Source organism: Camelus ferus, chromosome 10, assembly GCF_009834535.1.
Source record: "Camelus ferus isolate YT-003-E chromosome 10, BCGSAC_Cfer_1.0, whole genome shotgun sequence".
Taxonomy (NCBI): domain Eukaryota; kingdom Metazoa; phylum Chordata; class Mammalia; order Artiodactyla; family Camelidae; genus Camelus; species Camelus ferus.
The window spans coordinates 62,533,305-62,604,994 of NC_045705.1; the positions used below are offsets into that span (position 1 = coordinate 62,533,305).

The 71,690-nt window shown below is 49.2% G+C and overlaps 1 protein-coding gene across 1 annotated transcript; it reads left to right on the plus strand.

The window, feature by feature from the left end:
- Positions 1 to 3,147: 3,147 nt before the first annotated feature.
- Positions 3,148 to 41,552, plus strand: CD6 (CD6 molecule). Its single transcript, XM_032489520.1, is given in 14 exon segments — positions 3,148 to 3,399; positions 28,434 to 28,502; positions 29,388 to 29,738; positions 30,343 to 30,581; positions 30,583 to 30,655; positions 31,372 to 31,674; positions 32,877 to 32,942; positions 35,462 to 35,602; positions 35,943 to 36,041; positions 37,105 to 37,227; positions 39,031 to 39,102; positions 39,324 to 39,578; positions 39,871 to 39,969; positions 40,495 to 41,552. Coding segments are annotated over 14 exon segments (2,016 nt in total). The 5' UTR covers positions 3,148 to 3,338; the 3' UTR covers positions 40,560 to 41,552.
- Positions 41,553 to 71,690: the final 30,138 nt, after the last annotated feature.

Below are 71,690 nucleotides of genomic sequence, written 5' to 3' on the forward strand. Positions count from 1 at the left end.
GGAAGATTTGGGGAACCCGAAGGTCAGGGCACATTGCCCCCAGGGTCAAGAACAAGATTTGCACCTTGCATCCCCTACCACTCAGAATAGCACAGTACATGGTGGGCCTCTTTGGATTTTGGAACATATATCACCTTTGGGGATTCTGTTCTTTTTTTTTTTTTAATTGAAGTCTGGTCAATTACAATGTGTCAATTTCTGGTATAAAGCATAATGTTTCAGTCAAACATATACATACATATATTCGTTTTCATATTCTTTTTCACTAAAGGTTATTACATGATATTGAATACAGTTCCCTGTGCTATACAGAAGAAATCTGGTTTTTTAATCTATTTTTATATATAGTAGTTGATATCTGCAAATCTCCAACTCCCAAATCTATCCCTTCCCACCCTCTCCCTGGTAACCAAGACTGTTTACTAGTTCTGCAAGTCTGTTTCTGTTTTGTAGATGAGTTCATTAGTGTCTTCTTTTTCCTTTTTTTTAGATTCCACATATGAGTGATATCATATGGTAATTTTCTTTTTCCTCCTGGCTTACTTCACTTAGAATGATGGCCTCCAGATCTATCTATGTTGCTGCAAATGATATTATTTTATTCTTTTCTTATTGCTGATTAGTATTCCATTGTATAAATACACTACAACTTCTTTATCCAGTCATCTGTTGATGGACACTTAGGTTGCTTCCATGTTTTGGCTACTGTATACAGTGCTGCTATGAACACTGTGGGTGCATGCATCTCTGTTAGGACTACATATCATGTAGTTTGGCGGGGCTGCCCATTCTGAGTGGGGCTCAGAACAAGAGAAACTCCTGTAGCAAGTCCAGGCAGTGGTGCAAGATACTGTGCCCTGCTGGCCACAAGACCCAGACTGTTTAGCCTCCAAAATTCCATTATCCAATCCTTATAATAAATCATACACACACACACACACACACGTATATATAACTAGTTCTGTTTCTCTGAAGAACCTTAACTAATACACTTGTGTCTTGCATTTTATAATTTTTTTCCCTGAACAGAGGTACTAGGGATTGAACCCAGGACCTCATGCATGCCAAACAAGCACCCTGCCACTGAGCTGTATACCCTCCATGCTGATTTTTTTTTTCATGTGAACTCATGTTTCTGGGAACCTTTTCTGTGGGGATTCTTTGAGGCTTGAGTTTAAGGTGAGTTACTCCAGAGAGGATTGTCCCATTTGTTTCTGTCAAGTGCCTAAGGAACTACCATCTACTTTTCTTTAAATTTGTTTGTTAGTTTATGTTTATTGTGTTGTGGCCACATAAGGGCTGTGAATGCCACCTCCAGGCCCATTTAGGGGTGGACGGGTGGTTAGGAGAATTCAGGGCTGATGCTCCTTTTTCTTCCACTCAGAGTCCAGGCTGAGCCTAGCAAGTTCTGCATCAGCTCTCCCTGCACAAGTTTTTCTGTCCTAGGTCATCCACTGAGGGTGCTGTTTTTCATTACTTAGCATTAGATGGGAGGTTCCTGATTCTGCTGGTCACGTTGCTCCAGCTCTAGGTTTTGTCCTACTCAGCTGAAGTTCTTGGCCACCTGGGATCAGCAGGTACTGCAGTGCACCCTCTGCTTCCATTCTCAATGGTCTCTTTGGATTTGTGCTTTCTTGTCATTTTTGGCCTCTGATAATTAGCCTTAACTTCTTGCCACCTCCACTAGGCATTTCTAAAAATGTTTTAAAATATTTTGATCCAGCTTTTTTTTGTGTGTGGGGGTGGTTGCTTCAGGAGAACTTTTCAGCACTTGCTGTCTCCTGTATCACCGGAAACGGAAGTCTAGCCATCTCTCTTGTTCCATCAAACATGTGACTCCCAGGGCGCTGCTCGTCCACAGGAGACCTCCCATTGTGTTCCTCTTACTCTGGCCTGCAGTTGATCACCTGAGTTTGTGAACCACCTGTTCCTTGAGGGCAGGGATGTGGTTTCCCTCTTCATCCAGAGTTCCCCACATGGAGGTCTCTCTGTCAGTTGAATGGAACTGAAAATGAAAACTAGAGGCACCCGCATCTGCTGCCTGTGCTACCAGAACCTTCCACAAGAGGGCAGCCTCAGCTGGTGCCAGAGGTCGGTCCACCTGGCCGGGCTGGGCAGGGTTGGGGCGGGCAGGGATTCCCTGTGGAATCTTCAGTTTCAGATGTCCCCTCCCCATTCCACAGGTGGGGAGATGATGACAAGTAAGGATGAGGGAAGTGTCAAGCCAGGCCAGGTGAATCTGAGATGAGGTCATAAGGGGACAGACCACGATGGACCCAATCTTCTCTGGACTCAACTTCTTCAAGGGTTCCGCTTGGACAACCCAATCAAATTATCTGTTCCTTCGTTCACTCAACAACAATTATTTAGCACCTGCTGTGCCCGACAGGGGGCACAGTGGTGAGTGCAACACACTTGGTCCCTGCCTCCTTCCCAGTATCCACTGCAGCTCAACCAGACCACTCAGTTTCTCAAACAGCCCTGGGCTACCTGCCTCTGCCCCTGCGAAGCCTCTGCCCTTTGTTCCTGCTGCGTCTTCTGGCCCTGTGGCCTCCCCTCATGGCTGTCTGTTGAAATCCTGCTCATCCTTCTGGGCCCGGCTCCTGTGCCTGCCTCCCACAGAGGAATGAACCCAGCCCAGGATCCCACAGCGGGGGGACTGGAGCATCTGTGTCATCTCTAGGGGTGGCTCCAGACTGAAGTAGGAGGTGGGGGACAAACCGTCTCTCAGGGCCTTCTCGATTTACGACTCCCTACGGGGAGGCGGACGCTTTTCCTCTAGAATCTACAAGACCCCGCCCTCCTTCTTCCCAGCCATCCTAGCACCTGTGAATGAGGGAAACCTTGGGATACCATCCTATAAGAGCCAGATTCCATGGACTAGGACAGAAATGGGTCGTTCATTCACTCTTCCCATATTGACTGGGCATCTATTTATTGTGTACCAGGTCTCCAGAAATGAGGCGTGCCCCTCCGCTTCCCTCTTCTGTGGACACCCTTGGGCTCCTGTGTGTGCGTGTGTGTGTGTGTGTCTCACTCTGTGATTCCAGGGGTCCAGCCAGGCTCGGCGGGCCCACGGCAGAGGCAGCTGGGCTCTCCTCAGCTGTATTACCAGCCTAGCTTCCTGGAAACCAAAACCACAAGCAGAGCACAGAGGCGTGAGACACTCACAGGCTGGGTTTGGCCGCATGCGTGCAAAGGAGAACTCTCTCCGGCAGAGAAAGAGAGACAAACAGGAGCAGTCGAGGGCAGAGCAGGCCAAGGGGCACTGGGCCGCCTGTCCACCTGCTGGCCCTAGGATGGTGCCTCCCACTGGCAGGCACACATAGCGGTCAGAGATGGCACCAGACATGAGGCTCCTCTTCTTGGTCGCTGGATGGCTGACGGCAGCCCTCTCAGGTACCCCCTCCGCATCTCCTGGGATCTGCCCTCTTGGCCCCATTCCTGGTGGTTCTCTCAGGCTCACCTTTCCAGAGCCTTTTAGCCAAGACCATACTCTGGTCCCAAAGTGGTCCCCGCTGGGCCAACAGCAGTCAGGGCCCAGAGAGGGTATAGGAACCACCACAAGGGGCTGAAGCTGTGCCTGGATGGTGCTAAGAGGACTCCAGGGGGTCAGACAACGCGGGCAGTCTGCGGGGTGTCTTACCAATGGGTTCCCAGGGTCTGAGATGCCTTCCACCCACAGGCTCAGGAACCACCCCCCACCCCATTGCTATTTCTTGCCAACTGTCAGGAAGTTAGCCTCGCAGAGAGGTAGGACCACTGACGATTGTGTTTTCAACCCCAAAGTTGAGGCTCTGGGTTCACCAGGCTTATACCACTCATGGCAGAGCTGAACTGAAACAGAACTCCCAAGGGAAGTTGCGGACAGCTGGCCGCTGGTGGCTCCAGCCTAGTCAGCTGGGGAAGTTTAGGGCACAAATGAACAGAAAGGTTTTTGAGGACCAGATAGAGTCTTCCTGATCCTGAGCCCCCCCTGGGTACCAGGGCCCATCAGGGTGCCGGGCGGTCTGGAACTGTGCTCGCCAGATGCTTGTGGGTTCCTGCAGATTGTGGGGTCCAGGTGGTGGGGTCTGGGCAGGAGATCTTGCTGCTCTGGGCCCTCATGTCTAGGGGCTAGAAAGACCGGTGTGGAAAGAGAATTCTGGGCTGGAGAGTCTGGGTACACCTGGCAGTGGAGATGCCAAGTGCTTTCAGTTTGTTGTGAGGGAGACCGAGGAAGGCCCTGTTGGGAGGGGCACTGAGCTCACCAGGAGGACTGGGAGCATTCAGGGAGCTACAGGGGTCCTCTTCTCACCGCCTCTATCGAGAGGCACATGCTTCGAGCCTCCTGCCTCACACTGGTCCAGGGAAAGCCATTTAGCTCTGGGAGTGGGAATGGGTGTGCCATTGGCCCCGTGTGGGACCCCGGAAGAGAGGCTTTGCATCTGTCACACTACCGGGAGCACATGGCTCTCAGCTACTTTCTGCTCCTGAGCAGAAACAGACAGATAATCAGAAAGCGGGCCCTTCACTCTGCATCTTCACCCTCTGCTCTCCGTGGGGCCGGGCCGCAGCCTCAGCTCAGAACTAAGTCTGAGTCTGAGAGGTCTGCTGGCTGGCCTGCAGACGGGCCTGGGGATCTGGCTTTGACCGGTGCCTAAAAGGAGGTGGGAACCCGAGCCTGGGCGGAGGAGGTGCCCCTGGGGCCAAGTTCCCTAACCTTTACCTTGTCTCTGCCGGACTCACTCCACTCCCAAGATAGTAACTTACTTCGTGTTTTCAAAACGGCATGGAGAGGCACTTGACTCACGTGTTACTGATCCAAGTTTAGTTTTGAAAGGAAAATTGATGTCATGATTGCAAATGGAAAACTGACATCATTTGCCACAAATAAAAGAGAAATGGAGTCCTAAAAATAAATGGAGGTGAAAACCAATTTCTCTTACGTGTTAGCAAAAAGTTAAAAGAATGTAACGGCCCTTAGCCTGAAGGCTTCACCTGCCCTCTCAGTTAAAGGGGAGATGAGGGGGTGAGAAACACATCCTGCCTCCAAATTGCTAGTTTCTTCTTGATTTTTCAGGGAACCGAAAGCCCTAGGAGTGGGGATAGTTTCTTTGTGATGCGATTTAATAGCATTAAATACAGCCCCCTTGGGCCCTCCTAAGGGTGCCGGGTGGCACATGTCCTGGTGCTGAGAAATGTGGCCGGGCAGAAGAGGCTCCAGGCAGAAGGGAACTTGAGAAAGAAAAGGAAAGAAAGAAAAACAGTGGGGAAGAGGGAGGAAGGGGAACTGGGAGAGCGAGGCCCATGAGGAAGTTCCAAGGCCTTCATGCGAGGGCTCGAGGGACCAGGCTGTGCCCTGGGACCACAGGCCTGCGGGGTCTGGGCCTCCCGGTGCTGGGCGCTCTCAGCGTTCGGCAGGCCTCCCATCTCCTGATCCATTTGCAGTCCCAGCTCCATCCTGGGCCTCACCCAGCTATTTCTCTGGCCAAGCTGGCCTTAGTTTGTGCTGTTGAATGACCAGACCTGGGATGGGGACCTAGAGAACCATGCTTCCCAATTCTCTGTTCCCCGGGGTCCTGGGTCCAGGACCAGATTGTCCACCTATCTTTCAGTTCTGCCTCAGTTTCCTGATCAGTCAAGTGGGGATGAAGAGGCAGAGAGAATGAACTAGAAGCCCCTGACTGTTGTTGGGGTAGGTCGGGGGGGATTATGAGACCAGTGGATGGCCACGGCCCTGCCTCTATTTCACCTACTGGCTGTGCTCCTTCTCCTCTCTGGACCTCAGTTTCAGTGGGATGGGGTGCTCTGGGCGGATGGTCCTCAAGGGCTGGCTCAGATCTGACATTCTGCGTGTGATGCGGTAACCAAGGACCAGGCCATTCCCACCAGGGCATGGGCCGAGGTCGCTGACTCGAATTTGATCTGGATTGTGGTTGGTGAGGTCCTCAAGGGCCGCTGCTGTGTACTGAAAAGGCTCTTTGTTTTTTTGTTTTTTGTTTTTTGTTTTTTTTAAAAAAAAAAGGTTTCTTAAATTACCAAAGTTCAAAAAATCTATTTTCCCCTTACCTTGTAAGTTTAATATACAAATCTCATTTATAAATCCAGTCATGTTTAACAATGGCTCTCAGGGGTCTTTGATTAATATTTCAGCAAGTTGGGTTGAACGGTATAAGCCTCCTTAAATCATAAATACCACTTACAAATGTAGCTGATTAAATTCCTTTAGATCTGTGATGTCCCATCTAGCAGCCACTAGCATGTACCATTTGGAATGTGGTCGCCCAAACGGAGATGTGTTAGGAATGAGAAATACACGGCAGATTGTAAGATGTGTTCCAAAAAAGAATGTAAAATATCTCGTTAATAACTTTTATATGACTTACCTGTTGAAATGATAGTATTTTGGATAGGTTGGGTTAAGTAAATGTTATTATTACAATTAAATTTGCCTACTCCTTTTTACTTTTTGAAAATGTGGCTACTGGAAAATTTAAAATGACGTGTATAGCTTGTGTTACATTTATATTGGATGGCACTGCCTTTGATATTCTAAACTGCACTTACAAATTTGATGAATTTCTTACAAATGTTTCAAATACCTTTAAGAAGCGCAACTTTCCCAAGGATTTCAAAGAATGCTTGTAAAAAAACTAACTTACAAACAAAGTGATTATCAAGTTCTCTTAAGTAGTCTGCTCTGGTTTACAGACATTATCAAATTCACTTAGATTTTCAACTTAAAATCTCAAGTCAGTTACTTGATCACAAACATGAGAAACCCTAGTGGCCAAAATTCTTCAACATGAAAATACAGGACTTTATACACCGACACACAGAAATTGATCCAACTTAAACTTAGCAAAAAAGGAACAAATTCTCTGGGGTTTTGTTTATTTCATCACCTCTTTTTCTTTTTTTAAAATTCAAATCTTCCTGGGCTTAAAAGCCCCTTACCACGGAGAAGAGAGTTGTACCGTTGCAGGTAACGTAGCTTATCCTGAGCAGGTGGAGTTTCCATCTCAGTAAACAGAGATGAGGACAGCTTTTTTGATGTTTTGGTAAAATATAAAATATATTCTCTTGAGCATCTGACAGCTAGCCCACTGCGCCCTCTGACTGGGCTGGTCCCGGGACCTACGATTCAACCTTCACAAACTGCATCCTTTCTGTCTCCCTGCAACCCAGGGGGTTTTTACACTTGATTGGATTAAATTAAACAAATGTGTTTACTATTCTTTTTTTTTTTTTCCCACTTTCTTCCTGCCTGGCAAGACTCTAACTCACAGATAGATGAGTGATATCTGACAGGCATTTGCGTATTTTCCTAGCTTAGTCTGGTTCTCTGGTCACAGGTCAGTGACTGGTGGGAGCAGTTGGCATGGCCATTGCCGTGGTGGTAATGTGAAACAAGGCAGCTCCTAGGGCGTTGGGGTTGGCACATTTAGCCAAACGTAGGTGATTCCAGAGGGATCTAGAATGAGGGAGAAATACTGCCCACGGCCTCCTTCATTCAGTCTGCATTTATCAAGGCCGGCTCCGGGCCAGCCTCACCTCTTATATAAATTCTTAGGAATTAAATTGGGCCCCCAAGTGTCAGATTCTGAGGATAAAGAATCAGTTTTTCCCTGGGACAAGGAGGAGGAAGCAGGTGGCCCCAACTGAGGCTTCAGGGCAGGGGCCTGGAGGAGAAGATCACCTCCGTCCCCCTGCCTGGACGCCAACTAATGCCCATGGCAGGTGCCCAGTCCTGCACTGAGCAGACCCTGGTGGGGCTGGAATCCCCAGGTCCCTTGCCTTCCCCAGTCACAGTGTCCTCCAGACCCTCCATCCCACCCTCGGCACTGGTCACAGCCCCCCCCCCCCAAATGGCTGGATCTGGGCGAGGTGAGTCCCCAGAGCAGTACTTCCTGGGGTCCCTCATTCCTGTCCCTTCCTGCTGTTTGCTAAAGCTGCCGATCCCACCAGACAACTTGCTTAGTATTCTTCACTGATATTTTAAAGTGTAAATACGTTTATTTTTAGAAAAAACTTTATATTGCTGCCTTCAAGAAGAAGCCATGGCACATTACCTGAATGGTAGTAATAGTGAAAAGAAACATAATGGAAATAACAACAGTACTCCGTTCTGGCCAGATGTGTGGTACGTGACCATGTAAATGTGAGCTTACACAGCGAGAACAAAGATCTCCTACATGTGAAGACAGGATTTAGTGGTTAACAGAATGCTGTTTGCACTAGAAACCCCTTTGCCCACCCAGCAACCCCATTGTATAGGTGAGGAAACCTGGGTTTAGCGAGGCCGAGACCAGTCTGAAGTCTGTAGCTAGGAGGTGCCGGCGTTGAGCTGAGGGTTCCTGACCGGCAGCTCCACGCTCTTTCCACAGGAAAAAGTGGTCCCCTGGCTGGCTGCCCTTGGGGCTCCCTCCCTGTATGAGGCATCTCCCTAGATGCTGTACCCCACAGGCCTGCAGCCTCACTGCACTTCCAGGGACAGCCCCGAGGAGCCTCTGGAGTCCTGGGGTCCCCTGGAAGACTTGTCAGGGACAGATGGGAGCAAATGGGCTGCCTCCCTCACCACGGCCCAGCCTCCATAGGTTTGCTGTGCACTTACCCTGCACCCCCAGGCCAGGAATGAAGGAAGGGAAGTGAAAGAGACACCGTGAGCCGCAGGAAAGCCTGCATGGCAGGGGGCTCCATCTCTTCACATTTATTTAGCACCTGCAGTGCGCCAGGCCCTGTGCTGCCCCTGAGATGTGCGAGATGAAGGTTTTCTCTTGAACATGTTAAATGTGAGGAAGGTGGTGAAAACTACAAGGGTCACCTTGGGATAGATGGGCCAACAGGTGTGATCCGATGACAGCCATAACGCCCATCTGTTGCAGGGGACTTACATCCTCCAAGCACCAGCTATGTTTATCCTGTCCTACCCTGACATGGGGGCAATCACCTCCATTTAATAGGTGGGGAAATTGAGGGTCCAAAGGTTATGTATTTTGCCCCAGGCTGGTGGTTGATGCTGAGTTTAAATTCATGCCTGTAGATCCCCAAAACCCTGGTTCTCCATCCCTGCGCTGAACTGTCTCAGGGCGCTGGGAGTCAGAACAGGGAGCACTTGAGCTTCCCAGAGAGGGGGACATCGCTGTCCCAGAGGGGCTGGGCCTGGAGGACAAGGAGGCTTTTGCATACAAAAGAAAGATGGCAAAAACAGCCTAGGCACAAAGGCCTTTTATTATTATTTTTTTTTAATAATATAGTGAGCACATGCCAAAACTGGTGAGACAGTTGTGTTGTGCCAACATCAGCTTCCGGTTTGGGTAATTTGCTTAGTTACGTCATATGTGTCCATCAGCGGGAGCTGGAAGATGGGTGCGCGGGACTTCTCTGTGCTATTCTTGCAACTTTTTGTGAGTCTATAAATTCAAAATAAAAACTTAAAGGAACAAAAAGTCATTCCAGGCAGAAGGACTCATTCAAGCAGAAGTCTGGGGAGCGAGGGAAACCCTCATAGGAGCTGGCTGCAGGGAGCTGCTGACTGACCCCCCGTGCTGGCCCCTGAGGGTGGTGGGGCCCAAGTTCCCAAAGGACCTGAGCTCCAGGCTCTTTCCTTTCTGCTGATTCATCCAGATTTCTGTGTTGTGAGGATGCAATGAGGATGCCAGGCACAGGGACCAGCCGCACAAACCGTACATTTTCATTAGCCAGGCCAACTGGGCAGTACTTTGTAAATTCATAAACCTGTCTCGTCCTCATCACGGTCCTACTGAAGCATGAGTTATTGCCCCCATTTTACTGATCAAGTGACTGAGGCTTGGAGAGGTGAAGTGACTTTTCCTACACAGCCCAGTGAATAGACTGTTGGAAGATAAACAGAGGCATATTAACATTTTTAAACTGAACAAAAATCGATTGGAATCAGCAGCATGCAATCTAGCAGCTAGAAAGGACAGATATAAAAGGAGACTCTCATAGGCAGAAGGGAGTGGGAACAAGGAAGTTACAGGAAGCAAAAGAGCAGGTTGTTTATTGCAAAGTTACTTTCCTTTAGGGGATGGGATGGCAGGCATCTATCAGGCAAGTTACCTCACTAGTGCTGATCAGACGGTTCCTGATCCGCTGCGTTAAGATTCCACTTCTGGTGCAAGGAGAGAGGTTATAGCTCAGTGGTAGAGCACATGCTTAGCATGTATGAGGTCCTGGGTTCAATCCCCAGCACCTCCATTAAAAAAAACAATAAATAAGTAGTCCGAATTACCCTCCTCCACAAAAAAAAAAAAAAAAAAAAAAAGATTCCATTTCTGGGGGAGTCAAACCCATAACTAAGCCACCAATTGGTGATGTGGGGCTTAGCATAAGCAACTCCATTTGGAACCTGCTGTCTTGCTTTTAACAAGACTCCCAGCTAACTGATAGGTGCCATATCTTTAACTTGATTTTATGACTCCAAACGCATGATGTCTCCCAGCCCTGGAATATAAGCAGGCTTTGGGACCCCACCCACCTCAAGATTTCTATAGGAAAGGTTCCCCGTTCTCTGGGGGGGGGGGGGTGGTTTCACCTCTCCTGCCATCACCTGGACTGTCATGGAACCTGGATAAAAAAAAATCCTTAAAGGCACTTGTGCATCAGAAGCATTTTCCTGGCCGAGTTTCCACCCTGAGCCTCAGTTTCCCGTGCCGTAAAGTAGGGTCTGTGGCAGCCTCCAGAGCACAGAGCTGGGACAAGGCTCCATGAAATGTTGGCTGTGAAGTACCTGGGGGAAATGTGGGGCTCCTTGGGGCGCTAAAGAGCTGCAGGGCCACAACTACTGTTGGGACCTGGGCCAGGGGAGGAGTTCGCGGGGACAGAGGGGAGGGCGGATTTCCGCCCACCATTTTGCAGACTCTCATGGCCCAGCTGCCTCTGCCTGAATGTGACAGCTGAGAGAGCCTCCAAGAGGCCAGCGTGGAAGGAGAGGCAGGGCTGATGGGTTGAGAGGAGGCTGTGGGGCCCTTGGGAGATGCTGGATTGGGGTACCATCATGAGAAAGTAACCCCTTTACTTTTCCCTGCAAGGGGGTGCCCCCAGATCTCCACTGTGTGTTAGGGGGTGGCAGGGCACATTAGCAGTTCAGCCTATAAGTTTCCAGGCCACCCCTGACCACTCCATCATGACCCTGAGCTGGGCTGGGCTCTCCAGGCAGAGCCCAGGGAGTCTGTGCATGGGGCTGGGGGCCAGGGCTGTGTGGGGACATGGGCTGTATGAGTGAGGGGGCTCCTCAGAGCTGAGAGCTTCTCATGGTGTCTTGGGGATCCCATCCGAGTGCTCCACTTCCAATCTGGAAGTCACTTACTGAGCCCTGAGCCAGGGAGGACGCAGAGCACAGCCTCTGTGTGCTCAGCTATGTGCAAAACCAAGCAGGGCTCTGTCCATCTTGCAGAAACACAAAACGATGATCAGAAAGCTGGAACCAGAGGCACTTTCTGGTCACCAGCCAACGCATCCCCACTAGTTGCCTCTTCCTAAGTGGGGCGGGGGGAAGGATTTTATCTATATTTCAGAACAACTTTTTGCTAAGGTGTTTATCTCTTCCGGGAGGGTGCCTGGGAGCTGGGCTGGGGCTGGAGCGGAGGTGGAGACGCATGCCCTGGACAGGGCGTTCTGCTCAGGGAGACTGCCTTCCTCTCCTTCTTACTAAATTAAATGCACTTGCCAAATGAATTGAGCTCCTTGGAGAGATGTGCTGCACGCTCCAGACAGGATTCTAGAAATATCATGACGGTATCTGAGCTGGGAGACTCTGTCCCCAGAGGGCTGCCAGTCTTCTACTCCCATTTGTCAGAGGAGGAGACTGAGGTTCAGAGTGGGGAGTGATGCACCCAAGGTAACGGAGCAGGGGTGAGAAGCCCGATCTGCAGGCTTTGCCCAGGGCCCCTTTCCCACATCACCCAGAGGGCGTGGCACGGGCCCCGTGCACACAGATGTGTCCTCTGCTCCCCACTTCGATGTGGAGACAGCAGGGGAGGGCTGTGGTCCAACGTGGTCTGAGGTTGACAACCAACCCTGGGCTGAGATGTCCGCTTCGTTAGGTGAGGAGTCGGCTTCCTGCAGCCACTCCGCCTGCACCATCTCAGTGGCTCCCCCACTCCTCAGCCTCTGCCTTCTTTTTTGCTCAGTTTTTTTTTTTTTTAACATTTACTTCAGCCCTATTTCAGACTTCCTAAGAAGTTGCAAAAATAATACAAAGATTTTCCATATGCTCTTTACTCAGATTCCTTAACAGTGAATCTTTTTCCACAATTACTTTATCTCTTTCTCAATTTTTCTATTACATATCTCCCAAAACATTTGAGAGTAGGTTGTTAACATCAAGTCTCTTTCTTCTAAATACTTTAATGTGTCTTAAAAAAAAAATAAGGGCAGTCTCTTACCTAACCACACTACACTTATCAAAATCAGGTCATTAACATTGCTAGGAAAATAAGCGACAGAAATTTTTCAGACTTTGCCAGTTGTTCCAAAACAATTTGCCCTAGAGGCAGAGAAACATTCCACTGCATGTGTTGCATTTGATTCTCAGTTCTCCTTATTCTCCTTTATTCCAGAACAGTTTTTAGATTTTTCTTTCTCTTTCATGTTATTGATCATTTTGAAGCGCACAGGCCAGTTACGTTGTAAAAATGTTCCTCATCAGGGTTTGTCTGATGATTCCTCACGGTTAGTAGTCGGGAATGTCACAGACGTGACGCTGTGTCCTTCTCACGTGTGGTATCAGCTTGTCCCAAGACCGGTGCCGTCTAACTTTGATTGCTTGGCTAAGGTGATGTCTGCTGGGTAAAGTACTCTTCTCGTTTGTAATAAATATGCATCTTGTGGGCAGATTCTTTGACAATATCTAAATATTTTGGCCCCCCTCCAAACTTTTACCCACTAGTTGTAACATTGTGGATGATTCTGGGCTGAATCAGTTATTATCATGGTAGTTTCCTGATGGTGATGTTGTAACACCATCATTCAGTTACCAGTATAGTTGCTGACTTGGCTTTCTCTGCTGGCTCAGTGGGTGGGAACAATTTGGCTCATTGTCTTGAACACTGGTGCTGATGAGGCCAAGTGTGAGCCCTCAGGCTGAGCCTCTGACTGGCCGCCGCCCTCTTGCCTTGGCTCCCAGTGGAGCCTGGCCCCGTTCCTCCCTGATCCCCAAGCCAGTCCTCTCTCCACCTTCTCAGCTTCTGTCACTCATTTGTTGAGCTCCCGCTACATGCTGGGCACTGTTTTCAGCCACTGACATTGTGGGACAAAGCCCCAGACTTCAAAGAGCTTATATTCTAATGAAAAAATAAATACAGGAATAAACACATTTTCAAAATAACATCATTTCAGAGAGGAATCTGTGCAACAAGGGAGAGAGAGCAAGGGAGGGAAGACTGAGAGTGACTGGAACAGGGGTCCAGGTAGAGCCTCTGAGGGCATGTGAGCAGAGGTCTGATTGATGGGATGAGCTGGGCATGCCAAGACCAGGGAACAGAGGGCATGGCAGGTGCAAAGGCCCTGAGGCAGGAGTGGGGTTGGCACACTGGAACAGAATACAGAGGGAGGGGGAGAGTGAAGGAGATAGAGACGGAGATGTTAGCATGTGTCAGGGAAAACAGACCACGTAAGGGCTTGGAGCTAATCTAAAGGAAATGGGAAATCATCGGAGAGTTTTAAGTATAAGCTGATCTGATACAGCTGTTAAACAAATATTTTTTTACAATCCACTCCATATATAAACTTAAGAAGGTTTGTTTAAACCTAGAGTTCTTCTAGGTTTCATATAACTCAAACCAATATGACTTCAGTAAATTGGATACATCCATCTGAACAAATAAGACACTCAAAACCACCATGTCACTCACTAGCCTGGTGAGCAAACCGAAACCAGCTCTCTCCTTGTGGAAAAGCGTTAGGTGTTAAAGGCTGAGCAGCACCACGGTAAGACTTGTCAGCTCAAGGACTGAAGAATTGGAGAAGGAATAATTTGCTTACTGTGTGATTCAATACTGTTTCATTTTGAATCTTAGATTGGCCTGGTTTGGGAAATACTGCGTAACTAGAGGAAGGACCGGGTGGGTGAAGGCAGTGGGGACAGCTGGGGCTGTGTTGTGAGGGAGGGACGCACAGTCTGGCCAGCAACCTAAGATCAGGGGCCGTCGGAGGCTGGCAGGGCCCCCTCCCGCTCTGGCAGTCAGACCCCACCTTGGCCCGATTCACCCATTTTACTGTGGAGAAACTGAGGTCCCCCCAACGCTGCAGGGACTCGCCCCAGGTCACAATAATGGCTGGTCTCTGTTCCTCCAGCTCTCAATGCAGCTCCTACCCAGTTCCAGCTGAACATTCAGACAGCAGTGTAAACATTAGTCATCCTTATTGTAAAAATGTTATCACAGCCACATGAAAAGAAAGCTCACCCATCACAGTCATGCAACACGACCTTTCTTTCTTGAAGGAAGGAGTTTGCAAGTCTCTGGAGCGTCATGGGCGTTTGGTCTCATCAGCACGGAGGCGGGTGGGCTGAGGGGCACCGTGTTGTTTTTGGCCAACATCTGTCAGGGCAGCTGAGATGATGTGGATTCTAGGCTCTTGGAGAGCAGCATTTAATTCCAGGCTCCACTACCTCCTGTGTGACCTCAGGCCAGTTCCCGAACCTCTCTAAGGGAAAATGGGTCCGACCTGAATGTCAGCTCCTCCATTCTTGTGCTCCAGACAGACTCTAAATTACTCCCTGAAGAGCCTTAGAGATAATTTCCCAACACCTGCATCTGTGGGGGCTGGCTCATTTCCAGCCATGTCAGCATCGCCACGAAATCCAGTCCCACAGAGCTCTTGGGGGCTTGCAGACTCCGGCTGTCTGGAAGCGAAGGAGGACACAGCCATCAGTCCTGCGGCTTTCCCTTCTCCCGATCCCAGGATGCCCTAGAAGCAGCTGTGGGCTCTTGCCAGTTCCTGCCTCCTAGAGGTGACCTTTGTTGCCGGTACGTGTGTGACTTCGTTTTCCAGGGGCCATAACACAGTACCGCAGAGGGGTGCGTGAACAACAGAAATGTATTGTCTCACACTTCTGGAGGCTAGATTTCAAGAGGAGGGTGGGTTCCTGCTGAGGGCTGGGAGGGACAGTCTGCTCCACACCTCTCTTTTAGCATCTGGCGGTTTGCTGGCCATCTTTAGCATTTCTTGGCTTCGAGAAACAAATCCTAATCTCTACCTTCCTATGTGCAGATGTCTGGGTCCAAATTTCTCCTTTCTATGAGGACACCGGTCATCTTGGATTAGGGCCCACCCTAGTGACCTCGTTTTAACTCTCTAAAGACCCAATCACCAAATAAGGTTGCCTCCGGAAGTACACATATCTTTTTGGGTAGGACGCATTTCAGTGCATAGCAGTGTGTGCGATGTCTCAGGAGTAGGCTTTCTGGGTCACAACTATAGAAATGTTTTCTAAAGTGCTTGTGGCAACTTTGCTCCCCCCAGCAATGTGCAGAGTCCTGGCTGATCCGCCTTTGCACCCACACTCACTATTACTTCTTCTTTTTTTTTTTTTTCAATATTCCTTTAATTGGTTAGATTCCCAAGGCAATCATCTTTCTTTTCTTTTCTTTTTTTTCTTTAATGGAGGCACTGGGGGTTGAACCCAGGACCTCGTGCATGCTAAGCATGCACTCTACCACTGAGCTATAGCCTTCTCCCAACATACTTCTTTTTTTTTTTTCTGAGTAACAATGTTGTATTAGTTTCCAGTGTACAGCATAATGATTCAGTTACACATATATACACACATATGCTTTTTCGTATTCTTTTCAATTACAGGTTACTACACGCTGGGTACTTTTCATATGTTCAAGGGTCTTGCATGTTTCCTCTTCTGCAAAGTTTCTCTTCCTGCCTTTTGTCCATTTTGTTTTAAATTGGGCTTGCCTTTTCCTCGGTGATTAACAGAAGCCTCCTTTTCTGAGGAGGCTTTTCACTAGGGGAAGGCGAGGAGAGAGGAAGAGAAAGGGGAGATTAGTGCAACTTTTTGGCCTTAAATTTGGAGAACTCATTCACACAGCTCTTCCTTCAGGGGAAAGACAGGCAACCATTTCAGGTCTTCAGTCTCCTTTTGGACTCTCTGGGGCCAGGTGCAATTCTTTTTTTCTTTCTCTCTTTCTTTTTTTTCTTTCTTTCTTTTTTTTTTTTTTTTTTTTGAGGAGGTACTGGGACTTGAACCCAGGACCTCATACATGCTAAGTATGTGCTATACCACTGAGCTATACCCTCCTCCCATCTGCAATTCAGAATCTAGAATGTTTGGATGTTAGAGAGGTGACATGGTACATATATTGGATATTATATAATGTCTCAGTGGGGGCCTGGTCAGCCGCCATAATCAAGTACCTTAACATTTCTGTAGCAAAATACATGATTTTTCACCCCACACAGAGTATATACAGACCATGAACAGCCCCGCATCATTTCGGGTCAGGAATGCCACCAACAGAGTTATGAAAAACCCAGGGACACCTGGGGCTTCGGGATTGCAGCAAAGGATTGTGCAAGCATGTTGCCAAATAGCTACTGAGTGGCACTGTGATGATCCCTTTCTCTTAATCTCCCAACAGCCCCAGGAGGTTACTACTTGCGTCACCACTTATGTGGACAAAGGTCACTGAGGATATTAGACGTTAAGAGATAATATAACTGAATCACTATGCTGCACACCAGAAACTAACACATTGTAAATCAACTCTACTTCAGTTAAAAAATAAAAGTTAAAAAAAAAAAAGAAATAAAAAAGAAATCCAGATCTTTGGTATTAAGAGGAAGAGATAGAATTCAAACCCACACCCATCTGACTCCAAAGCTCATGTGCTTTCAACTCTGCCATGCTGCCCCCAACCCTATGGAGGTGTCTTCCCAACCTCTCTGCTGCGCAGGATTCTGGAGTTTAGAAACAGAGTCACCAACCAGAGGAATGGATCAAGAGGGCAGGATGCAGCTGGGAGCGAGTAGTGGAAGCTCCGTTGGCTGAGTCAGACCCTCACCCCAAATCAGTGGGTGTTGATTGCCAGAGCCTGGAACGCCCACCTCAATCCTCTGCAAAACTCCCCAAGGGTCCATCATACTTTGGCCTTGAGCAAACATTCAACTGGCTTCCTACTTGCCTCAATTTGAAGGCCTCTTTAGACATCGTGGGGAGTGGCACTGACTAGAGTTCTTACCCATCAGTGGGATTCAGAGGCTGGGACAGCAACAGTGTCTTCCAAGTATTTAAGTCTGGGTTCAAGCACCTTCACAAAGAAAGGTGGGAAAGCCTCATGGTGCCAGGCCACCAGCGGGGAGAAAGGGTGGCATAGAAAGTGGTAGGTCACTGCCCCACGTGCTCTCTCCTCCAAGTCCACTCGCCTCCTGGAAAGGTATCAGTGAGGTCTCCCAGATTGTTCAGCAAAGGCTTGGCTATCTCCTGCTCTGCATCACATGCTCATCCCTGAGAACTCCTACTCATCTGCTAAGACCCCTCCCAATTGTCCCCACTCTTTGGAGTCAAAGTTATTCCCTCCCATTTCTACTTTTCCAGAGCACTTTGCTCTGACCCCTAGGGTGGCATTTCTACCTGATCACGATCATCTGTGAGAACATTGGTGTCCACCACCGAGGCGTGGGGCCTGGCATGGAGCCCGGCCAACATCGAGGAGTGAAGGAAGGAATGAATAGCACCTCCCTGACTAAGGGTTAAGAGAGGCGGGAACATTAAAGGATTTTGAGCCACCTCAGAAGTGCCCTAGACATGACTTGTGGAGGGACATGTGAGGTGAGCGTATGACCGGAGAGCTAAGAATGTGGGCTTGAATTTAGAATTCAACTTGAAGTTGAATTCTGGCTCCACCTCTCAGAAACTGTGGCTTAGGGCAAGTCATCTCAAGTTTCCCTTCTAGAAAACTGAGACTTCAGTGGGCCCAGTGGAGAGTAATAGGAGAGCACATGCTGGATGTCAAGCAGGGACACACAGTAGGCATTCTGGGAACCCAAGTTTATTTCCTGAACTTAAACTCAGGGGTCTGGTTGGCCATGTGGCTGTGGGCCACCGCTAACGACAAAGTGGGTGGTGGGAGCGGAGGGGACTTTTGTAGCATGGGGTTGATAAGCACAACTGCTGAGCCACGGTTGGTCCCAGGAGACACTCTGGTCCCAGCCTAACATGCTTGGAAAAGGCTGTGTTTGCTTCCTAGGACAGGTGCCGGTGACTTCCTACAGCTTCTAGACGTCTGACGTCAAGGGGGGCCTTCTCTTCAGGGGGCTTTCGGCCACCTCAGGAAGGCGTCAGCCTCAGCCCTGAGAGCTGTGGGGATGTTCACCCCTTGCCTACACTTAAGCCTCATTCACCCAGAAACTGCTGCTCCAGCAACTCTCGGAGACGTTGAACCAGAATCTCTCCTGAGAGCCGGTGGGTGGGGACGGGCCCCCTGGAAAACCCTGCGTGGCCCAGCAGAGTTTCAGCTGCCACTGAAACCCAGAAACCCAGCCCTGCGCTCCACACAGAGGGCCGAGCTCTGGGCATCTTATTGGTGAATTTCACATACTTTACCCACCAGGCCCTGTCCTGCCTCTGAGCCTTTGCTGGTGCCATACCCCCTACCCACAATGCCCTCGGCCTCTTCTCACTTGTGGGAAGGAAGAGTGAATCTGGGGAACAAACTTGGATTTGCACTCTGGCTCTGTCAACTCCAAGTTCTGTGACTCTTGGCTGGTAACCACTTCTCTGAGCCTGTTTGTCAGGAAAACGCACTCCATAAGAGCACCTTCTCACAGGGTTGTTGTGAGGGTTCTGTACGATGAAGTCTATAATGCGCTCAGCTCAGAGGAAGGCTCAGTACATGTGGACCTGCTCCCTCTGCCCCAGTGAGACGTTTCTTGACCATCAAGGCCTGCCCCGAGGGTCACCTCCCCTGCAGTGACTTCCTGAACTCTCTCACCTCTACATACCTCAAGCAACGGTTCAAGCCGCTGTCTGCACTTACCGCAGAGAGATGGGATACAAGTCAGTTCTTAACACCTGGGCCTCCTGGCTGGATGCTGGGCTGAAGAAGGCAGGCCTGGGGCTCCCTCCCCTCCACCTCCCTGCAGCAGGGCCCAGAGAGGGCCTGGCCCCCGGCATGACTCAGCAAATACTGGTAGAGGTGAAGTGAGTTACAGAAACTTTCCATAGTAATAATGTTAACCAGGATTTGTTGAGCATATACTGTGTGCCCTGAGCTGTTTATCCATTGGTAATCAAGGCAGCCCAGGAAACCCTCTGTGTGGGCTGAAATCCTGCTTTGCCTCTTATGAGACTTTGTTGTTCTGGAAAGTTCCTCCATGCCTCTTGGACTCTAAATGTCCCCCTTTGTAAAGTGGGGATAATAATAATACCTTCCTCCGAGCATCGTGATGAAGACTAAAGAATTTAAGACTATTAAAAATTTGTGTGAGCACTCAAGAGTCATTGGCGGGGGCATTGATACGATTCAAGCAATTTTTTTCTTTGAAGTTAAAAATAGGTATTTTGTTCCACTCAACTGAGGCAAGACATCCCTGGTTAGGGTTTCAAGGGCACATACATTCATGGGACCACGATTCTTTCCGGGGGAGAAGGAGAGACAGTAGCTACAAGTCTACAGAAAGGTTTTTTCACATGTGCCATCATTGTTTAAAAAAGTGTTGTTATTATTTCCATCACTAAAATGATATATAATGCAAATATTACAGAATTTAGAAAATATAGTAAAAGAAAGGAAAAGACTTACCCATAATGCTACCTTCAAAGATAACTGTTGTTACTACTCTGGTATAGAATCTTCCAGACTTTTTGTTGGACAGAAATACTACAAACACACAGAAGTGCTCTGAGAGTGTTTTGACAACCTCTAGGCATCCCCACCACCCAGGTTTATGACACGTTCACATTTTTGCTCAGATCTATTTTAATAAGAAAGAAAACCATACAGACACTGTTGAAATATTTCCTTATCCCTCCCTCTCCGGAGCATTCATGCTCCAAAGTGTGATGTGTGTACAATTCTCCTCCATGTTTTTATACTTTTTTTTTAAATGGAGGTACTGGGGATTGAACCCACGACCTCATGCATGCTAAGCATGTGCTCTACCACTGAGCTGTACCCAACCCCCGCCCCATGTTTTTATATATTCATTACACAAAAATGTATCAGTGCCCCCTAGTTAGCACACGTGCTGTGTTTTCTAGAAATGATATCATACTGGACATGTTGTTCTGTAATTTATTTTTCTCACTTAGTGTATGTTTTCAAGGTCTGTCCAAGTGGATAGATATAGATCGAGTTCATTCTTCTCACTCAATAACTCAATCTAGAAATATAGCCCAGTAACTTTAATTATTTCCTGCTGGTGAACTGTTGGATTACTTCTAATTTTCTTTGATTATCAACAATGTCACAATGGAAATCCCTATACATGTCTGCATGTGGACATACCAGAGAATATGTATCTAAGGTGTATATATATATATATAGAGAGAGAGAGAGAGAGAGAGGGAGAGAAAGGTATCATTTTGGAGTCAAGATATCTGAATCTTCAACTTTACTGGCCATTTTTCATTTGCAGGAATATGATCCTCCTGTGTATCTCATTTACCACCTACTGTATGTGTATACACACATACACATCTATCATGTATATACATTTGTACTTGCTGACTGTGCAAGATTTTCTTGGGCACTTACTAGGACCAGGTGTTGGACTTTTGTGTGATCTTACTTCAGGCTCGTGAGGTTTTTATACCTGTGAGGTGAGGGAGGCAAGTCGGGCATATGAAGAGATTTGAGCACACGTTCTATGATAAGGAAGAAGCTGGTTCTCAAACCTAGGCTTGTTCAGTTTCAATCCAATGCTCTTTCTGCTTCCCCAAACCTGGTGGATGGTTCTACCCAAATCAGATTCAAGGGTCCCATCTAGGACCTACTGAATGGGAATTCTAGAGGAAGAACCAGACATCCAGCTTCTGCACTCAATGGTCTGAATTCTCACAGGACTTCGAGAAGATGGGGCCTGTGAAAGGCGAGTGTCTCTGGCCTGCTGGGCTTGCTTGGAGTACTTCTTTCCTGGTATCCCTTGGGATTTTTATTGAGCTGCTCATGATCCTTTGTGCTCGGAGGTGTTGCATCTTGCCATCTGGTAGCTGCAAAGAAGGCTTAATTTGTCACAGGAGCCTGAGCAAGCCTCGGGGATGGGACCCCAGAAGCCTCTGCTTGTAGAGGAACTCCTGTTGCCATGGCAACCGCAGTCCACCTCTCATCTCCAGGAACACTGGACACCATGTGTGTAGAGCCAGGGAAGGGAGTAGCGAGTTGTGAGTCTGAGGCAGCTCTGTGAAGCTTCCTAAGAAAGATGAGGAGGCAGGAGGAAAGCAGGCAGCCTTTGGGGAGTTGAACTTGTCCCTTTGCAAAGAAGAAAACTGAGGTACCCTCAGGGCCATCTTTATGCCAGTTATGAACGCATGCATAGTCAATAGCCAGCAGCCCTCCTATGTCCACACAGGAGGAAGCATGTCAAAGCCTCAGGGTAGGGGATAGAATGGCAGCTGCCATGTACCATATCTGCAGCATGCTGCATGTATTATCCACACACCCTTCAAAGCAATCTGATGTGGCCTGTGTATTACGCCCAGTGCCAGGTTAAAGCTGAAGTCTAGCAGGTTTCAGTGAACTTCTCAAGGCCACACAGCTGCTGACAGAGACGGGCAGCACCATCACCCATTGCAGAGATAGGTTCAGATCACTACTCTGTCCATTCCCAAAGTCCCCATTCAAAATCACGAGAAAGGAATTTCCGGAGAGTGGGGACTGTTAAGCAGATGCATTGGTGCTGGAGAGGCTGCGGACTCTCCCGCTCCCTAAATCATCCCATTTACACTTATCTGCCTAATACCTGCTCCGGTCCGCAGCACGTGGTCCAGGTTCAGCAAATGTAAATGGAACTGAATGCAGATCAGCAATAGACTCATCTCACAGCTTTCTGGATAATGTTGCTCACATGCCCTCATTATCTTGAGCAGAAGAGAAAGGGGGGCAGATCCGGAAATCAAACATAACCCAAAGCCAGCGGTGTTCCTTTGAGTTTCCTTTCACTGGAGATTATGATTTGTCTTTTCCCCTGCCTTGGTTTGGTGATGGAAAGGAGGGGAATTCAGTCTGGCATTCAGGGAGGATGTCATGCAGGTGAACCTCCTCTGCCGTGTGACATGGTGACAAAAGATAGTTACAAAGTTGGATTTCTCTGGCCTGGGTGACGGGGGTCCTTTGAGGGTGGGACTCTTGAAGTCTTGGCCATCACCTTTCTCTGTTAATCATGGGCTGCCTTAGCTCAAGCTGCTGTAGCAAAACACCATAGACTAGGTGGCTTAAACAACAAACATTTGTTTCTCCCAGTTGTAGAAGCTAAGAAGTCCAAGATCAAGGTGCCAGCAGCTTCGGGGTCTGGTCCAGGTCCTCCTCCTGGTTCTCAGACTGCCGCCTTATTGCTTGTCTTCATTTGTTGGAGAGAGAGGTCTTATGTCTCTTGTTCCTTTCTCCCACGATGAGGGCCCCACCATCGCATCCTCGTCTAATTCTCTCTCAAAGCCCCCACTTCCTCTGGCTGTCACAGTGGGGATGAGGGCTTCAACATATAGACGTTAGGAAAACACCAGCTTTCAGTTCACAGCCTGTGTGTTGAGTTTTCTCTGTGTCCCCAAGCCCTTCCTAGGTATGATGCGAGAGAATGAAAACAAACAAGCAAAAATCCTGTAAAATCAATTAAATAAGCCTAACACACCGAGTTGCTGACTTTCTCTTGGGTACCAAGGAGAGAGAAGTCAGGCCCAACCTTCCTGGGCTTGGAAAGTCCCCAGTGGGTGCAGCCTGGTCTCCTCACCGTTGCCGATCACCTCTGGGAGTGAGGACCGTGCTGTCCAACCTAGCCCCCAGGAGAGCCTCGGTCTCTGTAGCAAAATAAACTCAGCCCAACGGGGAGTCATAGCCTCTCCAAGTCCCTTCAAAGGCAGGACACAGCTGCTCCCTCTGAATCAAGTCGTAAGTTACTGGTGTGATCAGTGCTATGTTTCTTTCCAATTTTCATGGACTTACAGGTTGTTTTTTCCTTTCCGGTTGTTTTATCAATTGCGCTCCATCAACAACCTCAAGGGACTCTTTTGAAGAAAACCCTTCACTGTAGTCCCAGCATCCTCCCGCTCAGGGCTCCTCCCCCTAAACTCCCTGGGTCTACAAGTCGTGGGCCCTTCTTTTTCAAGTAACCTATTTCTCCTCTGGCCCCAGCATTGAAATAAGGGGGCTCAGGTGGCACTGGGGAGGGAGAGCTGAGCGGGGAGGGTCGGGGCAGCTCGGGGCTGGGCTGCCAGACGACATCCGGTCCTCCTTGTGGGGGCGGATGTCATCCCCGCCCTGGGGCAGGACGCTTTCCTCTTTGCTGCACCTCCTTAGAGTCAGGGGCCCTTTTGGGGAACTGGTCCCTGGGGCTTGAGGGCTGAATTGTGTCACCCTTGCTGGGTGGGCTGTCTAAGTTCAGGGCTGGCTGAGCATCGCAGAGTTGGAAGTAGTTAGGAGAACCACCTAGACGGTCAGAGCTCCCTGCCCTTCGCCCTTGGCGTGATCACTGAAGCAGAAACTGGGATGCTAGATTCCAAACCAGGAAAGTGGGGTGGTTAAGCATGCAGGCTTTGGAACCAGACAGCCTGGGTTCAAATCCCAGCTCTGCCATTTCCTAGCTGAATCCTCTTGGGCAAATTATGAAACTTTGTTGCACCTTAATTCCTCCACTTTGCGGGCTTGTTGTGAGAATGAAATCAGTTAACTCATCTAAAGTATTTCAGAAGGACCTGGTGTGTAAATGGACTGAATAAAATGTCAGCTATATCGCTGAGCATGCCAGGAGGTTTGTGGAGGGCACTTGGCATGTCTTGGGACCTCGCCGTTCCCCATCAGTAGCAATGGGAAGAATCACAGTGTCCTTCCTTTATCTCCCTGCATTTTGGACCCAGGATGCCCAAGATGGGTAATGGCTCTCATCAGTGTGGTTAGAAATAGAACACTAGGCACCCACCTGGCTGTCCCCCAGGACGTCCACTTGCAGAAGGAATGGCAGCCCAGCACCCACCCACTTACATTCAAGGCCAGGGACCAGTGGATATTTCTGGACAGCTCCGCGAACCAGCTCTGCCTCCTTTGAATGTCTAGGGCCTAACCTAGAGCCTGGGGGGCAGGACTTCCTTGATTCAATTAGCCCTTGTCATTCTCACTCAGGGCACGAAAGGCTGATCCGTGTGAACTCTATCGTGGTGGTCTCCAGGCCAGCAGGTGCACCCTGCTCCCAAAGCTTGGAGAGCACTGCAGTCCCCGGGGGCCTGACCCCAGTTCTGGAGAGGGGCATACCCCACTCCTGCCCCAGAGCAGCAACGGGGTCAGCTGGGAAGACCATTGCACTGGGAGTCCGTGGGCCTCAGTGTACCCATGTGAGGCTTAGAATCGAGTGGGCCTGACTGGCCATTAGACAGCTCATAAAGAAAATAACTACATAATTGCCTGTGGCTAGGGCTACAGTGGAAAAGCCAAAGGTGCCGTGGAGGCTAGAAGAGGCATTGAACTTGGGCTCCTTCTGGGCCTGGGAGACCTTCAGAAGTTCAAAGCCAGGCAGGGGTGGGGCAGGTGCTGGAGGGGAGAGAGAACTGTGTATCTTCTTCCTATTACTTATCATCCCATCATAGGCCCTGACATCCTCAAAAACTCTTTGTACAGATTTATTTATTTACTTCTTTAGGCAAATATTTTGTAACGTGTTGGTATGTTTTTCTAACCGATCCCCAATCCCTTTTAGACAATTCAGTTGTTTCCAGTTTGTTTTGTGTTTTTTTTTTCCTATTAGAAACAACGTGTCCGCAGGCCTTTTGTCTAACAGCACAGCACTGAGGGCCTCTCGCCGGGCGCTTGTTGCTCCCATTTTACAGAAGGGCTTCGTTTCTAGTATACTTATTTTTACAATTGCCCTCTGTTTTAGGCAAGCAGTACAAAAAGCCCGTTTAGGTTTTTATATTTTCTCGTTTTTTGCATGTTTACCTCTGTACCTTGTCTTATGTAAATGGAATCATACAGATGATTTTTCTAAGTACAGCCTTTTATCTTTTCCTTTCATCTCTCGTTTCCTCTCTCTCTCTCCCTTCTCACTCCTCCCACTGGCGTGACTCACCCCCCAGGACCAGTAACATAATTTGCAGGGCCCTGTGCAATATGAAAATGCAGGAACCCTTGTTCCAAAATCATTAAGAATTTCCATTCGGAGACAGCAGAGCATTAAACCAAGTCTGGGACCCTTCCAAGTGCAGCGTCTTATGATGTACAGGTCACACACCCATGGAGCTGGCTCTTCTCTGTCCTTCCACCGAAGCCCACCTTTTTAATTTACTCATTTTCATAACCTGCCCTGCGTTCCTCCACACTTTCCTCCACGTTCACATAATCATACCAGATCACAGGAGGGGTTTTTTGGGGCCATCGTTTTACAAAAGTTGTATCCTATTATATTTCCTTCTCCGCATCTTGCTTCTTTACTCAACACAGCATGGGAATCCCTCCAATTGGTATGAGTCTGGTTCATTCTTTATAAAGGCTCCATAAGATGCTATGCTGTAAATGGACCATCTTTATCCAGCAATTTCCCCAACAGATGGGCATTCACTCTCCTTCGAATTGTTGGCTATTCAAAAAAACTGTCATGAATATTTTTACATTCAGACATCTAAGTGTTGTAAAGTGAATTCACAGGACAGGGTAAAGATTCCTTTTCAGATAGATTTATTGCAGCCAAAAAAGTGAATCAAATTTAATGATGTGAAGCACACGGCCAGGCAAGGGCAGTAACAATGCCTAGGAAGTGCCTATCCTGGACTGGGCCTTCCATGAACCGAGGCCTGGATGGAAGGAGGGTAAGAGGTAACTTCTGCTTTTGTTCCTGCAGCACAGAAGTCAAAACACAAAAGCCAGGCTCCCTGGTTGGGATGGGGTATAGGAAAATGCCCGTGACCCAGAAGACAAACCCTTGAGTGGATCTGGCCTCGGCGACAGTTGTCCCTGGAGCTGGTGGCTCCTGCTCGCTGTTTCGTTCAGTCAGTCAATCAACAAACACTGTGTTGGGCACCCTGGGGGACACGGGGCTGACCCAGCCTCTGGCCCTTCCCTCCAGGGTTTTCTGGTCAGACAGAAACATGTGTGTCTTTGTGCATGAGAAATGGTTTCTCAGACCTAGAGAGAGGTGTCCAGAAGTGAGCTAGAGCCCCCCACATATGCACATGCAGTCACAACCACACACACACTTATACACAAAGACATATCCCAATCACACACATGCACTGCACCAGCATCCCAATCCTCCCATCTCCCCGGCCTCCCCTGTACCCAGCTTACATAGAAATAATGAGGGCTACACCAGAGCATGGGGACCACTGCTGTGGGAGCTGGGATCTGAAATCCTAACTTGGGGGCATCTGAATTCTTGCTCTGAATATAACATTAGCCGCAGAGTTTGTGCTCTGAATTCTGAGACATTTCCCCTTCAGGGGGTCAGGCTGGGCAGCCAACCAGGGAGTTGGTCAGGACAGGCAATTAAAGGCCTGATTATCTCTGTCTGGGTGATGGAGTAGCCCAGCTGGGTGCTTGTAGGAGAGCAGTGTCTGCAGAGTGTGTGTGTATGTGTGCGTGCATGTGTGTTTGCTCATGCTTGTGCAGGTGTAAGTCCATGGAATATTCTCAGGTAAGGCTAAGAATGTGCAACAGTCATGCCTGAATCTTCAGCCCCTGTATCAGTCAGGCCAGGCCGGGCTAGGCTGCAATTAACAAGTACATCTCAAAATCTTCATAGCTTAATATTGTAAAGGTTCACTTCTTACACAAAATCAAGTAGGGTCAGCATTCCTCTCCATCTTGCATCTGGAACCCAGGGCCTCTAATCTGGCCACAACAGAGCAGAAAGAGATAGAGGAGGCTTAATGCCTCTCACCTCCCTTGGCCTGACAGTGGGCACCTGTTCCTTCTGCCCAGACATCAATGGCCCCAACCTAAGTGCAGGAGAGATGCAGAAGTGTAGAGGAGCTACTTTGTGAGCACCGTGGTCCCAGCCATATCCCTCCTTTTTGTGCTTTTGAAAATTGGAATATCCCTGCCCTGCATGGAGCTGATTCCTTGGAGACAGTTCAAATCCTGGCCCCACCACTTGCTACCTGGATGGCCTCAAGCCACGTATCAGTCAGGGTCCCAAAAGGACACAGATGGCACACTCAAAATTGGAGTTTGAAGGGGTCTTATTTAGAAAAGGTCTATTTAGAATGGATAATGCAGTAACAAGGAGCTCAGAGCAGCTGAGCTGTCACCCCTCTGGGCCAGAGGAGACAAGACCAGGAAGCGATCATTGAGGCCCAGAAGGAGAAAGTCAAGGAGCGGGGACCCCCGGAGAGGAGCGATGACCTTCAGATGAGGGACATGGCCTGCCCAAAGGATCACACCAGGAAAGAGCCGAGGGGGATAAACACCAAGACTTCACTCTCTTCCCTTCCTCCTCTCTCTGCTGGGGTTCCCCATTGGCTGAGTCCAGCAGAAGCCAAAGGGCCCCAGAAGATGTTGATTTAGTCCAAACAGGTCAGCCTTCCAGGGCAAAATGGATAGAGACTCTGGGGACAAATGGACACTATCTGGCTTAGGCAATTGATTTCTATTCTTTTGGCTTCCCTTTCCTAATTTCTAAAAAATGAAAGCTAATACCTACCTCCTTGTGTCATTGAAGGAAAAAGGAATAATACATGCAACGGCCAGGCATAGAATCGGTCCTCTGTAAACATTAGTTCCTCAGTGTCTGAAAGCACTTTGCAGCCCAATGGTTTCCAGCCCAGGAGGTGTCCATTACCCTAAAGTCTGACATGAATTTCTCCAACAAATTTTCCAAACAAAAAAATATTTTTCTTAATAATTAATCCCATTTCTAGCTTCTTCTATATGTGAGATATTTTACAGGTATTGTCTTCTCTTAGCCTCACAACACTTTCCTAAGTGTTATTGCCAACAAATCGGGACTCTGGCTGAGAGCGCTTAGTAACCCTTCTGTGGTCACTCAGCCAGTAGGTGGACCTGGCCCCAAAGCCACGATCATTCCTTTCTGCTCTTCTCTGATTTCTGAGGATGTGCACACAATTAGTAGATGAAGTGGAGGATGCTGTAGCTCCCAAGCTTGAGAATTTCTCTACCTCGAAGGGAGATAAGTGCACCCAAGGTCAAGGACTGGGTCTTACCAGAGGCCCCATATGGCCACAGAAGGCTCCAGAAAGTGCCCCCAGCCCTGCAAGCCACCTCTGTGCCCTCCACGCCTGAGCTCACTCACCCATCACGGCTGTTGCTGGTTAATTGCAGGTCACCCATCTCCATCCCCCTCTGACCAGCGTGATACCAGCAGCACAGAGAGCCCGCCTTTGGAGCCAGGTGAGGAGACAGTCTTCCTGGGGTCCACAGTCAGCTTTCTGAGACCAAGCAGGTGGTCTTCTGGGGTGATGGGAAAGGGAAATGGGTTTTTATGGTACCGAGGAGGCTCCCAAACTCCAGACAACACTTCTCCTTCTTGACCCAATGCCAGAAGCTCCACTGCTAGATTCACTTTGAGATCTTTGAGCTACCAGCTTTGAGAGGCCACTGATAAAAATTTACATACACGTGGGCAAAATGTTCCAGCGAGCATTTTAAGAGGATTTGTTGAGAATAAGCTAAAGAACTCTTGGTGGAGGTGGTGAGGTTCCACCAGGTGGGTATTTTATTAACTCAACAGATATTTAAGAGCCAAGCTGCGCCCTAGCACTAGAGATGCCACCCTGGGGGAAAATAGGAGGTGGCTCCCCAAGGAGGGGCTCTGGGGCAGGGGGCACCAACATCCACTGAAGTAGTGCATCCTCAAACCCATTACCAACCCCATATCCAACCTCCAAGTTTCCGAGGTCTCGATGCTACCTCCACGGTAGCACCCTGAGAAAAACAGAGGGGCCTGAGAGGGGAAGTATGCCCTCTTTCACACAAGGGTGCCTCTGGAGGCAGAGGCAAGAGAGAAGAGTTTGTAGGGACTGGACACCCAAGCCTAACCCATCCTAACCTCTAGTCACCTTTAGCCCTACCTTCTCCTGACTCTAAGGAGGACCAGAGGTTCCGGGCATGAGCCAGCCCAGCTCCATTTTGCAGACTAGAACATATGGTCCAAGGTCATGCAGCAGCAAATCAGGAGCGGAGGCTTTGGCAGCTGCCCGCCCCACTCTCATCCCTGGGATCGGCAGAATCCGAATCTGCATCCGCTGAGGCTCAGCTGGTGTCTGGTGCTTCCAGGGGAGCGACTTGGGGTCCGCCTGGTGAACGGAAGCAGCCGCTGTAGCGGGACGGTGGAGGTCAGGCTCAGGTCGTCCTGGGAGCCCGCCTGCGGCGCGCTCTGGAGCCGCACGGCCGCGGAGGCCTTGTGCAGCTTGCTGGACTGCGGAGGGGCGCAGGGGCCGGAACCACCCTTCCTGCCGACTCCGGAGCTGCCACCTGGTCCAGCCGCAGGCAACGCCAGCGGGGCCCCGAACGCCACGCGGGCCGTGGCGCCCGCCGTCCTGTGCAGCGGTGCCAAGTGGCAGCTCTGCACCGTGGCGGAGCACCCGTGCAGCAGCGACGGGAGGCCGGCCCAGGTCACCTGTACAGGTACGAGCGGACAAACCCGCGCCCGCCGCCGGGCCCTGCCTGTCTGACCTCCCAGGCCTTCCCTCCTGTCCCCAGCTCTGGTTGGACCTAAGCCTCGCCCTCCAGACTACTACCCCTACCCACCACCAACGCAAATGCAACTGGTCCCCACACTGATGGGCTGCAGCGCCCCTAAGCCACCCCCGGTACATAAATACTTCAGGTTCCCAGGGTCCCTTAGAGCTCCCCAGTCCCTAGACCTGCTCCTCAGGCCCCGCCCGCCAGATCCCTAAGCCCCACCCACTGGTCGGAGGCTCTGCCTACCACAGCCCTGAGAGGATTCCTCAGTTCCCCCCGCCAGGGTACTAGCCCCTCCCACCGGCTCCAAGCCCCTCCCACAGGTATCTGGCACCTTCCCTGGTCCCTAGTGCTGACCAGGTCCTCATCGCTGCCCCCAGGTCACCAGCCCTGACAGAGTTCCCCAGTCTTGCCCACTCAGTTATCAGCCACTCTTACTGGGTCCACAACCTCAGGCATAACTCTCCTGCCCGGTCCTGACCATTCTCCTACCCCCTCCCTTCTCCTTCTTTCTCCCCCATCCACAAACTCCTTCTCCCATCCCCAGAAAATCGCGATTTGAGATTAGTGGGTGGTGGCAGCTCGTGCGCGGGCCGCGTGGAGATGCTGGAGCACGGCCAGTGGGGTTCGGTGTGTGACGACACGTGGGACCTGGAGGATGCCCACGTGGTTTGCCGGCAGCTGAGCTGCGGCTGGGCAGTCGAGGCCCTGCCCGGCTTGCACTTCGCCCCTGGCCAAGGACCCATCCACCGCGACCAAGTGAACTGCTCCGGGTCAGAGGACTATCCTTTGGGACTGCCTGGGGCTGCCGGGAAACGGCTACTGTGGCCACAAGGAGGACGCTGGCGTGGTGTGCTCAGGTAGGTCAGTGGGTGACGCTGAATCACGATGATTCAGCACTTACTGTAGGCCTACTGGGCGCCAGGCCTGCCGTGAGTGCTGGAGAGATGGTCCCTGCCCGTGGGAGGTCACAGTCCGAGAAGGACGATGAGATTCAGACAAATCCAGGAGAGATAGTGATAAATGCCTAAGAAAGGAAGTCAGGTGGAGTTAAGAGGCAGCAGGCAATCCAGAGCCAGAGGGTTAAGGCTGCCCACTTCCTGGAGTAGGTGGCATTTGAGGTCAGGCTCTTTCTGAGTGGGAGTTGGTCACCAGGTTCAGAGCAGCAAGGGGAGATGCAGGTGGGGAGGTTGGGAGGAGGTTGTCAGCAGTTCAAATGAGGACAGGAAGCTCTGGTCCAGCCAGTGCTTCTCTTAATGTGCCCAGGAATGGAAGGGAGGCAGGTCTTGTTCAGTGTATGTTCCGATTCAGTAAGTCTGAGGCAGGGCTTGACGTTTTGCATTTCTAACAAGATCCCAGGTGATACTGAAGCTGCTGGTCCGAGGACCACACTTTGAGCTGCAGGGTCAGCCAGAGCAGATGCGCAGATGAGAGGGGGATGCAGAGGCGGGAGGGAGAGGACACAAGAGCTGGACGTGATTGGCTGTGGGGATTTTGCATTTTGGGGTCGGGGCTAGTGGGGGTTTCCCCCAAAGGATCCTGACCTGACTCTGCACCCCTCCTACCCACCCTGCAGAGCACCAGTCCTGGCGCCTGACCGGGGGCGCTGATGCCTGTGAGGGGCAGGTGGAGGTATACTTCCGAGGGGTCTGGAACACAGTATGTGACAGCACGTGGTACTCACCGGAGGCCAAGGTGCTCTGCCAGGATTTGGGCTGTGGGACTGTGGCCCAGGTGCCCAAGGGGCTGCCCCACTCCCTGGCGGGCAAGATGTACTACTCATGCGAGGGATGGGAGCCCACCCTCTCCAACTGCTCCTGGCGGTACAACAACTCCAACCTCTGCAGCCAATCGCAGGCAGCCAGGGTCCTCTGCTCAGGTATCCCTCCTCCCCTCCCCCCTGCTCCCCCGATCCCCAGATCTGGACTAGGAATGCCACCTGAATCCACAGCCTAAGAACTCACAGGCCAAGGGACCACAGCTTGAGCTAGGTCAGGAATGGCAAATACTGGCATAAGAGGGACCATTGCCCTTACCATGGCCAGCAGACATTGCTAATTAATCGGGGCATTCTTTTCCCCAGATCAGCCCCAGAATCATGAGTCAAATCTTTATTGAGGCGTTGTTATATGCTAAGCAGTGTTTCCTGTTGACTGGAACTGGCTCAGAAGATGAAACCAATTTGCAATCCCAGGGCTGATGATCATCGTAAAAATAACATTAGGAGACACTAATAGTATCAGTGACGGTGTCTGGAGCCCTAATCAGATGCCAGGCATTGCTGGGCACTCACTATATATTTCATTTGAGCTTCACATCTGCTCTATGAACTGGGTTTGACTGGGTTTCACCAAATCTAAGATGGCACTGATTATAAGTCACGCTATTATTATTTTATGTACCATAAGGGACAAAAATGCTGCCAAAATAAACTCTTGACATGCCATCAATTGTAATAATGGATGTCATGATCCCGATTTCAGAGGTGTTAAAATGTGAGAGAGCATTAGACCTGAACAGAGTGTTAGCGATGCTTTAGAATTCAGGTACACCAGGCTTTCGATTCCAGCTCTGCTGATTACCAGCTGGGAGGCTTTTGTCTCATGAATATGTGGATGCTGACACGAGGCACTTCACAGGGTAGCCAGGAAACCAGATAATATTCACCAAGGGATGTTGGAAGCCCCATCCCTTACCTGTCAAATGATTATGATTATGATGAGAATGTCAGCTTCCCACCTCCTGAGGCAGGTGTGACGAACAAACCCAGTAATGGATAGAAAAGGGAAATATTTGTGGGCTATAGCAGAATGTATCTATAACATATACTATATAACAGCAAGAAGGGCTAATTCTTTTATTAACCCTTTATTCTAACCAAAAACCTCCCCAGCAATTCACCCATGAGATCCTCCTTCTGTGGGGTGTGGGAAAAGCAGGTTTCCTCAGCCGGGAGCCCCAATAGGAATGCACCCCCAGTTCCAGGCCACTTGTCTGTCCTGTCCAGTTTCTAGCACAAGGTCTTGCCACAGCAGGTGCTCAGGCACGTGTGCTGAGTGAATAAGCGGTGCTTTCTGACAGGTGCCCGGAGTCTGCTCAATCTGTCTACTCCCGAAGTCCCTGCAAGTTTTCAGCCAGTCACTGTGGGTGAGTGTCTCTGGGGACACAGTTTTTCAGAGGCTTTGGTGCATGAGTGCATTTGCGTGTACCAGTGCGTGTGTACGTGTGCGTGCATGTATCTGTGGGAGGGGTCTGATGTTTGTCCCCCATCCCCCGCCTTCAGACAATGGCCTTGCCTCCCCCTACCGCCCCTGGGGCTCTCTGGGCGCTTTGTGCTTCTCCACCTCCCCTGTCCTATGTGATGTCAGCTTCACAGCTCCCTTAATCGTGGTATTCATGGATTCATGGACCGGAGTCCCCTCCCCACTCTCCATGAGCTCTGGTCCGGTTGGGCAGGAGGATGGAGCTGGAGAGAGCCAGAGCTGTTCTGTTACTGGCCAGGTGGTGGGAACGCCGAGGGTAACAGCCATTGTGTTTATAAAGCTTGGGGCACTGGCCCAGCACTTTATAGTCATGATTTCCCAACCCTTTAATCCTCCCGGCAGGCAGCCGTGTGGGGGAGGTCTTTCCCATAACCCTTACACAGAGGAAGAAGCTTACAGGCTCAGAGGGAAGTGACCACCAGCGAGTGTTGGCTGGAATTTGCATGCAAGGCTCTGAACTCCAGATCCACGCTTGGTCTGTCTGCTGGTTGTGTGGAGCCTGGCCGTCTTTGTGGTAGACTCGTGGTGCCCAGCTCCCAGCTGGGCCACTGCCTCACTGCATGATGCTGGGCAGCTCTCATCCTCTCTGAGCCTCAGATCCCTTGACTATGAAAGGGGGGTGATAATCCTAGCACTTTCCTCCCAGCGTTGTTGTAAGTCTCCTGTGAATTCACTTTTATAAAGCCCTTAGAGCAGGGCTTTGTACACAGTAAGCACTGTCTGGGCTTCAGTGATTCTTATTTATTAATTATTTGGTCCAGGCAAGGAGCCCCTTGGCAACCCTGGGACACCCACAGGGACCTGCCCAGATTCACAGGCTGTACTCCTCCTGGCTCCCTTCTTATAGAGGATGGATGGCTTGGGGGCGGAACAGAGGGGGACGAAGTCCTGCCAGAGAACCTGGCAATGGATGAGGTCCCAGAGAGGGAATGAAATGCTGGGGACCACGCAGTCTGTGGGGTAAGATCTCGCCAGGACCCACACCCCCTCGCCTCGAATGTGCTCTCTTCCTGAGGTCAGGGCGGGGAGCCACACCATCCTCAGAAGAGCAAAGAGAGACCCAGTGTCCAAGGATCACACTCCAGCCTTTGGCCCAGCAGCCCCTCCCTTGGGCCCTGATCCCCTGGTCTCCCCTGAGCCCCCGCAGCCCGGCCTCTCCCTTGCACTTGCTTCCTGCTGCTAAATCCAGTTCCTACCCTGGCCCAAACTACCACATATGCAAACAGAAAGGAAGAGGGAAAAAATCAAGACAGGGAGGCAGTAATCTCCCAGGGGGAGCAGACACTGCCCCTAGCTGGGGAGTAAGGCTGATCTCATCCCCCCAGCCCCCCGTGATGCAGTCACCACCCTTCACCCAGCCCTGTGGTCCGCACACCCCAGGCCTTCTGCATTGAGCAGGAGGTGGTAAGCACTCCAGGCACTGGCTTCATTGCAGCCTCCACCCATTTTCTGCTTTGGGTTCTTTTAAGTAGGGGTGCAGGTTCATATCCAAGTGCCCTCTCCCAAAAAAAAGAAACAGAAAAAGAAAAGAAAAGAAAAAGTGGGGAGGGTATAGCTCAGTGGTAGGGTGCATGCCTAGCATACAGGAAGTCCTGGGTCAATCCCCAGTATCTCCAAATAAATAAATAAATAAACAAACAAACAAACAAACCTAATTACTGCACCCCCCCCCAAAAAAAAGTTAAAAAAAATCCCAACCAAAATTTAAAAAAAGAGAAGAAAAAAAGAAAAAGAAAGCAGGCTTGGGGCCAAGAGGGTGGGGGAGGCAGGAAGTCCCACCAGGGCTGCAGAGCTGGGAGGTCCGGAATTGTGGCCCTCCCCACTGCCCTCGGGGAGTGCATGTCTGGTAGGAAGGGTGCGTCTGGGGCACAGAAAGAAGATCTAGCTCTCCTGTTGTCTGCTCCCTTCCAGTGGTGGCCCAGAGTCACCCTCCCTGGGGATCCAGCCTTGGTCTTCCCCATAGAGAATCAGGTGCCCCTTGTAGGGCCCCACACATGTCCATACCGTCATCAGCAGGCATCTCACCGAGTTGGATTACGTTGGCTTGTTGATCTTCCCTCAAGGCCTGTGACACAGCTGTCATATTTGTCCCCCCAGAGTGTAGTGCCTGGCACACAGTGGGTGCTCAATAATTGCTGAGCAGAAAGCGATCCCTGTGAGCTGGTGGCCAGGAGAAATTTTCATTCAGTCAATCATCCATTCAATATGCATTTCTCAGGCACCTACTGTATACCAAGCACCTAAAAGCAGATGGGAAAATTTGAAAAGAAAAAAAAAAAAAGGGAGCAGGAGGATAGGTCCAAGGGGAAGTGGTCAGATGCAGAGAGGATGGAGAAGCGAGAAAGGCAAAGAGAAGTCTACGTCCATTCCCCTTTCTTCCTGATATGGGGGTCTTGCTTCCAGAATCTTCTGTGACAGTGAAAATGAAGGACTGGGAATCTCGAGAGCTAATGCTCCTCATCACCTGCATCGTTCTGGGAATTCTCCTCCTTGTCTCACTCATTTCCATAGCCATCATCCTCTTGAGAATTAAAGGAAAATACGGTAAGTGCAGAGTCCTGGGAGCCACGGGAAAGATCCAGGGATGAGAAGAAGCAGGTCTCAGGCGCGGTCCTCCCAGAGGGGTGTAAACCGTGGGGGACCTCAGCAGGAGTGGCAGTGATCCATCAATGGCCACCCAGCCCTGGCCCCAAGAAGCACCTCCTGATGGGAAGGATTTTCCCAGTATGCCCAGCAGAAGTGCTCCAAGGGAGGACCCGATTGGTGTGTGTGTGTTTTTGAGGGTGGGGGAGGTGAGGAAGGAGGTGTCTCCATAAGAACAGGACTGGGTAGACTGGGAGGGAACAAAAAATGACTCCTAGAATCTCTGCCTCCCCTCCCTCAGCCCTCCCTGCTACAGTGAACCACCAGCACCTACCTACCACCACCCCAGTAGGGATCGAAAGCTATCAAGGGGTCCCCATCACCATTGCCAAAGAAGAAGGTAGGATGTCTCCCACCCTGGGCGTGGGGAGGGCTGGGGAGGACAGGAAAGGGATCCTTGCTGGAGGGTCCGTACTGCTGAGGTCAAAGCGGTGCCCCAGCTGGAGATGAGACCTAGCCAGCCCACTAGCAGCTGCGGGACCTTGAGCAGGTCCAGTCTCAGTCTGGGCCTTGGTGGTACATGACCTTCCAGTGCTCATTTTAGAACTCTAGCCTTTTGAATTCTGGACCAAAACAGGCCCGGGGCATTTTGGACCTTGGTTCTCAAAAGAAAGCTCTGCTCTTCTAATCAGCCAGTGGGTTTGTAATATCACTGCCTCTTCCAACGGCCTGCCCAGTCAGCCTCCCTGCAAAGCCCCATCGACATGTTCCTGGAATATAATTTTATTTCATATTTTCCAAGTGAAACAAATGGGACCAGTCATCCATCTTTCACACCTCTTGAGATTCTTGTGAAGGAGTTCAAGTTTAATCAGGTCACTTTATGAATATATTAGATCACCTTTATTTGAAAGTGTTCAATGACACAAAAACCAATATAAAACTCAGCCAAATATTATAAAGATTCTTTGCACCCAGGAACCATATATTTGAGAAGAGAATCTGAACACGGAACCTAGCACAACGGTAGGCCCAGGGCAGCCGCTCACTGAATATTATGGTCTAGAGTTAAGAACCACACTATCTGTGTCTCGGGGCAATGTGAGAATCTCTCTGTGCCTCAGTCTCCTCAGCTGTAAAATGGGGACACTCATGTAGCTACCTCACAGAGTTGTTATGAGTACTAAATGAGATAATACTTGTAAATGTTAGAACAGTGCCTGGCATGTAGTGGCTGCTATGGAAGTGTTAAATAAATAAATACATGTTATTTTGTTCCCCGTGTTTGAAATGGATGGGGAATGTTTAGAAAACCCAGGCCCGGCGGTCTTGTACAAGGTGGGCTGCCTGATACTCTCCCTGCCCCAGTGTCTCTGGTCCCCACCATCCATGCTCTCTGCCACCTGTCTCTGCGCCTTTCTGCCCCCTGCCTTGCCACGCCCCCCACTCTGTTCTCTCCCCAGTTCCCAAGCTGCCCATCCAGGTCCAGGCCCTGCCCCCTGAAGACTCGAACTCCAGCTCGGACTCAGACTATGAGCACTATGACTTCAGCACCCAGCCTCCCGTGGCCCTGACCACCTTCTACAGTGAGTGCCCGGGCCTGGCCTCCTGAGGGCCCACCTGCCCGAACCAGGGAGAGGGCCCAGCCGCCTGGGAGCCCTGCAGTGGGTTCCTCCCAGTGGTCCCTGCAGGACAAGAGCGGCACCTCCTAGACTGACTCTCAGTGGTCCTGCATGGAAGTTTTCTAAGTGCTTTGTGACCCTGGAGACATCTCAATGTCCCGTGTCTCAAGGCACTTTCCCCTTGGACCGCCTTTTCTTCCATGTTTGTCTGTGGCCATGCAGGTTTTTATTTTTTTTCTTAATTGAAGAATAGTCAGTTACAGTGTGTCGATTTCTGGGGACTGCATGATGTTTCAGTTACACATATACATGCATATGTTCGTTTTCATATGCTTTTTCATTATAGGTTACCACAGGATACTGACTTTAGTTCCCTGTGCCATACAGAAGAAATCTGTTTTTTATCTATTTTATATATAGTAGTTAGTATTTCATGCAGGGTCTTAAAATCAGTCCCTTCACAGTCTCCTAAAAGTGGTTGCATCAGTGTAAGATTCTAGGGACTCCAGCTCCGATGGCTTCTCGCACGCTCACACCCACTTTGTGTCCCATCCTGTCCCATCCACCTCACCTCCTCCCCCACCTCCACCGTGAGCCCAGCCCACACCTCTTAGCCGGCTTCTCCAGCTCTGCTCTCTGCCTGCTGGGAATATAGGACCAGGAAAGTCAATGCCTTAGGCAGGGCCCACACAATGCCGGGAGGTCGAGCCAGAGCAGAGAATCTCAAGTCTATTGTGGAATCCCTTGGGATCTCATCAAAACTTCCCTGAGCCCCACCCAGGACCTACCTTATTAGCTAGGATGAGAGTTTAGCTGTATGTCACTCCAAATGATAGTGTCTGGAGAAGTTGGAGGGGACCCAGGCTCCTTTTTCCTACTCTCCAGTCCTAAGGTGTTGTCCTGTCCACATGGTCCAGAATGGTTCACCATCATGTCCGCATTCTAGGCAGCACCCGCCAGAACATAAACCCACAGCTGCAAGAGAGGCACAGAGATGAAGCCTCTGTCCTGGGCAGCTGTGTGTCCAGATGAAGGCCAGGTCTCCTCCTACATGCGGAGAGCAGATGTGGGGACAGCAGCCGTCTGATCCAGGGCCTCTGGGGCCCGTACAGATGCTTCTACTCTGTGGGGCCGTGGACCAGCATTTGGGAGTCACAGAGATGAGATTAGAACCTGAGATTCTGAGCCCAGGCATGTAACGTGCAAGACTAAGAGTCCAAAATCCTATGACACTGAGACTCAAAGTCAGCAGTCCCAGGTTTGGAAGAGCAGAATCCCAGATTCCAGACACTCAAGTCCTTAAAACACTTTGACTCTGCATCTCTCTGACTCTGAAATGGAGGTACCACAGAGCCTGGGATGCAAAGACTCCAGACTCTCGGCTTCCCCTCTGGGATGTCTCCTCAAGCGGCAACATCTGCCCTTTTCCTGATGCCCGGGCACAAGGAGACAACCCAGGACTCTTAATATTTCCTTAAGTAGCAGTAGGGGCAGCTGCAGGCGGGCAGGCACAGGACACTAGGTTTTCCAGCCAGAAGTAGCCTTCCCGGTTCTGGTTTCAGACTGAGGTTCAGGGTCTGCCTGGACTAGGACGTGAGCCCGGGATCTGATGAAAACCCCCTCTGTACACCAGGGTTGTCCTCCCACCCTGTTCAGCCTCAGGGGCACCCTCCTGAGTCCCACGAAACACCAGCCTCTGCCCCAGCATCCCTGGCAAGGAGGCGGAACCATCTCTACCTCCTCCCTCACCACCACCTCTGCTTGTAGATTCCCAGCGGTACCGCTTCACAGACGAGGAGGTCCAGCAGAACAGGTTCCAGATGCCCCCCCTGGAGGAAGGTGAGTCAGGCTAGGGAGAGATGTTGAGGGAGTGATTAGGATGCCAGCTCTGCCTCCAGACTTAGCAGCTCACTCACCTTCAGAAGCATCAGCACAACCTTCCTCCACAGCTCCTTTCTGACTTTAACAATTCCCATCGGCAGTAAGTTCTTCCTCAAGTCTAACTTAAAGCCCTCTTGCTGCATGGCTTCTACTTTATCACCATTCTCTTTCGGGCCCAGGATTTGAAGAGATGCACACCTCCCAGGTCTCACCTGCCAACCCTGAACACTGCATTGCAGAAGCCCCCTCTCTGGGCCCTCAGCACCACCCGAGGAACAGCAGCCACTCCAGCACGTCCTCAGGGGAGGAGTACTGCAATAGCCCCAGCAGCAGGCTACCTCCGTGGGACTCTCAGGTGTTTCCTTCAGAGAGGAACCCCCTCCTGGAGCAGCCCCCGAACTTGGAGCTGGCAGGCTCCCAGGCGACTTTTTCAGGTAAGGTGGGCCCAGGAGGACTGTGTGCCTGCTCCGACCTCCCATCCTGTAGCCAATCTGGCTGGAGGAAGCGTAAAGCTGGGAGCCCCAAGCCAGGCTGAGTTCAGGATTCTAGTCCTAACTCCACAGCCGCTTGCTGTGTGACCTTGGACAAATCTCCCTTCTCTGGGCCTTCATTTCCCCAGTGGTCAAGGGAAGGACTTGACTAAGTCTGGAGGGCCTCCCAGCCCTGGCATTTTGGGAACTGACTGTCTCCTGGCAGAGGGTGACTGGCTCTGGGGGTTTCCAGCAGGGCCCCCGCCTGATGACAGCTCCAGCACCTCCTCCGGAGAGTGGTACCAGAACTTCCGACCGCCACCCCAGCCCCCTTCTGAGCAGTTTGGATGTCCAGGTGCCAGTGGCAAGGGAGGGGGTCCTGGGAAGGGACACAGAGAGGGACTGGAGGGTGGATGAGTAGGGCAGCCTGGATACATCAACACATCAGCTCAAGGGGAAAAGAAAAGAGGTAAAAGGTTGTGGTTTGTGGGGGGGTTGTTTTTTGTTTGTTTGTTTTTGAGGAGATAGGGAAAATAGATGTGGTTGGGACAGAGATTCAAAAAAAGTGCCTTGAGAGGAAGTGAGCTCCCCATTAGGTGAGGAATTCAAGGAGAGGCAGCCAGATAGCCCCTTGGGTGAGGTTGTAGTGGCAGAGGGGCTCCAGCCCTCAGGGACTACAGCCCTGAACTACACAGATAAGGCTGTGCCCTCAGGACTGACATTCTAGCGAGGGAATGGCCTTGAACAAGGTGATAAGTTGAAGATGGTCTCACACAGCACCACAGGGAGAGGGATGTGGACCCAGATCCTCCCAGCTCTGTCCCCGCTCAGCAGGGGCAATGCTGGACCTCTCTCTGACCAGAGTGTCCTGGCCACACAGGGTCCCATAATCCCCAGTCTAACTGCTCCTCCTCCGAAGACTATGATGACATCGGAGCAGCCTAGCCTGGGCCCTGCCAGGCTCTGTGCACTCCCACCCTCCGGACTCTGCTCTGCCTGTGCCCCCTGCCCCAGCCCCGTCTGCCCAGATCATCCCTCAGGGGCTGAGAGTCCTTCCCTGGAGACACAAGAGGAAAGTCCACACCTTGTACACTCAGCCTCCATCCATCGACAGCCTGCAGCACAGCCCTCCCCCGGGCCCAGGCGGCAGCCCCCGGCCGGAGGGGCTGCCTCTGAGGGGTGGCGAGCTCTGCCTCAGGAACAAACAAGGATCTGGGCCACTTCTCAGCAGGCCACGTGGAGGGGTTGGACTGGATGATTCCTGAGGCCCCTTCCAACCCTCAGGTGTCTGGGGCTTTGATTCCCTTCACCTCTGACAGCTCAGGGCCCAGAGGTCCCAGGAGGGGCAGGGAGGCCCCCGGTGCAGGGGCTGTTGTGCTGCTGTGGCTCTGACAGGTAGGGGCTGGGGCTGGGGGGCCGCCTGCTGGCCAGGCTTTGCTCAGGTTGGTAACTGCACCTGGCAGGGAGTCTGGCCTTCCTGGGCTCAGCTGGCTGACTGCGAGCAGGATGACTGCCCCTTCCCCGCCCCGAATTCCTGGAGCAGGGACCTGAGGGCAGCCCTGCCTCTAGAGACCCTCGTAGCCCACAAGGGGCACAGTCCCTGTTCTGCAGTGACCGTCCCTGGCCAGCAGATCCTTATTCTGAGCTTCGTACGGTTTACAAAGATGGTCCCATCCAGACCCTCCAACCCACAGATTCAGAGTGGGGTCCAGTCTCCGTGGCGGCTGAAGCACAGAGCTGTCTTCCAGGAGGGGCCCCAAGTCCCCATCTGTCTGGTTGGATTGACGGGAGCCTCCCCGGTGAACACATAAGTATCAATGTCACTCCTAGAGCCGTAAACGTGTCCAGGCAGCCTCCAGAGAGAGGCCTGAGGGCCCAGGGCTGGCTTCTGGTGTCCTGCTCTGAGTATCTCGAGATTAAACTAATTGTTGAATGAAACTGGGGTGTGGCGAGATAAGTCTTTGAACTCAGAGAACCCAGGCTCTGCTTGTGCACGTGCGCGAGTTGGGTGGGAGCAGCTCTAACCATCGAGGTGGAAATGTCAGGACAAATTGAAAACCTACTGTGACCCGGCTATGTGACAGCTGCTGGGGATGCAAGCACAAGACGACACGGGACCTGTCCTCCCGGAGGAGATGGACAGACGCCTGTGAGTTCAGCACCGCCCCCTCCCTGATCTGCCCACCAGCCCTGGCTCAGCAGGCCAGATGTTTTGACCTGGGCCTCCTAAAACTTCCGAGATGGGCAGGGGGAATGGATTTTATGCTCAGAGCCGCCTGGCAAAGGCACTGATCCCAGGCCCAGGAGGAGCTGGTGATGAGGCTGAGGGATACGGAGGGGAATGTGGAGTGGATCTTAGAGATGAACCCTCCCCTGGCTCAGAGGCTGGGGTTTTCACCCAGCTGCAATGCTGAGGAGCAGCACTGCCTGTGGGAAGAGGGCTGGGGGTCAGGCTCCCTCTGAGCCCTCCTAGGGCAGGGGGTGGTGGAGGATGCTGCTCCATGGATCCTGCCCTGAGGGACTGAGCCTGGCAGCCTTCCTTCACCTGTCCCAGAGGTGCGGAGAAAGCCGGCACTGCCCAGGGCAACCGTCAGAGGATGTGGTTGCTGTAGTGACGGGCCCCCCTCCTCGGGCCCTCAGAACCTTCCCAGGTTTTCCTCCTAAGGGAGGAGCAAGGGCTAGGGTGGGCAGGGACAGATTCCCAGGGTGGTTTGTGAAAGCCTTTTTTTGTCAGACAGCCTGGGTTCCAATCCCAGCTCCACCCTGTTCTGGCTGTGTGGCCTCCGGCAAGCCACTTGAAGTTTGTCTGCAAAGTGCGCAAGGCAGTAGTAGGTACCGCAGAGGTTGTGGTAAGGATTAGAAATTTGGCAATGTTCCCCGTCATGGACAGGCTAATCAGTAGAGGTGAGAGATCTCCATAAAAGGAGAAAGGGGAGGACTAGACAGTTAGCAATTCATGGGGTCTTGGCTCGCTGGTGCTGGAGGAGGCATGGGGAAAACCTTTCCCACTCTCATTTTACAGATGGGGACACTGAGGCCTGGCAGGGGAAAGGACTTGTCCTAAGGTCACCCAAGGAGTTAGTAGCCAAGTCACAATCTGGCCCTACCCAACCCCACCCGGCCACCCAGGGCTCAGGGAGATGGTGATACCCTCTGAGTTCTCCCTCATTTCACACCAGAGCCACCTCCCCATCCCTGGCTGCCTCCTTCTCTCACACACACACCAGTGGGAGAGAAATTGGGGAAACTCTGAGACACATCTCCCTTGGTCCCTCCCAGCCCGGACCAGCCTGCTGGCACCAGGGTCACAAATGGCAGGAGACCTGAGGACTGGTGTCCAGAAACACAGTGCCTCCTGCCAGAGCCGTCTTCCTGGGCTGGCTGATGGGAGTTACTCCCAGGGAAGACCTTCCCCCATCTCTACGCCTCTAGGGCACTCAGACCGTTCCTTACAGAGCCACATCTGTGCTGGGACTGGAAAGGCTGAGATGAGTGACACCCCGCTTTGACCTGAAGGGGCAGGGAGCCTAACAGGGAAGTCACAATCATAAACAGGTGTGCTTATCTGCCACTCTTTAGAGAGCTTGCATTATGTACGCCTCAAGAATCTGGGAGAGGAAACACAATGATGTGAAATGAATGTGGCAGCTGAATCCCAATTTCAGAAACACTGATGGGGGAGGGGCTATATCTGAAGCGGAGGTGCTCCAGGAATTTTCTGGCTCTGCAGGGGCAGTGAATGATGTACAGGGAACGTATGGGGCCCAGGAGAGCCGCTGACCCTGCTGGAGGGAGGCCATCCTGGAAGGGTTCCTGGGGAGGTGATGCCCAAGCTGAGTGGTAAAGGATAGGTAGGAGTTAGCTATAGGAGTGGAGAGGGATGAGCATTCCAAGTCAAAGGAAAAGCATAAACAAAGAGAAAACAAGAAACCAGGTGGCTTTCGAGGTAAAGGGTGGCCCATCCTGAGAAGAGAAGAGGCTGAGGACAGCCCATTCTCACACCAACTCTATTTCACAGGTGAGAAAACTGGGGCCCAGAGAGGTTAACTAAGATGCCCAAGTCACACAGCTAAAAAGCAGCTGCACTAGGTTTTTGGTATGTGCCATCCGGCTTCAGCATCTTGAGTGTTAGCCATAGCACTTCAGGTGGAAACCATTTCCTGTCCCTGTGCACACTGGAGCTACACTGCTGGGTACAGAGCTCTGAGATCTGGAGGCACCAGCCTGTCTGCACCTGCTGGCTGCTGGGATGCTAAACTCAGGGATGGAATAACTCTCTGCCGGGCACCCGTATGCGGCGAGGCTGTACCCTGGCCCCAGGGCACAGAGAGGAATGAAACCTGGCCCTTCCTTGAGAGAGACAGACACAAAGACCAGTAACTGCCAGTATATCCCATGGGTGTGGTGGTGGTGGTGATGACGATGACAGTGGGTGGCATTTACTATCTGCCAGGAGTCTATTATTGCTTATAATCCTCATAAAAGCTCTCCAAGAAGAGCTATCCTCCCTAATTTATAAATAAGGAAACTGAGGCCCAAAGAGGTTAAGTGACTAGCCAGAGGTCACACAGCTTGGCAGACAGTAGAAAAAAATTTTCTATGTATCTCCAAAGCCCCAGTGTGAAACCACCGCACTGCACGGTGGGGGAGCATCACAGGCATATTTAAACCACGCGAGCTTAAGCGCGTCTACTCAGCAGCAAGAGAGAAAGAAAAAGAACAACTGAGCCCACTGTCCTCCTCGGTGAACAACACCCGGGGGGGACGAGAGAGGTGGGAGCTGGGACCCCCTGTTCCCCCAGACCCTGAGAACCATTCATGGAGTGGGCGTCTTACCACGCTGGATGGGATGTTAGTTATTAATGAGTCACATTTTTTCATATGTGATGGTCTGAAACACAAGTCCATTGCTTCTGGACCAGATCTGGTTGATCTGACGTTGGAGGGAGAAGATTCTAGGTTGGAAGCAGCACAGGACAGACTCAAATACAAGAGACTCCCTAAGGGATTTTGCATTTTCTCTCCCTCCCTTCCTTCCTTCCACCCTTCCTTCCTTCCACCCTTCCTTCCTTCTTTTAAATAGTAAATATATTCATGTGATTCAAAACTCTATGCATATCATTAAAATCTTGTTACCCACCCATCTACTATCGCCCCTCCCTTCCCCCTCCCCAAGTAAACACTGTCATTTCTCCAATGAAAACACCAGCAAATAGGAATACCTCTTGCTTCCCCTGCCCCTTCTTGTACCAAAAAAAGGGGCATTCTATCCACACTCCTAGGCAACTTGCTTCTTTTCACTCCTCAAGGGATTTTCAAAAGGAATATTGAGCATATCCGGCCCGTGTGCTACCCAAGCACATAACCTGTGCCTCATTCAGATTCCAGCACATCCTTACACAGGGCTGTGTGGGCAGAGGGGAAGAAGCCACCAACCCTGCCAGGGGTGGTTGGGGAAAGCATGACAAAGAAGGAGCAAATGATTAGGCTATTGAAGGATGTACAGGAGTTTGCTGGACGGAGAAGAGAGTGAAGGACATTCCCAGCGGCAACATGTGTGTGTGTGGTGCATACTGGCTGAGGCTTGGGGAGCAGGGAGGGCACAGGGGAAAGGCCACTGAGGAGCATCTCAGACAGTCTCTGTAACTTGTCCAGGAGTTTGGTCATTGTCCTAGTAGCACTGGGGGGTCATGAGGAATTTTTAAGGCAAGGAATGATCTGATGAGCTGGATGCTCTAGGAAGATCACTGCTGTGAGGCGGAGGTGGGTTTGAGTTGGGAGGTGGCCACCGAGCTTTGGTGGCCAGGACCAGGGGAAGGTGAAGGATTCTAAGATTTGGAGAGTGATTGCATCCATGGGAGGTGATTCCCAACACGGCAACCTCCAGCCACAATGGTAAACAGTGACATAAATAACAGCTTCCACCCCGGAGAACTTACTATGAGTCGAGCACTGTTCTGGGCACATTGTAAGTACGGACTCAACACAGCCCGTGAGATCTTAGTATTAATCTCATCTTATGGTTGAAAAAACTGAAGCTCAGGATGATTCTGAGTTTTCCCAGGGCTGCCAGCTTGTCGTAGAGTGGCCGGGCCCCGCTGCCATTTCACATGGCCTCCTAAAATGGTCAAATCCACACTAAAGGCTCATTTCTGTGCTTATGGATCAGAATGCCTGGCCAAGCAGCATACCATTCTTCTGGCCCCAAAGTTGATTTGCATCCTCCAGACACCTGGGACAGCCCAGGGATGAGGCCAGGAAGAGGCCTGGGTGGGATTTTCCCACCAGAGGTCCCCAGCTCTGGTCTGCTCTCTGGGCTGCATCAGCGTGGCTCCAAGGCACTGAGACCACTCTCAGGGGCACAGACTCAGGCTTCCCAGCCCTGGCCAGGCATCACCGGCTGGTACCCAACCTTTTCCACTGGAAACCTCACCTCCGAGGCACATCTGCCAAGCCGCCACTCAGCTCCCCATCCCTCCCTATCACCCCATCTGTGGTTTCCACTTCCGCCCCTTCCTGAGACCCTCTTGGTGGTTCTGGAGACAGGCAGAGGGGGCCGGAGTTCTGTGTGGCTCCTTGGCGTGGATGCCTCTTGGCTGAGGGCCCAGGCCCCCGTCTCGACTCCATGAAGATGGGATGGAGTCTCCAAAGTGGGGAGGAGCCGGGGAGACCCATCAAGGAAGGGATGAGTTCAAAGCAGCCTCAGTGGAAAGTTCATCTCCCACCACATCCTTCAGCTGTTTACCAGTTTGACGGGGTTCTGCATCCTGACATGAAAAGAGGCTCACCCCGCAGCACCAGCATCGAGGAAGGACCAAAATAGCAACAGAGGAAGACAAAGAAGAGAGAGACAAAGGGAGAGGAGAGAGAGCGTGTCATGAGACACAGGAGGATAAGAGGAGGCAACGCCGTTCTGAGCAGACAATGGAACAGACAGCAAAGCCCAACCACGCTGCCATCATCCTTTGTCTGTGCTTCCTCCGAGCCAGGTGCTGTCCTGCATCCCTCACGTGTGTGGCCCCACTTAATCCTGACACCCTCCCAGGGCAGTGAGATATCCTAGTTTCCACTGATTTCCAGGTAAGAAAAGTGAAGCCCAGAGGAGTCATGGAACTAATTCAAGGTCACCCAGCTGGGACCCAGGAGCCAGACTCTGAGCCCATCACAGGCAGGAAGAGGAACAGGGAAGAAAATGGGAAGGTAGAGGCTGGAGAGAGAACAGGGAGGGTAGGATGGAGCCGAGAGAGGATGAAGACGCATCATTTCTTGGGGAAGGGTTGTCCCCCAAGAGGACGGAAGCCCATCCTGGCTGAAGGCAGATGCCCCTTCCTGGCTCCATCCCCATGCCAGCTCACCACACTCACCCTTCAAATGCAGAAGGAGGGAAAGTCGCCCCCCTGGGCCCTGGCTCTGCCTGGGATTCACTTTCCTTCTGGGCGACCAGTTCTCAAGCACCCTCTCTGCCTGTGGGGTCTCCTGCCCTCCCTGCCACACCGAGTAGAGCCAGCCCTTCCACTACACTCTCACAGCGGGGAGAGAAAGATCACCCACGACCCCACTCACGAACACATTCTCCCCCACGGCCCCCCAGGAGGCACACTGCTCTCCCTCCCTCCAGAATAGCCAAGCATTCAGCAATTCAGGGTCCAATTCCTTCTGTGGCCTCCTCTCCGGGGTGCGGCCATCCCTCCCCTGGGCCTCCCTCAGACTCCCCAGCCCAGCACCAAGGCCAGTGGAGGTGGTTCTCATCTGAGGAAGAGATGCTAAAACACCTGGGGGTCAGGAGCGCCCCCCACCAACTCTTCTGCACAACCTGGACTCGGAGACACCCTGTGACATGTGACTGTGACGTCACCCTCTTGGTGCCCCGACTTCCTGCAGTTTGCGGTTTCTGGCTCTCACCCTCATTGCTTCATGTTCTCGGGAATGTGAGGAGTGGCTGGGTGCACCCTGCGGTTAGCAGGAGGGAGTCAGTGTGCACTAGACGCCCACAGCCCCCCCAAGACTTAGGTCCAGCCCCCTCCGCAGGACCACCCGGCTCGTGGCTGCACTCACCCTCTGGCCAGAACAACCTATCCCTTGAGAAGGCCCTTGTAGAGTCCTGGCCTTCTGTTCCCAGGTTGCCTACTCGGCGGGTAGGGCCAGAGACAGCCCAGTCACCTTGCATCTCTGGCTGCGGGGATCCCCCCCGGGTGTGGGGTGATGGCCCGCTGCATCAACCTGGGGCCCTGCCCAGTAAAGGTCCTGAGATTCCCCACCTCCAGTTCCAGGAAACTCACCTCCTCTCCTGCCACACATGAGTCTTCCAGCTGCCTTGTGGGGCTCTCTTCTCCATTCCTGACTTGACGGCCTGCTCTCTCCTGACCCACACAGCTGCGATTGGCATGCACCGTGGACCCACACGGCAGTCCTTTCTCCCAGCCGCTCGCCAGCACCCAGGAGGGAGCCCAGCACCCAGTGATCCCTTTCCCCCAAGGGTGGGCTCCCGCCCAGAGTCTGGAACAGCCTTTGTCTCACACTTTATCCACCATCCTTCACCCAGCGTGCCAGGCCTGACCATCCCAGTGGGATGAGGGCCCTGGGGCAGAATAAAGTTGATTTACTCCAACACTTCTCAGACTTCAGTTTTCTGTGTGTCTACATGGATTTTGCTTTAGCTATGGACCATTTGTTCTCTTGCTTACTTCATAGTTTTTCTTTAAATGGATTCATGTTTTATTAACTTAAATTTATTTTTCAAGAAATCTTAGCCCTTTTACAAAACATCTAGCCTGAGCTTTTTAAAAATGCTAATATCACTAAATACAAAGACTCAAGAACTACTTCAGATTAAGGGAGCTACAGAGACACAGCAACCAAATGCAAGGCATGATCTGGAAGTTTCTTTTGCTATAAAGGACATTATTGAGACAGTGAAACAGGGGTTGAGGTCTGTAAATTAAATAACAGTATTGTTTCAGTGTTAAGTGTACTGTAGTTATGTAAGGAAATATTCTTGCTTTTAGGAAATACAAACTGAAGTGATAAAGTATTTTGGAGCAAAGGCAAAACCTATTTTTAAATGGTTCAGAAAAAAAAATCCATTTTGTGTATGTGCTTGTGTGTGTGTGTGTGGGTGGGTGGGTGGGGGTGGAGTAGGTAGGGGGGAGACAGAGAGAGACAGTAAGACGTTAACACTAGGGGAATCTGGATGAAAGGTATCCAGGAATTCTTTGTATGATTCTTGCAACTTTTCTCTAAGTCTGAAATTGGATTAAAATTTTAAACACATTTTTTTGTGTGTGGTGGGGAGGTGCTGAGATTTATTTATTTTCTGAGGAGGTACATGGGGAGTGACCCCAGGACCTTGTACATGCTAAGCACACGCTCTACCACTTGAGCTATATTGTCCCCCTAAAACACACTTAAAAGAAACTTTATTAAAAAAAAAAAAGAAAAGAAAAAACTTTATTGTTTCTGTTTTAAACAGGAAACCAGTATCACTTGCTACAAATTGGAGCTAATTCTAAAATAAAGTAATACTGTTACTCTTGCCAGATGCATTGATCTGCTGAGTCCAAGCCTGAGACCTGCCTGGTCGTGGTTATCATACGCGGGGACGGGCGAGGTTGGGAGGTGAAACGTTCTGCTTGATATCAGAGAAAGGCTGGCATGGAGTTCAGAAGGGCATCGCTTTCTCACCATGGGCTGGTGTGGTATTTGGAGTCCTGCCCCATGGCTGTGAACTCGGGGACGTTCATTTCATGACATTTTAACGGACACCCTGGGGGCCAGGACCGTTCTGGAGCCCTGGCACTTAGAAAGGCCCGGGTCCCTGCCCTCTGGAGGCTCACAAGCTGGGCAGAGACAGTTACAAGGGGGCTGGGATGGAAGTGTGACCAAGCAGAGCTCCTGTCTTGGATTCCTAACATTCCTGGGCTCCCAGGAGTCCAGAGGTGGCGACCTGGGGCTGGCTATCGGGTGCCCCGCTGGAAGCAGACATGTGGCAGGGATGGCTCAGGGCTGGTGAAAACAGGAGAGCCTCATCAGGGTGTGAGAAGGAAGGTGGCAGGACCCAGCCCACAGTCCATCACACCTAGGAAGACGCAGCCAACTCAGCCCCTAGCAGAGTCTGCTCTCATTCCTCTTGGTCCCCATGCACGGCCTGCTCCCTGATCCAATTACAAGCGAGGTGTCTCCCCATTTTTCTTATGGCATATTTCATTTTTTTAAATTAACTTTTTATTTTAGAATAGTTTAGATTTACAGAAAAATTGCATCAATAGTACAGAACTCTGTATCCCACACTCAGCTTCCCTTCTCATTAACACCTTATATTCGCAGGACAAAGGTATCACAATCAGTGAGCCGACGTTGACACGATGTTATTATTAATGAAGATCTGCATGCTGTTCAGGTTTGTTTGTTACCTAATGTCCTTTGTCTGTTCCAGGATACCACATTACATGTAATCATCATGTTTCCTTAGACTCCTCTTAGCCATCACAGGTTCCCAGACTTTTAAAATTATTATTATTAATGAAGTATAGTTAGTTTACAGTGTTGTGTTAGTTTCTGGTGTATAGCATAGTGATTCAGTTACACATATATATATTCCTTTTCATGTTCTTTTTCATTATAGGCCATTACAAGGTATTGATATAGTTCCCCATGCTATACAGAAGACCTTGTTGTTTATCCATTTTATATATAGTAGTTAGTATCTGCAAGTCTCAGACTCCCAGTTTATCCCTCCACCACCCACCTTTACCCACTGGTAACCATAAGTTTGTTCTCTGTGTCTGTGAGTCTGTCACTCTTCTGCAAATAAGTTCATTTGTCTCATTTTTTTTTTTTTAGATTCCACATATAAGTGATATAATATTTTTCTTTCTCTTTCTGGATTATTTCACTTTGTATGACAATCTCTAGGTCCATCCACGTTGCTGTAAATGGCATTATTTCATCCTTTCTCATGGATGAGCAGTATTCCATTGCATAAATATACCACAACTTCTTTATCCAGTCATCTGTCAATGGACATTTAGGTGCTTTCCATGTCTTGGCTACTGTAAATATTGCTGCCATGTACATTGGGGTGCATGCATCTTTCCAAATTAGAATGTCCTCTGCCCAGGTTTGTTTTTGATAACGATGCCATTGTTGAGACTACTGGTCAGGAACTTCATAAAATGACCCTCAGTTGTGGTTTGTTGTCTTTCTCATACTTGGACTGGGGTTATGGGTTTGGGGGAAGAAGACCACAGAGGCAAAGGGCCCTTTGCCTCCCATCCCATCAGTGGTCATCGTGACTTTGATCACGGCTGATGTTGACCTTGATCATGAGGCTGAGGCAGGGCTTGCCAGGTTTCTCCATGAGGACTTCTTCTCTCCCCACCTTTCCACACTGTACTCTTTGTAAGGAAGTCTCCCCGCACACCCACACTTAAAGAGTAGGGAGTCATGCTCCACCCACTTGAAGATGAAGTACCTATGTAAACTATGTGGGGTTTTTCTGCAAGGGAAATTTATCTGTTTTCTTCTATTTATTCAATCATTTCTTTATACCCACGTGGGTTCTTGGGTTTTTACTTTGGGCTCTAATGCAACACTGCTGTATCTCATTGTCAGCTCTCTCCATTGGCTCGGGGACCACTTCACCGACCCCACCATGGGTTCTTTGTCTGTTGAGCACACCCTCACTTTCTGGCACTCAAAGATGCTCCAGACTCATCTGGTATAATCCCCGCACCAGTCCTAGAATCAGCCATCCCTCCGAGCAGCCGTGGTTCCTCTTGCTGGAGAGTGACATTAGAAACCAAGATACGTGCTGGATATTAGATGTTCTTGCTGCTGCTGGAGCATAGATGTCTCTACGCCCTCTCAGTTGACAGAGCGAGGAAATGTGTGTGTGTACGAAACTGTATATACAAACCGACAAATACGTCCACTTGTAGCCAGCTGTATGAGTGTGGAGGTAAACCTAAGCTCATACGAATCCGGTACCACATGGGTCATCCCAGCCTCCTCGTGTTTACCCACAACCTCCCACTCCAATAGGGAGAAGTCTGGCCCCAACATCCACCATCCAATTACCTAATTCTTTGAGTCTATGTATTGTGTTTCCTTCTTAGATTTTTCATTTTGTTCCCCATCAAATTTATTATAAGTTCCTCAAGGGCAAGGCCTGAGTTTTTTTTCCCCTATCCTCACTGATCCCCAGCCTGCAACCAATGTCCTAGCGGAATGTCCTTTTAAAAACCCAATAAACTAAGCAGGGAGGGATAGCTCAGTGGTATAGCACGTGCTTAGCATGCTCGAGGTCCTGGGTTCAATCCCCATTGCCTCCATTAAAAAAAAAAAAACTAAAAAATAAATAAATAAACCCAATTACCTCCCCTCCCCTGCCAAAAGAGCAAAAACAAAAACAAATGAAAAACAATAAACTAGTATTTTATGAATGTCCTGTAGGTCATTTCTCTGCCCATCTCTAGGGACACAAAGATGGGTAGGATGTGGTGCTGACTCTCTAGTCGCTTCCAGTGCCAATAAATACTTGTTGAACAGTAAATGAAAGATCTTAGCACCTGCCTGGAATGAATGAGACTTACACACCCCAAGGAGAAGACCACATAGAGAGGAGAGGCAGGCTGGAATGGCAGCTCCATGTGGGCAGGATTTTTGCCTACTTTGTTCACTGCTGTATCCCCAGGACCCAGGACAGACTCTGGCATGCAGTAGCTGCTCAATAAATGCTTGGGGGAGGGAGGGACCGCCCTCAACTTTTGTCCGAGTGCCTCTCAGGCCCCACGCACTTTCGCTCCTGGTACATAGACACCTCTAAACGTCCCCTCTGGAGCTGAGCCTGAGTCACTCCCATCAGTGGGCGAAAGAGCTTTCGAGCTACCACCGCCTGCCACCCAGCTTCCTAGCTGTGTGGGCCTGCGTCATTCTTTTGACACTTTATAAAGTGTTATTCTGTCAAGATGAATGGAAAATGAAAACACAGACAGGCTAGTTGTAGTGAGAGAAGAGCGGGTCTCACTAATCTAAGACAGTTGAGGCCAAGTGGAAAACCATCTGGGCCCCTTGCTCTGGGAAGACCCCTGAAAGGTGTCCTGAGCCACCCCCTTGGCTACTGTGGCGTGTTTTTTCCCCATCGCAGGGAAGGGATGGAATGAAGATGTCCTGCCCGGCCTTTGGCCCTTGCAGAAATCAACCCAGCAGCCTTCACGCAGCATCAGAAGGTCTTTGGTTCACCATCTATCTCTCTGTTTGAGAAGTCTTGCTCGTTCCCCTGACATGTGTTTCTAGAAATAAGTTGTGCAACAACCTGAACATTTGTGTCCTCAAAACGTCTTTTAAAAGTTGTAAATGGGTGTCACCGTCATCATTCATTTCTGCCCCAATTTAGAACAGGGAGAGGACTCCTGCTCCCAATACCCCAGCACAACCCCCCATCACACTGTGACCCCCACTACTGTCAGAGTCGCCTAGGTCTTCTGAGGGTCCCAGCCCTGACCCAGGTTGCCTGGTCCCACCCGAGGGATGAGGAGACCCCTCGCTCAGGCTCGGAGCCCTGTGTGGGGTGTCAGCAACCTCCCTGAACACCAAGTCCCTCAGCATATTACTTCTTTTTTTTTTTTCAAGGAGGTACTGGGGATTGAACCCAGGACCTCGTGCATCCTAAGCATGCACTCTACCACTCAGCTATGCCCTCCCTCCACTATTACCACTTAATTAAGCAAGACAAAAAAATGAAGCACAGTTAGAAAGCAAGTCTGCGGGGCACGGTGGTGGGAATTGTAACATATTTCGAGAGCAGAGGGAAATCATTCTTGTACTATGCAGGGTGTAGAACGAATGTTCCTCCGCATTCATTTGTTTCGTTTTCATTCCGTCTGCAAATCTTTATCCTGCTCCTGCTCCAAGGGCCATCCTTCTGCGTGTGGCTCCGTGTACTTTACCTGCCAGATTGCACTTAATCCTAACTGCCCTATGTGGCAGCTACCGTTAATGCCTCGTTTCTACGGATGGAAAATAAAAGCCTGCGAACGACCCATGACTAGCAGCAGAACGAATTCAAACCCGATCGTGGGGTCCAAGGCCTTGCTTTGCCCCACTGACACCTTGGGCTCCCGGAACCAGGTCCCCCACCAGCGGCTGCAGCCCTTTCCAGGGGACGGCCTCACGCGGGTCACGGCACCCACAGCAGGGAGAGAGGATGGAACCGCCTCACACATCGATTCAAGGACATCGAATTCTCCTGTAAGGGGGAAACGCCCACACGAAGACCGGAAAGCAGTCTTGTGTGTCATGCAACCAGGTTATCGACACCATCTCAGCAGCCGCCCCCTCCCCGGGGTCCCCATCGGTGGGACCAGAGCATCTCCGTCTGAGAGGCTTCCTTAGGTGGGGGGAGGGAGAGGGCTGCCAGACGGGCCTCTGGCAATACCTGCAAGGGCAAAATGAGATGGCCAGTCAGCACCTTGCCCAGGTCAGTCTAGTCCCCTCTTGCAGAAGCAACGAGAAACAGAGCAGTGTGCAGAGGCTCAAACCCGCCAGATCACCGGCCCCAACTTCACCTCTCTGGTCATCAGGAAACACTGTTTCCAAGTCAGGAAAGGAGGGACAGTCATAAGGACTTCCCCACACATGCGACCATCCTCCCACTTTGGAGATGAGGAAGTCGACGCTCCAGTGATGCACCCACAGGCGGCACCATCAGCGCCAGGGCTGAGGCAGGAGACCCAGATCCCAAGTCCAAAATTTAGGTTTTCCCCTCTTAAATTCTCAAACCAGCAACCATTTGGAGCCCTAATTGGACCTACAGATGTGCTTTTTGAGGCCAGCTTGGTATTTTTAATTTTTTGGAAATAAGTGGCCAACATTTGAAAATCAGGAAATTTCACGTAGAATTCCAGATTTCTGATTTCTTTTGAAAAATTGGAAACTCCGGCCACACCAGGCCTGGAATTTCAACAGCCGGCTACAGTCAGCTGGGGCTAGGGCATGAGAGGTGGCCCTCTGAGATGGGGCAGGGTGCTGCCACCCAGGCTGGGACCCTGTTGGCACTGAGCGCACCACCCCCACCCTCACCCCTCACTGCCCCTCCCTCCACAAAAGCTGCATGGCCACATTTGACATGCGGGGAAGGAGAGCGTGGTTGGTGCCCCGGCCAAAGGAAGCGGGGAGAAGGCAGAGGGCTCCCTGAATGCCCAGCCCTCCCCTCCTTCTGTTTTTGCACCTTGAGACCCCGGGCAACAGCTCACTGGGGTGGGTGGGGGTTAGCACAGCATCCTTCCTGGGGACCTGGAGCAGCAGGGCCTGCCTGGCGTGGCCTGTTTGCTGCTCTGCTCCCATGGCTCCCTGAAAGCCCTACTCCAGAGGGGAACTTCCCACAGAGAGAGACAGAGCCCGTCCTGCCGCCCAGCCTGGCACCAGAGGAGGGGCTGGCTTGAGCTCAGTGTTGTTTCGAGTCTGTTCTGGGCCTGGCCTTCCCAGAGGCTTCTACAGGGTCTGGGGAGTTTGTGGGCTTGGAATGGACCAAGATTGGCCTCTAGGGAAGGGGGTGGGTGTTTGGACAAATTGATTTGGACAAACCTTCGTCTGTTCACCGCAAACACTGAAATCCCAGCGTGCTTTAAAAACCCTTTCATCAACATTACCACCATCAACCCATGGCCACTGCCTTGGCATTTTATCTCTTTGGTTTGAGGCCTCTTCAGGTATCATTTGTAAAGGCACTCACCCCTGGGAGGTATCAGCCATTAACACTTGAGTATGAATTGCTCTTTCAGACTCTTGAATTTTTAGAGCTGGGAGAGAACTCAGACACCACTTTGTTCAAGCAGCACATTTTGTTTGTTTCAGATGAGAAGCCTCAGGCTTGAAGAGGTGAAATAATTTATCCACAGTTAGGAGCTGAGCTGGAGTCACCGTGAGGCTTTCCTGAGCCCGTGATCTAGGGTAGTGGTTGGCAAACTTTTTCTGTAAATGGTCAGACAGTAAATTTTTCAGAGTTTGCTGGCCACACGGTTTCTGCCACAACTACTCCACTCTGCCGAGGGGCGGGAGCGCAGCCACAGACAAGCCGTAGATGAACATGTGTGGTTGTGTTCCCATTAGATTCTATTTATAGACGCTAAAAAATGTGAATTTCATGTAACTTTTAACGTATCACGAAATAGTCTTCGTTTTACTATTTTTTCAATCCCTTAAAAAATGTAAAAACCATTCTTAGTGCGCAGGTCATACAAAAAAAAAGCGCCAGGCCAGATTTAGCCCAAGGGTGGGAGTCTGCTCACCCCGATCCCAGACCACAGGAGTGCTTTCAACAGAGCTGCAGCACAGCCCCTTACAAGTTTTAAAGTTATTTTCTAAAATGTTTCGCCCAAAGTCTGATGAAGCAGGATGTGATTCATATTTCATATTCAATGTCACGTTCTAAATAAATACTGACATTTTAAAAGAAAACTGTTACAGTGTCCTTTTAAATGAACCTAGTGGAAAAGGACTTTGATATCCACCATTATCCTTTTTTTTTTCAATTTTTTAATTGTGGTAACATACATACAACATAAAATTTACCGTCTTAGCCATTAAGTGTACAGTTCAGTGGTATTAAGTATGTTCAAAACGCCATGCCACCATCACTGCCATCCGTCTCCTTAGTTCTTTTCATCTTGTAAAACTGAAACTCTATACCCATTAAATGACAATTCCCCATCCCTCTCCCCACAGGCTCTGGAAACCACCACTGTACTTTCTGGCTCTATTTTAACTGCTCTAAATATCTCATATAAGTGGCATCATACAGCATTTATCTTTTTGTGTCTGGCTTATTTCACTCAGCAGAATGTCCTCAAGGTTCAACTGTGTCATAGCATGCGTCAGAATCTCCTTCCTTTCTGGGGGTGGGGGGCAGGTGGTAATTAGGTTTATTTATTTGTTTGTTTGTTAGTTAATGGAGGCAGTGGGGATTGAGCCCAGGACCTCGTGCATGCTAAGTAGGCACCCTACCACTGAGCTATACCCTCCCCGCTCTCCTTCCTTTTAAAAGTTGGATAGTATTCTATCATATGGACAGACCACGTTCTGCATATCTGCTCATAGCCATCAACGGATTGCTTCTACATTTTTGTTATTGAGATAATGTTGCTGTGATAATGGGGGTTGAAGGGTGGCAGAATATGCCACCCCCAAACATGCTGCTTTAGCGTAAGAATTCTTCTGAGTTGAAGGCACTTGAAAAACAGCAAATATAAGGAAAACACTGTGATCTCCCTTCTTCTTCAAAGCAGGAGATGAAATTTTCACATGAAAGATGTATTCCTTGTTCCAGAAGGAAAGTAACATTCTTACCACATCAAGGACAAGAAGCTGAGACCAAGAGAATTCTTTTTTTTTTTTTTAATTGAAATGTAGTTGATTTACAACATTGTGTTAGTTTCTGGTGTACAGCACAGTGATTCAGTTATACATGTTATATATACTTTTTCATTATAGGTTATTACAAGTTATTGAATATAGTTCCCTGTGCTCTACAGTAGGACCTTGTTGTTTAGAACCCAAGAGAATCCTAGACGAAGAGACCTTGTTAAAATAATTCTTTCCTTCCTTCAGTCTGCCATATAGTTTATTACTTTTCCACAATTACCTCTCTTTGTTCAAACTATTATAAAAGCATATAAGTTCCATCATTTCTTTGGATCTTCACTCCTTATGGAAACTCCTCTCTCTCTGGGAGGGCAGAAACCCAACTTCCACAGCTGCCAGTTAGCAGGCACAGCCAGCCTAGTCACACTGACACTGACCGACCCTCTTACCCGCCGTGGGTAATTTTTCACTTCCCAGGACCTCCCTGAGCCCCTCCGAGCTCCCTCATTCTCTCATTGAATCACCCCAGTCATCCTTGTGCAAATCCAAGGTGACCTCAGTCAACACTGGACCATCCTCCTTAATGCAGGAGTTACCACCAAATACAATCTGTCAGTATCACCACCAGTGCCCGGCTTTGTTAACAGTTAATAGTGTACTTACACCCTCCCCCGCAGAACCACTGATCAGCTACAGCGATCAACACCGATCAATTATTCTTCGAGGGACCTGAGTCCAGACGGGACCTGAGATCACTTCTCTGGGGTGCTCAGGGCACTTGCTGACCCTGGACGTTGTGCCCTGCCCATCCAGCCCAGATCAGACTGTGGGTTTCACTGGTCATCACCGCAGCTCCCATGAGAGCCCCCTTTCCTGGGAGCACCCTCCTCCTCCCAGTAGGACAGACTGAAGTCCTTCTAGGCTGAGGAAAGTGTCTCCAGTTCTGGAGGGGGAGAGACAGGACCCTGACATTTTGGGACCTGGACCAAGCCTTAGAGACCCTTAAAGATCATCTAGTGTGGGGATCTCATTGGACAGCAAAGGTGGAAGCCGAGGGGATCAGGTGACTTCCCTGAGGCCAGGGAGCTAGCAGAGCCCATCATTTACTTCCATTCAAACAGCCCTGACAGTCATAAATGGTGCTGCGTGGCCCCATAAATTTTGCCTCACTGACGGAGGGTAAGCCCGCATCCCTCACATTGCAGACATCAGTTTACCTCACCAGATCCTCAGAGCCGGTGGCGGGAGGCCCAAGAGACCGTTGTGAGCAGGTGTGGGAAGCCAGCATCACCCTGTATGTGGGAAAAATTCAAATTAAGACTTCTCTTCTTCTGAAATGTGACTATCCTTCCCCAGTGAAGATACAAGGCTGCCTTGTGGTAGATTTCAGAAATTCTGAGGCTGGGAACCCTTCCCAGGGCTGCAGGAAATGCAGCAAATGTTCAGTGACAGTCCTGCCGAGCAGGGACACGGACTGCCTGACCCCAGGGACCCCAGCAGCAGCCTCGGTTTCTAGCCTGTGGATTTCCTTCAAGGCCTCTGGAGCAACAAGGCATAATTTGGGTGCAAGGGATCGGGTCCCACGGGCCCTGGAGGGGGAGTGGTAGCAGAAGCTTCTGAGCTGAAGAAAGCTGGTTACAGATACCTACCCACTCTATTGAAAGCTCAAGAGAAAAAGAAAGAGGGAAACACCTTTAGGCACATCAGAGATGGTGTCCTATGTGGGGAGGGGCCCGGGCTGCCGGGAAATAGCCGCAGGATTTTGTGTGATGATACTTGTGAGAAAGGAAAAACAGTCTAAAATGCTATCAAACAGAAATTGCTTCATCAGCCACAACAGAGCCCACCGTGGAGAGCTCGCTGGACAACGAGGTGTAGCTAGATTTACTGGTCTGGAAAGATGACCTCAGCATATTATCAAATTACAAAATGAATTTTTAGAAAATTTTTAGGAAAGCGTTTGCAAGAAGATCTCATGTATGTACTATATCACACACACACCTCCCACATGAGTATCCAAAGATATCTGGAAAGTTAGGTAACAGAATCAGGGCCAGTGTCATGGGTATAGGACCCGGGCAGGACCCCACACTCAGAAGGGCCCCGTGCACAGAATAAACTCAATTAAAAAATTTTTGCAGAGAAAATATTTTCATACAGCAAAATGTACCCATTTTAAGTGGTTCAGTTGAGTTTTGACAAACGTAACCACCATTTGTCATGTAACCACCACCAGAACCAAGATACAGAACGTCTCCAGCACCCCAGAAAGTTCCCACCTGCATGCCCCTCCTCCAGCCCCAGGCAAGCACCGATGGGCTTTGCGATGCTGTAGCTTACTGTCATTTCCAGAATTCTATACAAACGGAATTGTGTTGCATGCACTTGTGTTTCTGCCTTCTCCTCTCGGTGCCATATTTGGAGGTTCATCGTGTTGCCATATTACTGGCTGATGGTCCTTTTCTATTATTGTGACATATGGACACACTCCGTCTGTCTCTACCTGTTGATGGACATTTGGGTCGTTTCCAGCTGGGGGCTTTTATGAGCGGTGCTGCTGTGAAGTTTTGCTCACAAGCTGTGCCTGGACATATGCTTTCATTTCTCTGGGGTGAACACGTAGAAGTGAAATTCTCATCGTGTATGGTAGATGCATGTTTACCTGGATAGGAAATTGTCAAACCGTTTTCCAAAGTGGTTGTGCTGTGCTTACGTTCCTACCAGTTAAACTTATTTTCAAACATGTTAAAATTTCAAATACTAGGCTCCACACGTTTCTCTTCAACCCCCAGGGCAGCAAATACATTACAGAGTGTCCCAAACGTCTGGAAACACTCATGAAATTGTGATTATTTATTGCACTTTTTTCCAGATTAACAATTAGATCTATTGCTTCAGATTTAGAGGTATTTTATGCAGAAAAAAATGTCTAGAGGTTGAAGAGAACAGACTGGAAATGTAACTCACAATGGTTTAAAATAAGTTTAGCCTGTTTCCTGAGTTTGGGGACACCCCAAAGCAAAAATGACTAGAGGAGTCACCTAAACATTTCAAGCGTTTTATACTAATGGTTGTGGTTTACTTCCTGGCCAAAAAAAAAGCTACACTTATTTGTTGTAGAAAATTTAGAAAATACAAACAAGAATAAAAATATAGTTCAAAACCTGAATCCCTGTAATGCTATTAAGTATTCCCTCCTAAGAGTTTTGCTAGGTGGTCGTGCGTGTTGATGATGTTAACTGTACTTTTCATCTTATGTTAACTTCCTAAAACAGCTCCTTATTTACAAAAGCGTTACTTCTTCATAGCAAAAATTTACAAATAAAATATTGGTGGTAAAAATGAAAGAAGAGGCTCCTCCACAAAGTCAACAACATGCTGTTCGTCTTTCTGAACTTGTTTCACATCTGTTCAGTCCTTTAAATATATACACGTATAGAAACGTTGTGGGCTCTTTAAATACGTATAATATTTTTTCTAATAAAGTTGGAGAGTGTTTTTTAACTTTTGTTTCTTGCTATTCTGTTTCACAAATTAAACAGGCAAACTTCTGGAGAATTTCTCCCTTAGGTAAATAAAGAGACATACAAGGATAGCAACAGTAGCACTAGTTAGAGCTGCAAACAATTAGAAACCACCTAGCTGCTAATTAACTTGAAAGTGGACTCATGAATATAGATTATTAATTCAATGGAATATTTAAGACAATGAAAATCAATGATCTAGACTACAGGTTTCCTCATGGATATTTTTTCCCAGTGAATCTTATATTCCAATATTATTTAGTTCTTTAAATCTTGTGTATTTTATGGATTTTTTTTAATTGAAGTTTACAATGTTGTCAGTTTACAATGTTGCATCAATTTCTGGTGCACAGCATAGTGTTTCAGTCATATATACACATATGTATATTCATTTTCACATTTTTCATTATAGGTTACTACAAGATATTGAATATAGTTCCCTGTGCTAGACAGTATGAATGTGCTGTTTATCTATTGTATATATAGTAGTTAGTATCTGCAAATCTCAAACTCCCAACTGACCTCTTCCCCTCCTCTTTCCTCCTTTAACCATGTTTGTCTTCTATGTCTATAAACACATATAATTTAAACAATCACTGGCTTTTACAACCTACTTTCTAACCTAGTAATATGTCATTAAATATTCTTAGAAAACAAGGTTTCTGATGTCTATGTAATGGTCCATGTATAAATAATGCACCTTAAGTTATTAAAGTATTGCTCGAATGTTCAACACTTTAAGTCTGTTCGTGTATGTGTGTGTGATGTTGTTGTGATAAATATCCTTGTCAGTTTAACCTCGGCTACATCTCTGATTCACTGCTTAGGATAAAGTCCTAGAGCCAGAATTTCTAGATCGAATTACACTCTTTTTTAATCATTAAGAAAACTACTATCAAATTATCTCCAGAATGTTTTAACCAACTTACCCTTCAGTGGATCAAAACTCAGCTGCACTGTTCTAAAATGTTTACGTGAGAGTGAAATGCTTGAAAAATTATTTCTCATTGTCAAATTAATCTGCCTGCTCATGATTATTAGGGAGGTAGGTTTTTAATATGCTTATTGGCTATTTCTTTTCTTTTGTAAATTGCTTCTGTTTTCACCTATTTTTCCACTAGGGTCTTAATTTTTTTTTTAACGGAAACATAAAAGTACTTAATATATTTATGAATTCCTAGCATTTATAGCAGTGCCCCAATCAATGAAAGCACTCAATAAATGCAAAATGAATAAATAGGGGTATTAACCCCTCTTCCTAGGTGCTGCAAATATAACAGCTCAAATTTTTGCTCATGATGCTTTTTGGTTTACGGAAATCTACTTCTACTTTCCTTTTGTAGCTTCCCCTCATTATTTTGTGTTTAGTAAGTTTTTCTTTCATCCTTAAACAGATAAACACTGGCCTATATTATCTCCTAGCTCTATTTTTACGAAGCACTGAGAGTTTACTATCTGGAAGGGCAAGCTTTCTTTCACTACTCCTATTTTTCAAAAAGTTCTTGGTAATTTTCACTAGTTTACCCTTTAAGTGAATTTTAAAATTATTTAAATCCACCCTCCCTTCCTCCACCACACACCAATACCATATGGGTTTAGGGAGAATTGCCTTTAACCTTGAAGTTACAACACTCGGTCTTTCTGCCCAGTACTTGGGGCTGCCTTTGCACCGAATCTCCCTTCATGTCCCTTGGATGTTTGTTGGCTTGAGTTGGAAGGGTTGCAACAGGTTGTGAAGTCAAATTTCCATCATGCCCACGGCATCCCAGAGCTTTGCACTGACTTCCTAATTTTTAGCCTGAAAGACCTCTAATAGCTCTAAGATGATTACTTAGCTTAGTAAATATTTTTAAAAGACAGTCACCGCACTGATAAGATTAAGGTCAAACAGGCACTCTCCCATACTTTTGGTTGGAATGTAAATTGAAAGATTGTTTTTGGGGGAAATATGTACTGAGGCTGTCCCAATGCCTGTGCTTTTTTTGATCAGGAGAGCCACATTTAGGAACTGCTAAGAATATAGTGTGGACAAATATACATGCACAAGGATGTCCTTTACCACATGTTATGAGGAAAAAATGAACTAGATGTCCAATAGCTGGGAAAACCAATTCATAAATTCTGGTATGCAGACCAGATGGAATTTTATGCAGTTTTCAGAAGTGATTCTTTTCATAAATCCCAGCAACATATACAGCAAATAAACAATTGCCTGTGATACTCTGGATGGTAGGAGTGGATGAGATTTTTTTTTTTCTTCTTTCTAGTTCTAAAAATCATTTTCCAGGTTTTCTACTGTGAACATGTATTTCCTTGATCATTTTTAAAACTTGTTTTAAAAGAGCAATTAGCAGTTTTCAAAATTAGTATATCTTTTTATTATAACAAATCCACACTCATTGAAAAAAGAAACACTAAATGCTGCACAAAACTTATAAAAGAAAGTAAAAATAATCTAAAATCCTACCACCTGGAGATAATCACCTCTTACACTTCGTTGTTCAATAATACAAATACACACACAGACACACACTCAACGCTATCTTGCATTGATGAGTGGCTTCTTTCACTCATCAATATGTCACGGACATCCTTACATATCAATAAATGTCCATCTACCTCATTCTATTTTAATGGTCTGCATTAAAATATTTCCATCCATACATCTGGCTGTATGGATGTACCATTATTTATTTAACCAATCCCCCACTGATGCACACCAAGATGGTTTGCAAATTTCACTTAGTAATTAACCCATCCGTCAGTGTGCTGGACCGGGAGTCAGCCTCCAGGCTAGTTGTCATATCTACTGTGAATTCACTATCCCCCTTTGTAAGATGAGAACGTGGGGGACACCAGGAGAACCCTGGGGAAGCCTCCAGCTGCTGCCTTCCCTGATTTCTTGAGGTGGCAGCCAGTTTAGAATAGGAAGTGTTTGGTGTAATTTAGAATGAATGGCACAGCTAAGACTAGCGTTCTTCCCTCAGATGCTATCGTGAAAGCCCTCAAATACCCACCAGGCTTAAACGGCACCTATTTCCCAGCCTGGAGGGTGACTTCCAATGTCACCTCAGGCTGTAAACACACTGGAATGCAGCTCTGTCCTCAGCCAGGCCAGCGTTCCTGGAAGAAGTACAACTTTGCAGTTAACGTTCTTTCACTCAGTATCTAGTTCTCTTTTTCTATGCACTGCTCTCAGAGTCCTGCCTTTTTTCTTTCCCGTGTCTTTCCTTGAACCTCAAACCCATTAGGATGTCTTGGGTTCCATTTGCTCTATAGCAAATCTCTCAATACACCTGCTGGCAACATCCTGCCTTCCACAAAGGCTCCTAAAATGGGCCTCTTGTTAGCAAAGAGCTTTTGATGTTGGGTAGCAAGTGGGCTTCAACTGGGCGTCATACAAGCCCCAACCAAACGGCAGCAAAAGCAAACTTAACTGAGCACCTCCCATGTGCCAGGCACTGTTCTAAGCACCTTTCATGCATCGCTTCATTTCAGAGCACTGGGCAGTTCCTGAAGGCAGTTAGGGAAAACCCACACCAAGAAACCCAGCTTTAAACAGTGTCTCTGAATCTAGAAACCAGGCTTAGCAAGGCCTAGTTCTCCATCTGACACATAAATCCCTGCTGTGACAATAATTACATCTAGCATTTATAAATACCTTTCACAGGCGCTAATTGCTTTGGTCCCTGCAGAATTGCTTTTACTGAACTGTGCTTTGGGCAGAACTTCAGGCCTTAAGGGATTTCACAAGGAACAGCCTCATGAAGCTTGCTGTGTATTGTTCATATGGATGCTGAGAATGCCTTTCAAGACAATAGAGAGGATCCTCAGGCCGTTGGGTTTACTTTCTTCTTTGCTTTGGCCACCAGGAAGCTCAGAAGCAAACCAATGCCCCACCACCTACTAAATGGACAGACTTTTTCATATGATGTGGACAACTTTCCTACCAAATTCACCTTATTTCCTATTATTATTTTCCTATCATACAGATTTTTTCGTATTATTTTTTAATCCTCTTCCTTTTCATGCACTGCTGCCTCATATTCTTGGTGGAATGAAAAGAGGTATAAATAAACGGTGGAAGTTAGAGACAGGACAAAGGACTTGCCCCCTGACTCCCAGCCCCTTCCCCACATTTGATGACTGGGTCACCAGAGGAGGAAAGTCACCTTGAGGAGCTGATCTGAGTTGCCCCCGTCCCTGCAACTTCAGAACAAAAGACATCATTGGCCCTTTCCACCACTTCCAACCATCAAAGCAGATCTGTACTCCCTGCTCCCCAGGTAAAGGTGACAACGTCAGTAAATTAAAATTGCCCTTGAACAAAAACTCTAATTTAGAAAGATACACGCACCCCAATGTTCATAGCAGCATTATTTACAATAGCCAAGTTATGAAAGCAATCTAAGTGTCCAACAGATGACTGGATAAAGAAAATGTGAAATATATATATATTTATCTATATGGATAGAATGGATCTATATACAAAACAGAGACAGACTCACAGACATAGAAAACAAATTTACGGTTACTAAGGGGAGAGGGAGGCAGGGGAGGGACAAATTAAGAGTATGGGATTAGCAGATACACACTACTATGCATGAAATAGATGAGCAACAAGGATGTACTGTGTAACACAGGGAACAATACTCAATATCTTGTAATAATCGATAGTGAAAAATAATCTGAAAATATATGTATGTAACCAAATCACTTTGCTGTATACCTGACACTAACACAATCTTGTAAATCAATTATACTTCAATTTAAAAAAAGTGAAGCACCTAAAAATAAATAAACAGAACAAAACAAAACAAAGTAAAATTACCCTTGAAAGGCCATCTTCTGTGGATCAGAACTCTGAACAAGTGGCCTACCAGACTCCAAGGTGATGGAGACAAAAAACAAAACAAAAGAAACAAACCCCTCCCCCACTCACAGCCCCCAGGCTCCCGCACAGGCAGGAGCTGGAAATTCACCACAGGTGCACATCTGCATCTGCTGCAGAAACATCACCTTCCTTCCGGTCATTCAGCACTTGTGCTCCCTGTCTCTCCACCTGGTGCACCTCCCCAGCCCCCACGTAAGGCCCAGGAAGCCCTCCCCAGCCTCCCCACCCCACCCCCATGAAGCTTTCCTGACCCAGCCAGGCCCTGGGCCCCCTGTCTTTCCTCCACTGCATCTCCACCTATTGCAAGCTCAGCACAGTTCGGCAGGTAATTGCGTCCAGTCTCCCTGCCACCGTCCCCTCGACCAGCAGGCCGGGCCTCAGCTGGAACAGAGCGAGCCGCCTGCTCTTCAGCCGCTAACCTGGTTTCAAGTGACTTCACAGAAAGCTACCTGCTTGTCTGCACACACCCTCTCCTCTTTAAGTTTCAGCCCAAACTGTCATTAAGACCTGGCCTTGGCAGAGGGATGGTAAATTCTCCACGCCACAGTGTCTGTGCGGTTCCAATGAAGATGAACCCCAATGCCCAGCCTAGCATCGCAAAACCAGGCTTCTAAAGCGACACTCCTAAATACCACGTGTACAGCAACATACATTTCCTCACGCCACCGACATTTACGGCGCGCGTACCTCTGGTACCTCTGACCCGGCGTTAGTTACTTCGCCTGCCTCGGCCTCTCATTTCTTACCTGGTGAGATGGATAACCACGGTGCCCACCTCACGCCACAAAGTAACTGTTTACTCCCCCTCCCTGCATGTTTCCTCATCTCCCCGGGCTGTTGTGATTCAAAGTGAGCTACGGCCTGGAAGGTGCTTAGAACAGTCCTTGCATACTGCAAAGGCCTGCCACTAAAAACGACCCAGTTATCATCGTGGTCCCCATCAGTCTTGTGACCACATGGTGATCTCTGTGGGTACCCCCGGCTCAGTGCCTGGCATACAGTAAGTGCTCAGTAAATCTTAGCTGTTCATGCTCTGTGGTTATCACTGCTTCTTTCAAAGCCCTTGACATCTATTTTTCACATACTCTCACAGCACGTTCGGCTGAATTCTGTTTTCTTTGTAAAAACCCATCACCGCAGTTTCATCACTGTGGGAAGAAGACCTTTTCTAGTCTTTTTTTTTTTTTTATATTGTAATGACACAATGCTTTGTGATGGAAAAATCATTAGTTTAGTTTGACTTTCTTTGTTTTCTTTTTTTAAACGAATTGACTGATCTTTTTTTCCTGGATTCTTCTAAGTTTTAAAACGGCACAAATGAGACACCCACTGGCTGCCCCCCTCTGTGTCCCCCACAGACCACTGGGCCCTGAGCATGGCTCCCCCTGGTCCTGCTCCATGTGACTCTTCCCCACGTGGCCTCACCGGGTTCTGCCTGGTGTCACCTCATGTCACATTCCAGGACTGTCCTGGGCAGCTCTACCAACTCCAGACCTATCGGTCTGGACGGCTGCCTAATGGCTGCTTCATCTGAGGGGCTTTGGGGTCCTTCCCTTAGTCACATCTTAAGTGTCCCATCAGTTTCCTACCCAACAGATAAGTCCACAGAGGACATTTTGACACACAGATCTTTCTCCTTTAAATCATGTTCTCAAAGTTAGTATCTTTAATAAAATAAGAAATATATTCACATTTTTCTTGATTTAAATTTAATATACATTTGAAGGAGATTGAAGCACACCAAAATAGGCCACTTTGGTATAAGGATTGTTTTGAGATGAAAGCAGTTAGCCCTCTGCCCTCCTCTTTTCTACCCAAAAGCAGGACACACATTTCCCTTTGTAAAGATCACATAAATTCCCATTTGTACAGGCGTCTCTCTTTCCAGGAAGAGGAGGATGATTCTAATCATTGGCGATAACTCTTATTAGTGGAGAAGGCACCAACTTGAGTCTGCATAATAAACTTACTAAATAACCTTTATCTTCCATTAGTTTCCCTCATATACTTACCTTCCCACCATGTACCTCAGGAGCCTTAGAAGCTCAACCCCCTCCCTTCCTTTGTCTGGTTTGTTCTCCACAATTTATCACCCACTGTTAAAATAGTATATAAGTTCCCAAGTCTAACCCCTTCTTTGGGTTTTCACTTCTTTCCTGTGAAGAAATATATGTGAAATAAACCTTTTCTCCTGTTAATGTCTTTTATCAGTTTGATTCGCAGGCCCCAAGCACTGAACCTAAGAGGATAAAGGAAAAGTTTGTTTTTTGGTTTTTTACCTCCCCTACATAGTGCTATGTTGACATTTTAGAAAATGCACAAACATTAAAAAAAATTTTTTTAATCTGTCCATAGGCAACCACTCCACTCAAAAAAATCAGTGCTCCCATTTATGCATCATTTTTTCCGAGTCTTCCCATCCCCTTTCTGCATTGACACATACGAGGTGTATATCTAGAGAACAGGGAAGCATGTGTCACTAAAAACAACGTAAAGAGGAGGGGAGCCAGAGATACAGAGACTGGTTCTGTCCTGGCCACTTCACCCCCTCTCCATGCCACCTTGGCCATGTCATCTAACCTTCCTCAGCCTCATTTCCTCCTCTGTGAAATGGGGAGGAGAGGAGCATCTGCCTCACAAGGTGGTTGTGAGGATGCAGGAAGGCGAAACCAGCAAGTGTTGTCGGCAGCCCCCAGGACACGGTGAGTGCCCGCTGAGTGGGAACGAGTTAACAACAGACGTTCATTTGAGCAAATAAATATTAGCAACAAATATTTTTTAAATTATATGTCTACATTATATATTTAGTATTTTATAAGTTAAAAACACAAAGTAATAAATTACAACTTCAAATATATGCTGTAGCTGTGACGGCACCGTAAATGCAAGTGTCTAGCTTGAGTGTCACTTCACATCCTATGGACAGTGTTTCCCATCGTTACAAACTGTTATGTGGGCTTTCATGGCTGCCTAGGACTCACTCCGCAGCGCCTTTCAATTTAACAGAACTGCTCATCTCAATGCCAGAAAGGCACAGCCAGGCTAGGAGAATCCTTGTGATTCCTCGTTCCAGCCCCCCAAAAGTCCATTTTCTTTCTTTTTTTTTTTTGGGGGGGTGGGTGGGTGGGTAATTAGCTTTATTAAAGAGTCCATTTTTCCACCCTGGCTCCCCTCGGCTTCATTCAGATCTCTATAAAAGTGGCTTTCTGTGCATTTGATCCTGTGATGGATAATCACCAGCCGAAATGAATAAATCATCTCTGGAGGAAATTCAAGAGCAAGCATTTCAACCCCAGGTGCTTGGACAGAACTATTTCTCTCCCCCTCGGGGCCTGGGGCACCCACAGTTGTGGTTTCCTGGGGACTGGGAAGGAGCCAGACAAATGAGAAGCCAGGGGCTGCCCCCGTTCCCCAGGTGTGGACACTGAGGTTCAGAAAAGTGAAGTACCTGGGCCAGGGTCACAGGGATGGTGACAGAGCCGGGATCTCACCAGGTCTGGCTGAGTCCCTGTCCGCACTCTCCTCCCACCCCTTTGTCCCTCAGAAGAGATGAGTGTCCTCCCAAGAGAGCAGCTCAGAGACAGGAGCTCAGCACAGCCGATGTGCAGAGGTCAGGGGTATGGGAACCCCCATCACACTCACACTTCCATTCCTGGCCAGGGTTCCCCCATGGGGCTGAAGGGCCCACTCATATATGTGAACCTGAACCCCATGCTGGACCCATATGGTCTAGGGATGGCTCCGGGCAGGCACTTATTTCTATCCAACCTTGCCTCCCTGGAGCAAGCCTTCTAAACCTTCTAAAGACAAAGGGAGCCCAGTCTTTGCCCCCCGCCACGACCACAGGGAGCAGGGCTGGGTGGTGGACCCATAGATGGGGACCCTGCCTTGCCCCGACCTCCCCAGCTGTGGCCTGACCCTTGGACTTTGGAGGGGTCCTGCCCCGGGGTCCGGAGACCTGGGTAGGTGATGTTCCAGCAAAGGTGCTATGAGAAGTCAGTCCCGAGAATGGCCAGCACTGTTTCCCGAACTCCGTGGAAAGAGAAACAGAGACCAGAAAATGCCATCTGTGTGCCCTGGAGCAGCTTGTTTCTGGAGCTAGTTGCTCAGCACCTGAGAGCTTAGCGTCACACTGTGACTCTAATTTTTTAAATTAAGAGTCACTGCGGTGTTTCAGTGTACCCCCAGCTCTCCTACCTGGGGGAGCCAGCTCAAACCCAAACCACACATCACTGCCCTCCTTCCCGCTGCAGGAAACCAGCCCCCATCTCTTAGGAGAGAGTGAGCCACTGCTCGCTGGAAATTGATTTCCAGGCCCAGCAGCCTCGGGAAGTTCTTCCCTCTGGACTGGCGGGAGGTGGCTGCCCTTCCCCAGGGAACGCTGGAGAAGGAGGAGGGACTTGCAAAGGCAAATGGGAAAGCAGCTGCACAGGCTAGTAGCTGAAGCCAGAGTTTAGAGGACCATGGAGTGCACCTGGAATTGGGTTGATGGGGTTTGAGTCTGCCTCCGACGCTTCCTAGCAGGTTAACTAGCAAGACTTTTCAGCTGTAACATAAGGACACTGACAACTCTCAGCACTCGGTGTCTTCAGCTATGAGATGGCATAAGTCATGGTACAAGAACGCGGTGGCAAGACTGAAAACAAACCAAACATCCGTCAGCGGGTGAATGGATACACAAAAGGGGTATATGCGTACAATGGAACACTGCCCCGCAGTAAGAAAGAATGAAATACTGACACCTGCGACAGCACGGATGAATCTCAAAAACATTAAAAAGAAGCCAGGCGTCAAAGACTACAAAGCATCTGACTCCATTTATATGAAACTTGCAGGAAAGGCAAATCTATCGCGACAGAAAGCAGATTGGCAGTTGCCTGGAGCTGGGGTTGAAAGGGACAGTGACTGCACGTGGGCCCAGAGGTTCTTCTGGGAAGATGCGAACATCATAAAACTGGATTGTGGTGATGGCTGCACACTTTGTAAACGTACTGAAGAGTATTAAATTGTACAATTAAAACAAGTGACTTTTATGCTACTTAATGATACTCCAATAAAGTTGTTTTTTTTTTTAAAGTACCCAGTGAAGAGTGTCTCTTCTAAGGATCAATTCAGATACTCTGGATACAAAGTGTTTGGAAAACTGTGATGTGCTATGACACTGCCAGTCCCAATCGTTACTAAGGCGACAGCAGAGAGTGGGTGTAACCACACCAACAGACCCGGAATCAACTCTCGTCCTCACAACCGGGGCCCCTGCTCCCTCATCTCTAGAATGGAGGTCATAACAGCCTCACAGGCTGAGGTGAAGATTAACCGAGCTAAACACGCAAGGTGCTTAGGACTCGCCTTGCAAGTGGCCATGTGCTCGGTAACCACAACTCTTAGCATCCTCATCTTCGCTATTACTATCCCAGGAGCTCAGAGCAGAGCCCCCAGACCAAGAACAGGGCTGGAGACACTCCTGTTCGTCAGTGTCCCCTCTGGCTCACAGCCATTTGTCAGCGCTGCCTGGGTGTAGGATTAGACTTTGTCGTTCATCTTGAACTTCCACACATCCACCACATCAGCCCAGAGTCGGCTCTGCCCATCACAGGGCTGCTCCCCATTCCCCAAGTACCAGCCAGGATGTAGGGTCAGCCTGAAAGCCCACTCAAGGATGGGTGGGGGTTCTGAGACAGGGTGAGGGGCCAGGGGCCAGCTCCAGGACCGGGGAAGCCTCAGGCTGTGCGGCCCAGAACCCAGGCAGGCACAGAAAAATGCAACCCCAGCTGATGTACCCGAGCCCTGCATTGTCGCCCTCCTTTGCAGTCAAGGACACTGTGGCTCAGAGGGAAGGACACCTTGTCCTGTGTCTCACAGCATTAGAGACAGGGCAGAGGTCAAACCTGGTCTATTTCCTCCAAAGCTCAAGAGCAGGTGCCCAGAGGAGATGCGTTAAGGGACAGGGTCAGGATAAACAAAAGAGGGAAGGAACAGCTCTGAACTATAGAAATCATCCAGGCAACACTCTCCCTGATGACACTTGTGAAAATGTGGATTTTGGAGCGAGGATATAGCTCAGTGGTAGAGTGAATGCTTAGCATGCACAAAGTCCTCGGTTCAATTCCCAGTACCTCCATTAAAACAAACAAACAAACAAACAAACCTAATTACTTCCCCCAAAAAACAATAAAAATAATTAAAATTCAATAGCTATCTTTAAAAAAAAAAGAAAATGCAGATTCTAGGTTTCACCTGCCCCTCAGACCAACTGAAACCAGAAACTTGCATTTTAAAAAGCACACCAGGTAATTCTCA